At 56.7% G+C, this 68,545-nt stretch overlaps 2 protein-coding genes and 1 long non-coding RNA gene across 4 annotated transcripts; all 3 read right to left on the bottom strand.

The window, feature by feature from the left end:
• Positions 1-32,873: 32,873 nt before the first annotated feature.
• Positions 32,874-36,801, bottom strand: LOC142870576 (uncharacterized). The gene is made up of 2 exons (XR_012918911.1): positions 36,581-36,801; positions 32,874-33,068 (listed from the first exon to the last, which is right to left on the bottom strand). It is a non-coding gene; the product is annotated as an uncharacterized LOC142870576 (long non-coding RNA).
• Positions 36,802-37,911: 1,110 nt separating this feature from the next.
• RPS6KA4 (ribosomal protein S6 kinase A4) lies at positions 37,912-49,909 on the bottom strand. Of its 2 annotated transcripts, none has more exons than XM_012777949.2 (17): positions 49,781-49,909; positions 49,624-49,695; positions 48,696-48,914; positions 48,489-48,604; positions 47,778-47,885; positions 47,477-47,557; positions 47,290-47,393; positions 47,025-47,175; positions 44,030-44,194; positions 41,304-41,432; positions 41,003-41,136; positions 40,799-40,892; positions 40,150-40,323; positions 39,879-40,073; positions 39,377-39,536; positions 39,036-39,199; positions 37,912-38,809 (listed from the first exon to the last, which is right to left on the bottom strand). In XM_012777949.2, the coding sequence occupies exons 1-17, from the start codon at positions 49,833-49,835 to the stop codon at positions 38,636-38,638; spliced, it is 2,295 nt and encodes a 764-aa protein (XP_012633403.1). In that variant the 5' UTR covers positions 49,836-49,909; the 3' UTR covers positions 37,912-38,635. The 2 variants fall into 2 exon arrangements, with proteins under 2 accessions (XP_012633403.1, XP_012633404.1); XM_012777950.3 differs by having other exon boundaries at positions 49,670-49,695.
• Positions 49,910-51,655: 1,746 nt separating this feature from the next.
• On the bottom strand, positions 51,656-64,595 carry CCDC88B (coiled-coil and HOOK domain protein 88B). The gene is made up of 27 exons (XM_012777947.3): positions 64,474-64,595; positions 64,018-64,169; positions 63,776-63,887; positions 63,622-63,691; positions 63,484-63,542; positions 63,311-63,394; positions 63,083-63,226; positions 62,720-62,865; positions 62,485-62,566; positions 62,182-62,340; positions 61,462-61,608; positions 61,187-61,295; positions 60,888-61,024; positions 59,652-60,806; positions 57,576-57,703; positions 57,365-57,482; positions 56,480-56,575; positions 56,259-56,399; positions 55,874-56,130; positions 55,388-55,531; positions 55,027-55,213; positions 54,800-54,945; positions 54,596-54,694; positions 54,247-54,413; positions 53,565-53,771; positions 53,335-53,403; positions 51,656-52,152 (listed from the first exon to the last, which is right to left on the bottom strand). Exons 1-27 carry the CDS (start codon positions 64,531-64,533, stop codon positions 52,097-52,099), a joined length of 4,431 nt encoding a protein of 1,476 aa, XP_012633401.1. The 5' UTR covers positions 64,534-64,595; the 3' UTR covers positions 51,656-52,096.
• Positions 64,596-68,545: the final 3,950 nt, after the last annotated feature.

Raw genomic sequence — 68,545 nt, 5'->3', positions numbered from 1 at the left:
GACTTAAATGAAGAGATTCTGGACTTTGAGCTGTAGTAAGATGAGATTTTTGGAAGCCTTTGGAGGAGGTAAGAATATTCACCTTTGGGAGGGACATAACTTCCCAGGGGCCAGAGGGTAGGCTACGATGGGCTTCCTCCTTGGTGGCCCCCATATGACCCTCCCTCCTCGCGTTCGCACCTTTGTTGGGCCCCTCCCACACGGAATAGGGAAGACCTGTGTAACTAACAGGATGCTGTAGACATGACGATGTGCAACTTCTGAGGCTCAAAAGACACTGTGGCTTCTGGCTTGGTCTCTCTTAGGTCCCTCCCTCTGGAGGAATCCAGCCACCATGTTTGAGGACATTCCAGCGGCTCTGTACATAAGTCCACACAGCGGGAACTGAGGCCTCCTGAGAACACTCAGCCCCACTCGCCATCGGCGCTGGTGGCCATCCTGGAAGCAGAGCCTCCGGCCCAGTCAAGCCTACAGGTGACTGCAGCTGTGGCCAACATCTTGGCTGCAACCTCATGAGAACCCTCAAACCTGAGCTATCCAGCTAAGTCAGCCACTTCTGAATTCCTGACCCACAGACACTATTATGTGAGATAACAAATGTTTATTGTTGCTCTAAGTCACTACATTTTAAAAGAATCTGTTATGCAGAAATAGATAATACCAAATGGCCACCAATTCTTCATCTAAATCTTCCTAGGATCAGAGAATTCATTTATTCGTTCACTCAACAAACAGTGATTGAGTTTCTGCTCTGTGCTAGCCAAATAGTGACCACCTGGCCCTGTGGGAACATTGTGTCTCCCATTGATGACAGGCTTGGTTATGTGACTTTTTTTTTTTTTTGAGACAGGGTCTCATTCTGTCACCCAGGCTAGAGTGCAGCAGCCCAATCATAGCTCACTGCAACCTCAATTCCTGGGCTCCAGCAATCCTGCCTCAAACTCCTGAGTAGCTGGGACTATAAGCACGCACCCCCACGCCTTGCTAATTTTTTTTGAGTCTTTTGTAAAGATGGGATCTCGCTATGTTGCCCAGGCTGGTCTTGAACTCCTGGCCTCAAGCAATCCTCCCTCCTTGGGCTCCCAAAGTGCCACCACATCCAGCCCATGTGACTTTCTTTGACCAATAAAATGTGATCAGAGTGATATAAGCCACTTCTGGGCAGAAGCTTCAGAGCCACGGCTTAGTTCTGCCGTCATTCTTCTCCCTGTGCCTCAAAACCAGCAATTTCCAAGCTGCCCCTTCGGCCTGAATCCTGGAATGAAGAAGACATGGAACAGGGCCGCAGCCACACAGGCAACAGGTGGTGCCTGTTTGTTCCTCAGCACACGCCAGCAGAAGCTGACAGGTACGGGCACACGGCATCCGGCCCTCACAGGTGCTTTTTTCTGAGCTTTCTCCCTCCTGGCTCTCCTCCTCAGAACGCCTCCGGGTCCTCACTGGTCCTGAGAACGTGGCGCCCACACTCAACACGACGTAGTCTGACCAGCCCGGGACACAGTGGCCTCTTCCTCGCAGACCTGAGATCACACAGGCACTCCACAGCGTCCCGAAACTTGGGGACTTTGCTCCCTGGTAACCTCACAGTCAGAAACACAGAGACCTCCCGCTTACTCTAGAGAAGAATGTCTCTGGGCACCAAACAGACGTCATAAGTCCACACTCCATAGCTTGGGAACTTGACCCTGAGGACAGCCTTCCAGCCTCCTCAGAGCCCAATTAAACGCCCTAACCTGCGATCTAACGAGCTTGTTACGGTTGCGAGTGTGCAGCAGACTCAAAGACGCAAACCGGAGAGAAATGGAAGAACCGAGGGGAGAGAAATGGAAGAACCCAGGGGGGAGAAATGGAAGAACCGAGGAAAGAACAAGATGGCCGAGGGCCAAAGTGTCCAACGCTCTATCCCGCAGCTCTGCAGGACAGAGGCCAAGGTGCCCATTTCACAGGAGAGGGAGCTGAGGCTCGGACAGGTCAGCAATTTGCCAAAGCCACACGCTTGTCAATGAGGATTCAGGCAGGCACGTGGCTGATAGGACAGGAACAGTCACTCCCAGTGCTGACTCCGGTGCCGATGTTGTTCACAGGGACGGCAGAAGGAGCCAGTGGGGAGGGAGAGACTGGTGGGATGAGAGGGCGGCAAGAGAGTTTCAGTGGAATGAGGTCCCAGGTGGAGGGGGATGAGCCCCAGGGTACAGAAATGCAGGGTATGGGCGGGGGGCACCTGAGGGCCCCCAGGACCCAGGAAGACCATCCGCTCCTGAGAGGGGCCTTCCTTGGAGCAGGCTGCCCCTTCCCCTGCTCCCCAGAGAACAGAGCCCAGCCTGGCCGACTCACCCTGACCATCCACGGTGCTGCCCGCCCAGGTGCACACAGCGCTGGGTTGTCGCAGGGCTGCCCGGTGAGCTCTAGGAGTCTGAAAGATTGGGACACGTGCATGGACCGGGATGACCGTGATGCTGGGTTTATAGCCGCCAAGCCGGACTGGAGAACACCATGCCCCCTGAACTGAACTTGCCAGTCAAAGGCCAGGCACAAGAGCCAGACAACTGTAGGCCCCAGTGAGGGGCCCGGGGGCTGCCCCATGGAGGAGAAGACAGGAGAGCAGCCTGCAGGCAGGAGGATTCCAGAGAGGTGCAAGGGGCCGGGCGCGGTGGCTCACGCCTGTAATCCTAGCACTCTGGGAGGCTGAGGCGGGAAGATCACTCAAGGTCAGGAGTCTGAAACCAGCCTGAGCGAGAGCAAGACCCCCGTCTCTACTAAAAATAGAAAGAAATTAATTGGCCAACTAAAAATATATAGAAAAATTAGCCAGGCATGGTGGCGCATGCCTGTAGTCCCAGCTACTTGGGAGGCTGAGGCAGGAGAATCGTTTGAGCCCAGGAGTTGAGGTTGCTAGGCTAACGCCAGGCACTCTAGCCCAGACAACAGAGTGAGACTCTGTCTTAAAAGAAAAAAAAAAAGAGAGAGAGACAAGGGACTGTCACGGACCCCTGCTCCGGACCCTTCTTCCAGTCTCAGCCATCACCTCATCCTGCCTCCTCTTGGGGAGGGCAGAGGGGAGCCCCAGAATTTCCCTCACCCCGTTCCCTCCAGGGAGGTCCAGTGGACGCACGATCCCCCTCGGGGTAGACGACAGAAAGAGCAGCCAGCGTCTGGGTCCCAACCCTGCAGGTGGGCATGGACAGACGGAGGGGTTGGGGTCACCAGCAGGCTCCACCTGGAGCCCCTGGCTGAGACCAGAACCACCCAGGATTTTGAAAGCCTTGATCGACATCCTCCCAGGGCTGATTTAAATTATTTTTTTTAATTTTATTATGGTAAAATATATATAACATGACATTTACCATTTTAACCATTTTTAAGTGTACAATTCAGTGGCTCTAAGTATGATCACATTGTTGTGCAACCATCACCCCATCCAGCTCCAGAACGTTTCCACCTTCCCAGACTAAAACTCTGCACCCAGTACGCACTCACTGCCAACCCCTCCCCCAGCCCGGGCACTCGCATTCCACACCCCGACTCTGAATCTGACTGCTGCAGGCACCCCTGTAAGGGGCTCATACAGTGCTGGTCCTTTGGTGACTGGCTTACTTCACCTGGCATGATCTCCTCAGGGTTCATCCATGTGTGCGTGTGTCAGCGCTTCCCTCTTTCTGGACCACACTGTGCTCACCCACTCATCCCCTGACGGGCATTTGCGCTGTTCCACCCTTGGCTATTGTAAATGACGCTGCTAGGAACGTCAGTGCGCACTGCTCTCCAAGACCCTGCTTCCCTTTATCTTGGGTATATGCCCAGAGTGGAATCGCGGGGTCACGTGGTAATTCTGTGTTTAATTATTTGAGGAAGCGCTGTACTATGTTCCATGGCAGCTTCTCCTGCAGGGCGCAAGGGGACCAATTTCCCCACATCCTCACCCACATGTGCTGTTTTCTGTTTTCTTGATTACGGGCATCCGAATGTGCGTGAAGTGGTATCTCATCGTGGGTTTTGTGGGGGTTTTTTTGTTTGTTTGTTTCTTTGTTTTCAGAGACAGGGTCTTGCTCTGTTGCCCAGGCTGGAGTGCAGTGGTGCAATCACAGCTCACTGCAGCCTGGAATTCCTGGGCTCAAGCGATCCTCCTGCCTCAGCCTCCCAAGTGGCTGAGACTACAGGCTCCAATCACCACACCAGGCTAATTGTTTTTTAAATGTTTTGTGGAGACAGGGCTTTGCTATGTTGCCGATGCTGGTCTCGAATTCCTGGCCTCAAGCAAGTGTCCTGTCTTGGCCTCCCAAAATGCTGAGATTATAGGCAGGAGCCACCATGCCACCCCTCACCGTGGTTTTGATTTGCATTTTCCTAATGACTCGTGATGTTGAGCATCTTTTCATATGCTTTCATGTTCTTCTTTGGAGAAATGTCTCTTCCAGTCTTTTGCTCATTTCTTGTTGTTGAGTTATAGGAGTTATTTATATATTTTGCATATTAACCTCTGATCAGATATTTACTTCCATTCTATGGGTGGCCTTTTTATTCTGTTGATAGCATCATTTGATGCACAAAAGTTTTTAATTTTGATATAGTCCAATTGATCTATTTCTTCTTGTGTTTCCTGTGCTTTTGTTGTCATAGCCAAGAAGTCATTGCCAAATCCAATGTCATGAAGCTTTTCTTATATGTTTTCTTCTAAGAGTTTTCTAGTTTTAGTTCTATGTTTAAGTCTCTGATCCATTTTGAGTTATTTTGGTCTAAGGTAGGGGTTCAACTTCATTCTTTTACACGAGGATATCCACTCTCCCAGCACCATCCATTGAGTAAATTATTCTTTCTCGTTTACTTAAATATGGACAAACACAAAAGCTATGCCTGTGGTTCTTACAGAACTGCATAAGCCAAAACAAATATACAAATTAAACACAAACAAACAAGCGACCAAACTCAAACAGGGCTACATTACGCCCGGCAGCAGCACAGCAGGTCTGTTGGTGGACTTGCCACGTTCACCAGTGAGGCGGTGGCCTGAGCGCCTGTCTGGACCGGTCCGCTCCGTGCCATGCCCACCAGCTGGGGCGCTTCATACTGCAATGTGATGACAAACACAGACACGTGACCACGGTAGCACGTGGCAACGTGCACACATACATGGTCATCTATGGGGCCAGAATCAAGCATTTCGGTTATCAGTGACACGAAACCCCTAATTTTAAAAATTCTTGTAAAGAACTTGAGGACCTTGAAAATATGTCTGAGGACCCCAGGGAGCCCAGGGCAGGAACCCCGAGTTAGCAGATGTAGCACAGAGGCCTTCCAGAGCGAATGAGGTTTACAGCGGCTGTTTTACAGAGTGGAAGGTTCGGTTTACAAATGTAAACAGCCGGCATCATGTCGGCAGTGCTGCACAGCCCGAGGATTATGCACGCTTGAGACAAGCGTGTGTGTTCTCTGTCTGGAGTCCTGGGCTAGCCCCAAGTGCCGCCTGGGCAGTGCGCACACTCCCGGCCCAGCACCCTCCCCCCTCCTCCTCAATACCTGCTTCCCCCACCCAGCCCCTCAGCATGACCTTGAATCCTTTTTCACTGAGAACTTCCCCAGCCCCCACCAGCACATCCGTCCCCTCCCTCGGGCTCTAGGACATCAGGACATTGGGACATTGGTCCAGCCACCTCCCCCTCCGCCGGCATCATCATGCTTCTCTCTCTGCTGAAGCATCCCAGAAGCTCTTCACTCCCTCCCCTCCTCTCCAATCACATCTCTCCCTCCTTCCCTTTACAGCAACACCCTCGAAGCCCCTCTGAAGAGTGGGCTCTACCCTCTTTCCACTCTCACCCTTCCCATCTTCTCTCAAGCCCACTCCAGGCAGGCTTGCAGCTGAAACCACCCTTGTCAAGGTCACCTCTGACGTGACCAAGTCACCAAGCCGACAGTCAGCCCTGCACTAGACCACCAGCACTTGCAACTCACCTCCCTTCAGCTCACCTCCCTCCCTGGACAGCCCCACCCTCCCCTCCAGCCCCAGGCCAGCAGCTTCCTCCTCCCCGCTGCTGCCCACGCTTCTCCCAGCCCACCCCCCGCCCCCGCCCCTGGTTCACAGCCAACTGCCAGGTGGACCTCTCCAGAACAGGATGCCAGGCTTAGCATATCAAACTGAGCTCCTCACCCCACCTTACTCATCCGTGTATTGGCCCCTCATCCTCTGATTGCATAGCCCAAACACCTTGGCTCCACCAACAACCAGGAAGCACATGGAAATAGTTCAACATCATAGTCGCTGGGAAACGCAAGTCTAAATGACAATGAGATACCACCCCCCACAAGGATGGCTGTAATTTCAAACACACACACACACACACACACGCACGCACACGCACACGCACGCACATGCACACGCACACACTGGCAAGTGTCGGTGAGGATATGGAGAAAGCGGGGCCCTGTCGTTGCTGGGGGGCACGTAACAGGGTGCTGCCGCACGGAAAGCAGCTTGGCACGTCCTCAAAAGTTAAGCACGAATGACCACGTCACCCTGCGGTTTCGCTCCTGGACACACTCGCCCAAAAGAGCCGAAAGGAGGCGTCCGCACGAAACCTCGTGCCCGAGTGTCACAGCAGCACTCTCAGCAACAGCCCAGAAGTGGAGACGGCCCCGTGTCCACCGATGGTGAGCGGCTAAACCAGGTGCCGTGTGGCCACGCCACGGCACGCTGTGCGGCCGCAAAAGGAAGGAGGCTCCGGCGCGTGCTCCAGCGTGGATGACCCTTGAGAACGTTATGCTAAATGAAAGAAGCCGGGCACAAAGACCACCTATCGCATAAGCCCGTCATAGGAAGTGTCCAGAACGGGAGAATCGCAGAGAGACAGAAGGCAGACGGTGGTCGTCGGGGGCTGGGAGGGGAAGGGGGGCGGCTGCTTAATGCATCCGGGTTTTCCTTTTGGGGTGGTAGAAACGTTTTAAAGATAGAGGTGATGACTGAGCAACGTTGTGAGTGCATTAAATACCACTGAATACACTTTAAATGGCTAAATTTACATTATGTGAATTTTGCCTCAAAAAATAAACCAACCAGCCAAGCCTGGCTGCTCCTGGGCTTCTGTCCTCCTCCCACAAGCCCGTCCGGCCCCCGTCCCATCCCTCGGCTCTGCCCTCAGAACAGACGCAGACTCTGTCAGTTCCACGGCCGCTGCCCCTCGGTACTCGGCCCTGCCACCTCTCCCCGGGGGACGGGGCCTGCCAACCTCTCCCGGCGTCCGGCTCCTCTTGGCCTGAGGTCCTCGCAGCAGTCGGGAATCCTGTTAAAACACAAGTCACATCAGTCCTGCCCCTGCTCCAAAGCCTACGAGCCGAGCCGGCATCGTGCCCCTGTCGGAGCCAAAGCCCTTCGCACGACCTTCCATGCTGATGCCACTTCCTGGCCCTCCCCGCTCTGGGCCTCCTGGCCTCCCTAAAGGCTCAGCCCCACCCAGCACCCAGCCTTCCCCGGTAGCTCTAGCTCTGTCGCTTGCTCCTGTGTAGCACACGGTGTGTTCTACTCCTCAACCCTGTGCGCAGGGCCTGTCTCCTACCCTACAACACACACTCCCTGGGCAGGACTTTTCCCTTTTTTGCTCCCTGCCCTGTTCTCAACGTGGGGGACTGTGCCCAGCATAGAAAACACACCCAATAAATAACTGATGAATGAACAGATTCAAATTTATCCAAGCCCATACAGTTGTATTTGTTTTGCAGAGGAGTGTGTGTGTGTGTGTGTGTGTGTGTGTGCGTGTGTGTGCGTGAGGTCTGCGTGTCAGACGATTGCCCACGGAGGTAGGAAACCAAGAACACACACACAACTCAGAAGATTAGCCGCCCCCCCCACCCCCCACCCCCGAGACAGGCTGTACAGGAGAAACTAGATTGGATCAGAGTGTCCCATTCCAGGCGTTACTCAAAAACACACAGCTCAGACTTGGAGAACATTCTGTGCCAGTCACATCCGTTCACAGCATGTGTGGCACCTCCCGTGAAACAAGTAGCCAGCCATTCCCACTGCCGAGACAGGCAGCGCCTGGGAGGAGGCAGCCAGGAGGGGAGGGGGCCTCTAGGGGCGTCCTGGGGGCAGGGACGCCCACCCAACTCTGCCACAGCCCTGAGAGCCGGCATCTCCTTAGATCTGTCACCCTGGGCACCTGATCGCCTCACCCTAACCCCGGCCCTGCAGCCACAGCTTTCTTCTAGATAATTCCCAGCCGTGCTACACGCATGAACCCAACTAAGGTGTCAATCTCATTTCTGAACCACAGCACAACTCCCATAAAAGACGTCTGTACGGACAGATATTTCACGGCGGCAACTTGCGAGGCTCACGTTGCTGTGGCAGCTGGTCCGCGTCCTCCCGCCCCAAACCGGGAGGACGGGATTGCTGATCCTGAGGTCTCCAGTCCGAGGACATGGGCTGCGGGTGGCTTATATCAAACTCCCGAGAGTCACAGAGCAGCAGCACCTGGCCCCCTCCCACATCGTTCCAGAAGGGATTTATGGTGGCTTAATGAGGATCCATAAAACACAGCAAGGGAACGTAAATTGGAAACGGGTGTGCGAGAAGAAATAAAATAAATGGGAACTACGTGATACATGAGCCGGCAAAGGGGGGAAAGGGTAAGAACGGGGAAGGGGCCCCCCGAGCCAGCCTGGCAGGAGGGCAAGGCTTCCCGGACAAGGCAGGAAGGAGCTGACTCTTGAAAGATGAGCAGAAGTTGAACCTGCCCAGAGCTGGAGGGAGGGCCTGCAGGAGTGCGGGAGGCTCAGTGGGAAGCAGTCATGGAGGGAGTGGCGGGGCGTGGGGCAGAGTGAATTTTTCCTCCAAATGTCTGGGCCAGCGTGGAGAAGACACACACACACAGTCTTGGTGACCCAGGTATCCCGTCCACTGAAGTGACACGGACGGTGTTTAACTCCGTCAACGAAGTGTGTGTGTCCTAGTGAGTTCTGGCTGCTACCAGGTGGCTTAAATAACACATTTATTTCCCACCGTTCTGGAGGTGGAAGCCCAGGATCAGGGTGCCAGCGTGGCCGGGCTCTCGGTGATGGTCTCTTCCCAGTTTGCAGACGGCTGCCTTCTCTCTGTGCCCTCACATGGCAGAGAGCAGAGAGAGGGGACAGCTCTCTCCTGTCTCTTCTTTTTTTTTTTTTTTTTTCTTTTTAGACAGAGTGTCGCTTTGTTGTCCAGGCTAGAGTGAGTGCCATGGCATCAGCCTAGCACACAGCAACCTCAAACTCCTGGGCTCAAGCGATCCTGCTGCCTCAGCCTCCCGAGTAGCTGGGACTACAGGCATGCGCCGCCATGCCCGGCTAATTTTTTCTATATATATTAGTTGGCCAATCAATTTCTTTCTATTTATAGTAGAGACGGGGTCTCGCTCTTGCTCAGGCTGGTTTCGAACTCCTGACCTCGAGCAATCCGCCCGCCTCGGCCTCCCAGAGTGCTAGGATTACAGGCGTGAGCCACCGGCCTCTTTTTTCTTTTTAATTTCAGCATATTACCAGGGTACAAATGTTTAGGTTACATATGTTGCCTTTGCCCCGCCGGCGTCAGAACTCCAAGTATGTCCATCCCCAGGTGGTGCTCACCACACCCATTAGGTGTGAATATACCCCCACCCCCTCCCCCTCCCCTCTGCCTGACACCAGTGAATGTTACTACCATATGTGCACATAAGCGTTCGTCAGTCAATGCCAGTTTGCTGGTGAGTACATGTGGTGCTAGTTTTTCCATTCTTGTGATCCTTCACTTAGTAGAATGGGCTCCATCCAGGATAGTACAAGAGGTGCTAGACTACCATTTGACCCAGCAATCCCATTACTGGGCACTCTCCTGTCTCTTCTATTCCCATTGTGAGGGCTCCATCCTCGTGGCCTAATTACCTCCCGAAGGCCGCATATCTGAACACTATCCCACCGGGGATCAGGGCTGCAACATGGACACAAACTTCCGTCCATAGTAAGGGTGACGACACTGCGAAGTGTTGCCAACCAGAGAGGCTCACCCAAGTCTTAGTGTCCAGAATGTCATTAGGGGTCAGGCATGTAGGCACCTGGCACCCACATGACTCACCTCAACTATTCAGTCTCCAGCCCCGATAGAGGTCACACTGACACGGTGTGGTCCCGGGGCCCCGGTGAACAAAAACAGCATTCGCCATAAATCACATTGTGAACATAAATTATCTTGGGTGGCCCACAGCCCCAGGTAAAGAAAAACACTCTTGGCTCAGAGCTCATCTCACAGCAGCCAGGCAAGGGCCAGTCCCCTCTGTGGAACGTGGAGCCTCTGAGCAGCCCAGGCCTGCTGAGTCGACCCTGTACTGCATCCGGCCCCTGCCACATACTCGAGTGACGCAGAGTTCGATGCTACTGCGTCAGGCAAAAAGCACATGGCATCATCGCCCTGCCAGTCCTTACGGAAGATGCTGCTGGGGAGTCCTCGTCTCTGAAGTCCAGCACGGCTGGGCCTCCTCCAGGGCTGCAGTCGGCTTGCACTGAGCCCATGTTGTGTGGCAGATGCAGCCTGCACGCCCCAGACTGGCACTCGCGGCGAGACGCCAGCCCTGAGGTCGCCCTCGTCGGCCGTACCCCCAGAGGGGCCTCTCCCGCCCACTGCAGGGCTGGTGCGATGGACGGCAATGCCGCCACCAGGATGTCGGCAACATCAAATGATCCTTCCTCCCCTTTCTGCCAAGTACGTTTAGTATAACGTGCGTTTGATATAACGCGCACGTGACTCAACTCCCCTCCAGGGAATGAGTCGTCGTCTTGGAGTGAAGCCGAGAATAATTGTAACAGTGGACACTCAGTGGGCGCTTGCTCTGTGACCCGCACGTTGCTTCACGTGAATTAGCTCATTGAATTCTCTCTCTCTGCTAGAGGGTAACGTATGCACCTCACAGAGGAGGAAACGGAGACACAGGGTTTAAATAACGTGCCCGAAGTCACGCAGCGGGTCGGTGCGCGGATCCGCAGATTTAACCTAGGCCTCTGGCTCTGGGGTCCGCCTCGCAATCATCGCCTTCTACCCGCTCTCGAAACACAAATCGATGGGACGATTACAAACCCAACAGTGAGAAGTTAACGTGCTCCCACGCGACTGTGGCTGTCTACTAGCTGTGCCTGCAGACTCGAGGAGAAATGGAGTTGGCTCAGAAACAGGTCTCACAGCCAGAACAGGAGCCATGAGGAAGCGACAGAAAGGGCATCACGATGGCTGAACTGAGGAAGAGGGGCCTTCCCGGAGGAGAGAGTCCCGGGGCGCAGACGTGACCAAGGAGGAAGGGGATTTCACCATCCCGCCCTCCTATGAGCTCCGACAGATGGACAAGAAGAGGGGCCTCTTCCATTGTCACTGGATAGGGAGGTGACTTAGAGATGAGAACACTAACAAGGGTGCTAGGACACCTCCGGCGCAGACTGGAATGGCCCACCTGGGAGAGTCCAGGGCAGGTGGCCATCCAGGGCTCACCCGACGACCTCATTTAACCTTAATTACCTCCCTCAAGAAACTATCTTCACATATCTTCACTGAGAATTAGAGCTTCAGCACATGAATTTTGAGGGGACAAAATTCAGTCCATAACAGCTCATATCCCTGAAATGAGAAGACGCCAAGTCCCCACAGTCACTGGGCCCATCCTGGGGCACAAGGGCGCCATCCGGCTTCAAGACTCGTCAGTTACTCCTCGGATTCAGCCACCATCCCATCTTAAACTTCTGCTACCTAAAGACTAAACTGTAAAGTCAAAAATTTGTAAAGCTCATATAAAATGATACAATGATAAAATGAGGAGAAGGAAGGAAGGAAGGAGACAGCACTGCATGGCAGGACCCCAAGCCCACCTTGGTGCTGGGATCAGCCGTCCCAGCCCGCAGGGTAACCCCCTTCCTTGCTATTAGTCCAGTGGCTGGGGAGCCCCAAGTCGTCAGTCGGCCATCTCAACTCTGATCAGTAAAACAACTGTGTCCCTCCGGGGGGAACCAGTCCCTCCTTGGGAACTAAGACTTCCAAACCAGTGGGGTTCAAAGTTCCTGGGAAGGGAAGCAAAAAAGTCGGAGTGGCTATTAGGTGTAATGACGGAAGCCACTCTCACTCCACCCTGATTCCTGGACCACGGCGGGTTCTGTCCGTGGAGAAGCAACACCACAAATCGGCCACGAGTTCAAAGCCACAGTTCTGTCCCCTGCAGGTTGGAACGCCATCCTTTCAGCGTCGTCTCCCAGCTGGTGCCGAGAGTCAGTGGCTCTCCCACCATTCCGTGAAGCCAGCTGCTTCTGGGTGACAGGGCACTTGGTAAGGCCAGGGAGTCTCACGAGCATAAAGCCCTCGCCACGCTCCTTTTGCTGTGAAATGAATTCCTTGATCAGAAGCAATGCTGTGCCGTGAATACGGCGCCCGCGCAGTGCGCGGACCATGGTGCTGGCAGGCTCATTCTGACAGGGATGGCAACGCGTCTCCAGCATCTGTGTCTCTCCCGGTGAACACAAGTCTCTGTCCCTCCCATAATAAGAGAGCTCTGAATATTCAACCTGCTGCCAGGTCCCCTGCTCCCCCGGATGTCCCGGACCAGGGGCTTCTCGGCCGTAGCGTCATCACCACACTGGCCTCAGCGAAGGGCAGCACACATTGGTCACTGAGCCCCTGCGTAACCCCCACCTCTGCCGCCACGGTCACTGTGAACACCGACTCACCAGGAAAGTCCCTGGGCTGGCTAGGGAAAGGGGATGACTGGCCCCTGCAGGGCGATCTTCCCTTCACCCCCTCGTCACTGGTCCACCTGGCTAGAAGCAGCCGCCTCTGCCAAGGACACCCTGCGCAGGCACCCACACTGCCAGTGCACATCTTTGCACGCCGTGCCCGCCTGGGTGCTCCCTGTGTCTCCTGCCCACCTGCTTTGTCACCCACCTCCCAACCCTGCTCATCCCAAAGCCCCGGCCATTCAGCTGAATGGAGAACTCTGTCTACCAAGTTTGCAAATATCTCAGGCTTTGTGGGCCTGTGTTCTCTGTCGCAGCTCTGCTCTCATAGCACGAAAGCAGCATCGACAACAAGCAAACGAAGGGGTCTGGCTGTGTGCCCGTAAAAGCTTTTATTTACAAAATCAGACGGTGGCTAGATACAGCCTGGGGGCCACAGTTTGCTGCCAACCCCTGAACTAAACCATCAGCAACTGCCCATGAAGTCCTGCAGATCCGTGGCTCTGATCTTCCATCAGCCCAAAGTGGAAACCCCAATGTTTTGCTTGAGTATCTGCCCTTCAGTGGCCTTCGGGGCAGCCCGAGTGAGGCTGTCGTGTGCGCGCAGGCTCCCACTTCCTGTCAACGCCGGACATTACGCAGAGTCATCTGTAAACAGGCGGGATATGTCTCCTCCCCATCGAGTGGCCTGGCCCTCAGCAGCAGGGCGCTGCCCCACCCAGGGACTTGACGCCGCCCTGGGGAAGCTGTCAGCGAGGCTGCAGTGACGGGGCTCCTTTGCCTCAACTGGGGAGACTGCCGAGGGGCTAACCCAGTTCCGGAGCCCCCAGGGCCCCGGCCGGCCCTCCGTGGCTCCCAGTGCATCTCCTTCACTCCCTTACAGGGGTCGTTTCCAACAGCGTTTCCCAATAAAGCTCCTACCGCAAATCTCCACCCCAGAGCGTGTTTCCTGGAACCCGACCTTCCGAGACAGACGCTCAGGCTGCGTGGTCACTTGATGTCCAGTGTTCGGGCCCTGCCAGGACCCAGACACAAGCCAGGAAATGTTTCTCTGGAGGAGAACAGGCAGTTGCAGAGAGGAGCTGGATTTGCCCCGAATCCTAGAGGCTGCGCAGTGGCTCTGCCCTGCAGCCCCCGCAGGGTCCGCGGCCACACGCACACCTGGGCGTCACCGGGGCAGGCGGCTTGCTGGGCAGTCTGTGCGCGCTGCAGAGTCTTCTCTTGGTCTGGTCCCAACTCAAAACTGGCACCTCCTGGGTTCCTCAGCATACAGGTTGGGGAGACGCATCCAGATGTGGGTGTGCACACCTCCATGCGTTTTGTCGTAGACGATGCCAGGTGCAGCGACCTGTCTTTCACCTTGGAGGGGATATCTTGACATGCTCAGACCACTGGAACTCCAGAACCTCACTGAGATGTCGGGACCCTGAATTTTTGTGGGGCTAGTCTCCTGCATCTCATTTGCATTTGTTTTACTAATGCCCCTAAAAAGTACCCGCTGCCTCCTGCTTCTCGGGCCTGTGCCAGTCCATCACGCGCCGCTGAAACGATGCCACAGGCTGGGGCATTTGTAAGGAAGAGAAACTTACTGGCTCACGGCTCTGGAGGCTGAGAGGTCTACGACTGAGGGGCCGACCTCTGGCAAGGGTCTTCCTACTGCATCGTAACATGGCAGAAGGGCAAAGTGAGAGCGAGAGAGAACAAGACGGGGCCAATCCACTCCCACAATCACAAGCCCGCCCCAACGATAGCATCAGTCCATTCCCGAAGATAGGACCCTCACGGCCTGAATACCTCTCAAAGGTCCCACCTCCCAATGCCAGCACAGTGGCAATTAAATTTCAACATGAGTTTGGGTGCGGTGGCTCACACCTGTAATCCCAACACCATGGGAGGCCGAGGCAGGATAGTTTGAGGTTGCAGTGAGCCACGATGATAACGCCACCGCACTCTGCCACAGGGCAACAGAGCGAGACTCTGTCCAAAAAAAAAAAATTTTTCAACATGAGTTTTGGAGGGGACACATATTCGGGCCATACAGGCCCGATCAGCATAATGTCACCCAGGTAGGAGGCCAGTGTCGTGTGTTCTATGAAACTCGGAATCAAGATCTCTGCCTCTGTGGCAGGAAGCGGTGGGGGGTTGATGTGGCCCTGAGGCAAGACTTTGAAGGTGACAGGGACGAGCACACTGCTTCTGTGGTCCTTGGAGATTGCTAGAGAGAAAAAAAGATTTGGACAGGTCAGACGCTGCATACCAGGTGCCAGGGGCGTGCTGCTCTGCTCCGGGGAAGATGCCACACCTAGCGCAGCAGCTGCGATGAGTCATCGCCTGATTACACTCACAGCAGCACGCAGCCTCCTGCAAGATGCGTCCACCTTCTGCACGGACCGGACAGGAGACACGGGCGTGCCGGAATCACCTCCCTGCAGCCCTCCCGCCTTTGGCGGCTGTGCACGGCTCCGCACGGCTCCGCACGGCATGCTGCCCTGTGCCACCCTGGGGGCGGGAGGGGGGGAGCTCCAGGGGCTCCCACGTAGCGCTTCACAGGTGAGAGCGCCTAAGCGGAGATGCTGCCCGTCAGCAGGAACGTCTGCTCCAACTGTGCACCCAGGAAGTGGGAAAAACCATGGGGCGAGTCCTCGGCGACTCAACTCGGGCCGAAACTCCCTTTATCACTGGACCACCGCAAGCCCTACTTTCACTGATGGTCTACAACAAAGAAAAGAGAAAAAGGAGAGAGAGAAAGGCTCCACAACCCAGCAGGCAGTGTAACACTATGTATAGAAGAAAAGGAAAGGACCAACACAGGTTTTATGTTAAAAATCTAGCCGGGCCCATGAGAAAGCTCGAGTCCTCCATCTGGCTGCTACAGCCATCTGGGGGACTTCGCTAAGATGCCAACTCCGCCCTCCCGCTCCTGGGATCAATTCATCAGGATCCCGGGGAGTGGGGCAGAGCACCAGGAGATTTGTGATTCCAATGAGCTGCAGAGTTGGGAAGCTCGGTGGGGGAGGAAGCTCAGATGGAAATAAACACCGCAAACCCCAACCACTGCAGAGCCAGAGTGGCTGCAGAGCGCTCTGCCGCCGCTGTAAAAATAACACACATTACTTGAGTCCTAGAAAATGCAAAAGCCTTTGGAAAAAGACACGTTGCTGCCCCTGGGCCTCTGGGGACACAGACATCTGAAGGCTCAGCAGCTGCGTTGGATCAGGAATATTCCTCGGTGACTCTCCAGCTGAGACATCTGCAGGACAAGAGGCCTCAGAAGGGGCCTGGGGAGCCCCGGCAGGTGCTGAGACGCCAGCCACCGCCCAGAGCTGGAAGCTCCCTGCAGACCCTGCGAGGATGGAGAAAGTTAGAGGGCAGAGCAGATCGGAACCGCAGGGAACCAAGGACATGCTCAGAGAAGCCTGCAGGGGTGGGGACACTCTCACAAAGAACTAAGAGCTTTTGTATTTGCAGGGTGAAGTTGGGGGAGGAGAGCGAAGTCCTAGATAAGTTCTAGAGATCAGGAGTGACTTCACTGCAAATTTTAAGTTATCCAAGAAGACAACTGTCCCCAGGGTCGCTCTCTGAGAGCAAGGCGTGAGCCTGGGTGGATACAGGGGCCAGGGGACACAATTTCCTTCTTGTTGGGCAATTTCCCCCAGGAGAGTTTAAATGCATGGGTCGTGGACTCTCATGGTGAAGCTGAAACCTATTTCCTCTAGCCTCTCACGTGTTCCGCCTGCCCTCCTTTCTCCAGCTAGGCCGTCTCCTCCAGCCTGGGGCTGGCTACCGCAGTGTGCTGCGGGCCGGGTTCCAAACACGCATCTCTGGGTTCGCCGCAGTGGCGACGCAGGCACTGCTTATGTTTGTCTGTTTTGTGTGTTCTGTGGGCGCAGGCTGGTGCCAGGATCCTCTCCTGTGTCCCAGAGCCTCTGCCTCTTTGGAAACGTAGAATTAGATCAAAAGTTTGCTCTGAAAGTGGAGAAGAGCTGCGTCCACGTCAGCAGGCAAGTAAGTCTAGGCCGCGGCCGCTGCTAAGGGAAGCCAAGCCCCAGGGCAGTGGGGCCCTCCAGCGAGGGCTGACGTGGCCAGACGCTGCAGGGGGAGTCTTGAAAGGTATTGCATTTTTGGACTTTGGTGATGGGAGTTCTTATACTCATTGGGCCATCTTACGTCGCAGGTTTTCACGTGGTTCTCGTTGTTCGAACCCCACCGGGAGCAATACTGGAGGATGTTGTTTGGCCTAATTTAAGATGAATAGGAAATGAATTTTCTTCCTAGGGTATCACATGGTTGTAGCAGTTGGGAATGCTTTTGGCTGCAAGGAACAGAAAATCTATGTATCAGAGGCTGAAGCAATAAATAAGCAGAAAATCTATGTATCAGAGGCTGAAGCAATAAATAAGAGGCAGCTGTTCTGGGTTTGGGGAAGCAGTTGAGAGATGTTGTCCAGAAGCCAGGTCCTCCTTTGTTGGCTCTTTTGTCAGGAAGAAATGAGGTTCCTCTTATCAAGAAAGAAAATAAGCCAAGCACGGTAGCACCTGTCCCACCGAATTGGGAGGCTGAGGCAGGAGGATCGCTTGAGCCCAGGAGTTCAATTTCATCTTGGGCAGCATAATGAGACCTTGTATCTAAAAAAAATTTTTTTAAAGAAAGAAAATGTTTCCCAGAAGCACCCGCTCCTCTCTGCAGCCGTTTCCTCACATCTCTTTGGTTGGAGCCTCGGATGGCCACCCCTAGCTGCAAGGCAAAGTGAGAGCCGGCAATGGAATCACATTGTCATGACTGTGGGGGCTGATGTGTTACCTCCCCACACAGAAAGAAACAAGAATATCTGCCACTGTGGCTATTAATGTTCCATACTGTCATATTTCAAAAACTTAGGAGGAATTCAAGAATAAAAAGATACAGCCTGGCCGGGGCGCAGTGGCTCACGCCTGTAATCCTAGCACTCTGGGAGGCCAAGGCAGGCGGATCACTTGAGGTCAGGAGTTCAAAACCAGCCTGAGCAAGAGCAAGACCCTGTCTCTACTATAAATAGAAACAAATTAATTGGCCAACTAATATATATGGAAAAAATTTGCCGGGCATGGTGGCACATGCATGTAGTCCCAGCTACTCGGGAGGCTGAGGCAGCAGGATTGCTTGAGCCCAGGAGTTTGAGGTTGCTGTGAGCTGACGCCACGGCACTCACTCTAGCCTGGGCAACAAACCGGGACTCTGTCTCAAAAAAAAAAAAAAAAGATACATCCCAAGGCAACCTACAGAATGGGAGAAAATATTTGCAAATCACATAATCTAATAAGGGGTCAATATTTACAACACAACAACAATAAACAACCCAATTAAAAAGTATACAAAGGACTTGAGTAGACATTTCTCCAAAGAAGATATACAAATGGCCAACAAGCATGTGAAACGTCACTAATCACTAGTGAAACACAAATCAAAACCACTTTAGATCCATTTGCATGGCTATTGTCTTAAAAAAAAATGTACCTAATACTACAGAACTGTACACTTAACGATGGTTAAGACAGTAAATTTTTTTGTATGTATCTTACCACAATTTAAAAAACAATACAACCCAATTAGTTTTTGTTTTTTTGAGACAGAGTCTCAAAAAAAGCTAGAGTGCAGTGGCGTGGGGGACCGTGCCTAACATAGAAAATACACCCAATAAATAATTGATGGATGAATGGATTCAAATTCATCTAAAACCATACAAGCATCATATAACATTTTTTTTTTTGAGAGAGAGGATCTTGCTCTGTTGACTGGGCTGAGTGCATTGACATCATCACAGCTCACAGCACCCTCAAACTCCTGGGTTCAAGTGATCCTCCTACCTCAGCCTCCTGAGTAGCTGGGACTACAGGTGTGCACCACCACACCTGGCTAATTTTTTCTTTTCTTCTTTCTTTATTTATTTATTTATTTATTTATTTATTTTTGTAGAGACAGGGTCTCAATCTTGTTTAGGCTGGTCTTGAACTCCTGAGCTCAAGTGATACTCCTGCCTGGGCCTCCCAAGAGTGCTAGGATTATAGGCATGAGCCACCTCGCCTGGCCCAATTTAGGTATTTTTTTTTTATTTTAAAATGGGCAAACAATCTGAACAGACATTTCTCCAAAGAAAATACAGGAATGGCTAATAAGCATATAAAAAGCTGCTCAACATCACTAGTCATCGGAGAAATGCTAATGACATCACAGTGGGACACCATGTCTTCCTTGCAGCCAGAAGCAGCCCTGGCAGAGGCAGTGGCAGTGTCTGCTGGTGCAGGGTCAGGTGGGGCCTGGGTGCCAGGCAGAGCACAGGACCCGACAGGCCACTGAGCAGGACTGCTCCGACGCAGTGTGTAGTCTGTGGGAGGGGCCGGGCAGCAGAGGGGCAAGTTCATGGATTGATCTGAGCCAACGTGATGAACACAGTGAGCACGTAGAGGAGTGGACACATTTAAGAGATACTCAGGCTGTGCACGGTGGCTCACACCTGTAATCCCAGCACTCTGGGAGGCCAAGCCGGGAGGATCGCTTGAGGCCAGGAGTTTGAGACCAGCCTGAGCAAAAGCAAGACCCAATGTCTATAAAAAATAGAAAAATGAGCCATGCATCATGGCGGGTGCCTGTAGTCCCAGCTACTCAGGAGGCTGAGGCAGGAGGATCCCTCCAGCCAACGAGTTTGAGGTTGCTGTGAGCTATGATGACGCCACAGCACTCTAGCACTGGTGACAGAGCAAGACCCTGTCTCAAACAAAAAGGAGAGAGATTCAGTGGGCAGAAAGGGTGAGGCTTGGTGACCTTGTGAAGGTGGGGGACGGGATGACTCGTGTTCCCACCTGGACACGTGGGAGAGGACGGCGTCATTCACGAAGACAGGAGTTGGGGGCTCAGTGGAGGTGCTGATCCCATTTTAAGTCAGATGAGGTAGAAATGCCTGTGGGACCTCCCAGGAGAGGTGCCCAGTAGGAAGGAGGACATCTGTCCATTTGTGGGGACTGAGCTGGAGCTACAGACTGGGGCGGCATCAGTGTCAAGGTGACATTGAAGCCATGAGAGTGGATGAGGCCCGTCCTAAGGCTGCAAAGGACTGGCCCAGGGAGACCTGCCTGATTTCCCACTGCTCACCTGGCAGGTGGCTCCAGAGCCCACACCTGGAGGCAGGTGTGCTGACTCACCCTGGGAGCAGGAGATGGACACTGGTCACTTTGGCCAACCCCTTCCTACGTCCGGGGTGTCCCTGACCATAAAGGCTTGGGCAGAGGCAGGGGCCACGTGCCACCGTGGCAGCCGAGAGGCAGCCTTGCTCCGCAGGCTCCCGTGCAGCACAGGGCGGGCACAGCCCAGGCTCCACGGGCGGACGCACCTGCCCAGACCTGGAATCGGGAGTCAGGGACAGTGGGGAGTGTGTTCTGGCTGCAGTGTCCCACTTCAGGAACAGCAGGGGCCGCAGGGGCTGCAGTGGCACCCGGGGCACAGAGCCGGAGGCTGCAGCAGGGCCAGACAGGGTGCCAGTGGTGGCAGCAGCAGACCAGCCCTACGGCATGAGTTTGTCTTGGCTTCCGGGAGCTGCGGCCGGTTTCCAGGGTGCTCCAGCCTTCCTGGTACTCACATCCAGAAGAATCCCTTCCGGCCCCCAGGGATGAAGTCAAGTGCCCGCTGTTCTGTGCTCCCTGGAGCCACCCCTTCATGGCCTTGTCATCGCTGCCTCCCCAGCAGCCCGCAGCCCCCGAGGACGGGCCATGTTCCGTCCTGTCTCCATCCCCAGACCCCAGCTCCAGCCTTGCACGTGGGAAAAGTTCATTCCTGCTGTGGAATGAACGTCTGATTCTTTGGAAACAGAATCCAGGAGGGGGTTGACCCAAAGGCCCCACGAGATGGCATCTGCAGAGACTCGGCGTCCCTAGCCCCAGCAGTCCCCAGCACCCCAGAAGCAAGGTCGGGAAACAGCCCCGGCAGGGAAATCAGGAACCAGACTGGGGATGGACTTGCCAAGATCTGCCTGAGATGCAGGACCCTCCGTCCCTTCCAGTGACCTGCAAGAGCCACACCAAAGAGACAGTCCTGGGGAAAAGGTCTCCCTCTCGGGAAGAACCCCTGAGAAGCAGAGCTGTGGCGACTATTTAAGAGGAGGGTGAGCAGCAAGGGGACCTGCGCAGGGCCTGAGTGGCCCAGGACGGTGGTGTGCGAAGCCAGGGATGGCTTCCCTGCCAAGGAAGGAACTGACTCTCTGGCTCATAAATCCCCTCCTGTGTCAAGCCCGCCTGTTCCCATGAGAATGCCCAGGCTAAGAGTGGGCCATAGCCAGAGCCGAGTTTCCCAAACTACCTTCCGCGGAACCCTGGTACTCCACAGGTGTTCCCAAGTGTGCCATCGAAACTCTGAGTCAAACAGGCTTCACAATGCAGGACTTCTCAGAGCCTTTAATGCACGAAGGGCCTTTAGGACTTTCCAAGAGGCAGCAAAGTGCACAGCTGATGACAAAACCTTTTTTTTTTTTTTTTTTTGAGACAGAGTCTCGCTTTGTTGCCCAGGCTAGACTGAGTGCTGTGGCATCAGCTGAGCTCACAGCAACCTCAAACTCCTGGGCTCAAGCGATCCTGTTGCCTCAGCCTCCCGAGTAGCTGGGACTACAGGCATGCGCCACCATGCCCGGCTAATTTTTTCTGTATATATTAGTTGGTCAATTAATTTCTTTCTATTTATAGTAGAGACGGGTCTCACTCTTATTCAGGCTGGTTTCAAACTCCTGACCTCGAGCAATCCGCCCGCCTCGGACTCCCAGAGTGCTAGGATTACAGGTGTGAGCCACCACGCCCGGCCGACAAAACCTTTTTGCAGAGCACCTATTACCACCTTACAAACTCCATGAGCTCGAAGGAACATAGGTTGCAAAATGCTCCATAGGGCAGCTCCCTGCTACGTTCCAGCTAAGAACCCCAAGTCCCAAGTGAGGCTCTCACCATCTGCTGGTGGCAGTGGGGAGCCAGCCTGTTCCCCCTACTCTGGGGCTGTCTCCACACACTGCGCACACTTCTCTCCCGGGAAAGGGTGTCATGGAATTTCTGAGCCAATTTCTGGGCTCAGAAAGCTGAGCCAATTCTGGCCTAGAGCCCTGGAGGCTCCTCCCTTCCCCCTACCATCTCTGGGGAGCCCCGACCCCCACCCGGTGGCACACCACCCCAGGCTGCACGGCTGCCCTTGACTTCACCTCCTCTGGGCCAAGTCCACTCTCCTGTCCTCGCCCTGCCCCCTGCAGGCCGCAGGACAGCCATAGGCATCACCCACGGGAGGCTGGCAAATAAGGACCTCAGCCCCTCCAAGTCCCAAGGAAGGTCCCGCCTTCCCCTAACCTGGCCTTGCACCTGAAGAATGGCGGTGCAGTGGAAGGAGCGACAGGCCCCTGCACAGCCCCTCTGCAGGAGCTCTGGGCTCTCTGCCCCACAGCGCCCACACCCTGCCCTGCAGCGGGCCAGGCTTCCTGGGGAACTCCATCACTGAGCCCGCTCCCTCTGCCAGTTACCCACATCTGCCCAGAGGGACGATTCTTTTTCTTTTTGAGACAGAGTCTCGTTTTGATGCCCAGGCTAGAGTGAGTGCCCTGGCGTCAGCCTGGCTCACAGCAACCTCAAACTCCTGGGCTCAAGCAATCCTCCTGCCTCAGCCTCCCGAGTAGCTGGGACTATAGGCATTCGCCACCATGCCCGGCTAATTTTTTCTATATATATTAGTTGGCCAATTAATTTCTTTCTATTTATAGTAGAGACGGGGTCTCGCTCTTCCTCAGGCTGGTTCTGAACTCCTGACCTTGAGCAATCCGCCCACCTCGGCCTCCCAAAGTGCTAGGATTACAGGCGTGAGCCACCACGCCCGGCCAATTCTTTTTATTTGAGACAGAGTCTCACTCTGTTGCCCGGGCTAGAGTGCCGTGGTGTCAGCCTGGCTAACAGCAACCTCAAACTCCTGGGATCAAGCGATCCTTCTGCCTCAGCCTCCCAAGTAGCCATGCCCGGCTAATTTTTCTATATATTTTTAGTTGTTCAGCTAGTTTCTTTCTGTTTTTAGTAGAGACCGGGGGTGAAGAGGTCTCTTGCTCAGGCTGGTTTTGAACTCCTGACCTTGAGCGATCCGCCCACCTCGGCCTCCCAGAGTACTAGGATTACAGGCGTGAGCCACCAGAGGGACAATTCTTATAGCAGAACTTTTGTTAATTGACATATCATTGTCCTGAGTTGATGACTCATGTGACTGTATCCTTGGTCCCAACACCTGATTTGCTCATCACACCTGAAGAATGGAGCAAGGCGCTCAGACACAGCCACAAACTGTGGCCCTCGAGGAGCCGTGTGCTGGCCATGGAGGCGGGGACTGACCGCCAGTATCGACAGCACTCCGGACGGCGCCAGTAAAGAAAATGACGGGGGGAGCTGCTGCCCGGCTCAGGGACAGTCCAGCGTAGGGTGACCACAGGGTTTGTTCCATCCAGCAGCTCGGCTGTGTCAGCAGGACTCGATTCTTTCCTCTCCTCTGTCATCGGCAGCCTCGGCTGGAAGTCCCCTCGTGGTCACAGGCAGCTGCCTGCCACCTTTGGGGCTAGGTGCTTCCTTGGCCATGGCCGGGGAAAGTGAGCAGGCTTCCTGCACGTTCCAGCAACTCTGGCCAAGGTGTGACCGAGGACGTGCGTGGAGGGACAGAGTGGAGACCTACAAGAAAACTTCTTAGGAAAGGGTGAGCGGCAGGGACAGGTGCTGTGTCAGCTGCACGTGTCGAAAGGTCACACATCACAGGCTGAGACTCAAAGCTCAGCTCACACTTTTGTTCTATTTATGCGAATACTTGGGGTCGTGCTGAGCCCATCTTCCCGTCATGCTCATAGTCTGTGGGGCCTCGTCGTCACACGCAAGCCCTCACCTTACATCTGTGTCTGTAAAATGAGGGTTACAGGGTCTCCCCAGCTAACTCCCAGGGGAGAGCACGCCCTACACCTGCAGAGCAGTCGGCCGCCGCACTGCTGGTCCCGCAGCGGGTCTCAGATCTCGCTTACGAGTGAGCATCAGCCCAGTGGCAAAGGGCTGTTTCTAAGAACACGGGCCTTGGGTCAGGCAGAGCTGCTTAAACTGAGGAAGAAGGTATTGCTTTGAAAAAAAAAAAAAAAGGTTGTATATGCCTTTAAATCTGTTAGGCCGAACTGCTGATTCAATAGGCAAACGTGGAGCAGGCAGAAAATGTGGTGTGAGCTACAAGACAGCAAAGAGGGCTGTGAGCCGCAAGGATGTTTATGGAGCAGCTGCGGAAACCGGCTTTCAGAAGGGGCGCGTCTACACCAGGTAATACGCAGGCCACGGCACCGAGGGCTGCAGGATTTACGACCTTAATTAAGTTCCTCGGATTCCAACTCCCTGTGTAACTTCATGTCCCGCTTGGCCACCCGAGGGGTACAAATGAGGTCTCGGGCTAAATTGCCAAGGTTCTTAGCGCGTGGCCGCACACCCACAGGCCCCAGCCCCTCAGCACCCACGCGCAGGCACTGCGGGAAGCCCCCTGCGTGTCTCTCACGTGCTCAGGGCCAAGCTGCACTTGTCTTCCCCCAGCCCCGTTCTCTCTGTCTCTGCTGGCCCAGCCATCAGGGCTACCTTCCATGGTCCCCCAGCTGCCAGCCCTAGAGAGTCAGGTCAGGCTAGGATTGGGCAGAAACACAAAGCTCTGTGCGCCTCACCCCCACCCCTGCCACTGTAGCTGCACTGTCCTTTGTTGCCCAGGCCTGGAAGGGACCCTGCCTGAGCCCAGAGGCTCCCAGCCTCTCCCGGAAGCAGCTCTGCAGGCTCCAGCCTCAGCCCTCGCCCTGCGGCACCTCCTCCACCATCCCCGCCTCCCTTCCTCTCCCTGGGTCCTTCCACCCCAAATGCCCTCATTCTCCTCCTCCAGTCCTAAGAGATAAAACTAGCATGCATGTTCCTTCCTGCAAATAGGACCCAGCCAACGTAAGGCCCCCAGTCCCACAAAGAGTTGTCTCTGTTCCAATACGGACACCTCGGGGACACCCTGCTACATCCACGTCAAACTTCTCTGTATTCATGAGTAGAGGTAGGAAGTGATGTACCGAGTGTGCTCAAAAGCCTTTGGTACCGGCCAGGCTTGGTGGCTCACGTCTGTAATCCTAGCACTCTGGAGGCCGAGGCAGGCAGATTGCTCGAGGTCAGGAGTTCAAAACCAGCCTGAGCAAGAGCAAGACCCCGTCTCTACTAAAAATAGAAAGAAATTAATTGGACAACTAAAAATATATATAGAAAAAATGAGCCGAGCATGGTGGCACATGCCTGTAGTTCCAGCTACTTGGGAGGCTGAGGCAGGAGGATTGCTTGAGCCCAGGAGACTGTCTGAAAAAAAAAAAAAGCCTTTGGTATCAGTTAAGAATTACACCTGACTACAAGTTACAGAGAACCAAAATAAAAGTGGCTAGAGTAAGATGGAGGCCAATAAAAATGTCTAGAGGTAGCCAGATCAGCATTGATATAGCAGCTCCTTAGCCATCAGTAAACCAGGCTCATTCTATCTTGCTCTCTGTCATCATTAACATGAGGCTCCATCCATCAGGTCACCTCATGATCCCAAAATGACTACTGCAGCTCCAGACATCACATCCACATACCAGGCCTCAGGGAGTAGAAAGGGGTAAGGGCAAAAGGACTTGACTCCCAGCTGAGTCAGCCTCCTTTGAAGAGCTTTCCCAGAAACCCCACCTAATAATCTTTGCTTACATTTTATTTGCCTCTTCTGAGAGGCTAGGAAATGTGATATTATAAAAAGCCCATTGACACACCCAACACTCTAGGCTTTCTGTTGCTAAGGAAGGTAGGGGTGTAGATATTGAGTAAGCAAATAGCAGCCTCAGCTGCACTTTCTTGAGAGCTGAATGAAGGGAAGAACATAGAGCTTCAGATGAATTTCTCACCTGGATTCTTGTGGAGGTCACAGGATGGGAATGATACAAGTCCCTGAACAGTGATTATGGCATCAACAAAGAGGAGGCAGAGTGTCAGGTATTCTCAGCCCAGTGTACACCTGAGATGTGGCACTGTTTTGTGGTGCTTACCTTAACAATTCTACTATCATATTCCACTGCTAAGTAGGTTTTTATTACTTTTCTTTTTTTGCTTTTATTTCACTTCTTGCAGAGCTCTTCCTCCTAAGTAGGTGTTTTTTTTGTTTTTGTTTTTGTTTTTTTTTGAGACAGAGTCTCACTTTGTTGCCCAGGCTACAGTGAGTGCCGTGGTGTCAGCCTAGCTCACAGCAACCTCAAACTCTTGGGCTCAAGCAATCCTCCTGTCTCAGCCTCCCGAGTAGCTGGGACTACAGGCATGCGCCACCATGCCCGGCTAATTTTTTTCTATATATATTAGTTGGCCAATTAATTTTTTTCTATATTTAGTAGAGACGGGGCTCACTCTTGCTCAGGCTGGTTTTGAACTCCTGACCTCGAGCAATCTGCCTGCCTCGGCCTCCCAGAGTGCTAGGATTACAGGCGTGAGCCATTGCACCCGGCCCCCTAAGAAGGTTTTTAAAACAGCAGCTGACTAATGCTCAGCTGGTGGTCCACTAAGACCTCAGGGTCTTTTCTCCTGAATTTTTACAAAATATATTCCTGCTCATCCATTTTTTTAAAAGATATAGGGTCCCACTATATTGCCCAGGCTGCTCTCAAACTGCTGGCCTCAAACAATCCTCCCACTTTGGCCTCCCAGAGTGCTGGGATTACAGGCGTGAGCCACTGTGCCCAGCCTCACCCATCTTTCATTTGTGTTGTTTGATTTGCTCCTTGAAACAATTTACAGTCATGTGCCACATCACAATGTTTTGGACAAGGGACCGCACAGACAACCCTGGTCCCATATAAGCTTATAAAGGAGCTGAAAAATTCCTGTCGTCTAGTGAGGTCACAGCCATAACGCCGTCGGAGTGCAACGTGCTACCTTTCCCAAGTTCAGACACACAGATACTTACCGCGTGTTGCAGCTGCCCACGGCATTCAGTGCGGTAACATGCTGTAGCCCGGGAGCAGCGGGCCGCGCCACACAGCCTGGGCGTGCAGGCTACGCCAGGCGGGTGTATGTGACACTGTGATGTTCGCACGAGGACGAAATCGCCTGGTGACGCATCTTTCAGAACGTGGCCCCGTCGGCAGGCAACACCTAGGTGTGTTCCGGAATCCTGTTCCCAGCAGTCCTGGACCAAGCCTCGTGTTGTGGCACCGCGCCGTTGATCAGAAGGGAAAGCTGAGCCGAGACAAGAGCCGCTGCGACGTCCCACGCCGACTGACGACTGACGCAGTCTCTTTCAGAAAGACAGCGGTCGAGCTGCCGTGTCTGCTTCCAAGGCAGAGAATCCAGACCTGGCATCCACAGAGCTCCGGGCCCTGCAGAGTCAGAGCAAGAACCAGACGCTCGGTGCAAAGAGGGCTAAAACGTGGCAGAGGAGAGCAAATGACCGACCACACGTCCTGGAGACAGAGACATCTAGAAGGCAGGAGCTAACGCCGGGGGGAGGCAGAACGCTGTGGTCAAGGGCTTAGCGCTGGAGTAGGGAGGCCTGTGTGCGGCCGGCATCCCTGGATGCCTCGGTGTGGCCTTGGACTGGCTCCCTCTCTGAGCCTCTTTATCTCCACCCACAACATGGCAGCAACAGCACAAGGGCAATGCAGAACCTGTTTGCGAAATGGATCCACCAGTGACAGTGCTCGGCCCAGAGCGCGGCTCCCGGCACAGGGCAAGTGTGCGGTCACTACCACTGTTAGCTGTTGCTGTGACACGTCCAGCAACAACAGTGATGATAGTGGCGTGACCTTGAAGCTGCGTGCACAGAGACTGGCACACACGGAGACTCAATAAACGGACTCCACATTGTCATTATCCTCGTTCTTGAAGGAAATGCCCAGAAAGTGTTTCCTCTTCCCACAAGCAACCAGACACTTTCCCTGCACTTGGCTCCCCCAGACAAGAAGAGCCTTCTGGGCTGAGCTTCCAAGCCTCAGCTGGGGCAGATGCAGATGTGGACGGAACCAGCCAGTGCCCACCTGGTCTCCCCAGCTCAGAGGCGGCCTCTCCCCCCTCCCTCTGTGTCCGGCGTCCTCCCAGCCTCCTGTCTTGTGGCAGGTTTGCAGGGACATCTGTTGGTGAGCAGGCCCTGCCAGGCACCCAGTGACCACCACTGGGCAGGAAACGTAACGTACTGAGGCTCTGGGGATCTGGGCGTGGGGTGGCGGGGGGCATAGCAGACACCCCCTACTCTATACAACACCTGCTTTCCACTAAAGCGGATGATGGCCTGGGCGTCTGGCAGAGAATACTGGTTTCTGAGAGCTCCTAGCATGAAACCAGACCTGTGTCCCTATGGAAAATGCCACATGACAGAAAGCATGGCCCAACAAGGAGGAAAGCCCGTGCTCTGGGCATCAGTCGGCAGCTCTGCGGCTCTGGGTAAGTCCCTTCCCCTCTGTGTGCCCTGGTCTCCCCGTCGGGAAAGTTGCAGAGGTTAAAGAGATCTGTGGTTCTAAATCCTGAAGGTGCATCAGGGAAGCTTTTTAAAAGGCAGATCCCCAGACCCTGCCCCCAGAAATTCTGATTCAGCAGGACACAGGGGGCTCAGGAACCCCTGCCTGCCTCCCAGCCTGTGACTTCAGGTGTCCCAGGACATCCACGGTCTCCGGGCTCCAGGGAGAGTCAGAGGCAGGCAAGGGTTCGGGGGGAGCAGCCAGGAAGAGGGGGACCCAGAGGCCCTGGCCTGGCGGCTGTAGTCTTCAACTACCCAGAGAAACCCGCGCTGCCCGCCTGGGTCCCACCTGAGGACCCGCACGGCACCGTTGGGAAGCCGTCAGAGCAGCCACTGTGAAGGGTACTTATGCAAATTGGCTTTCCTTGCTAAAAGGTCCTTACCTTTGAGGTTTTCAGAAACCTGAAAGGAATGGCTTCCTTCAATGAAAACGTGCTGAAAGGCCACAGCACACTCGCGCCATCCCGCGGAGCCTGCCTGGCTCGGCCTGGACGGCAGGGACCTCTCTGCCTCGCACACCCCGGGGCCCCCCTGCCCTCGGCCACCTCCCCAGCATTCAGGAAACACCTGGGCAGCCTCCCAAGTGCTTGGCATGTATTACCTGACCTTATCCTCACAAGCACCCCACAAGGTAGCCAGTATTATTGCCCCTATTTCACAGATAAAGTGAACTGAGGCACGGAAAGTTTCCATAATTTGTCCAAGGTCCCCACTCACACTCAGGAGGAGAGAGGCAAGCCCCCGAGGCTGAGCCCTGCAGGGCTGGGCCTGAGAGTCAGTGACCTCCCCCATCCCATGTTACTGATAAGACAGCAGAAGCTCCAGAGAGTGTGTGTGACTTGCCCAAGGTCACCCGGCACGCAGGGGGCAGAGCCACTGTGATACAGGCAGCCTTTGGACACACACAGGACCTGTGAGGCAGCTTGGGGAGGGGCCCCGCTCGCCCAGCCAGTCCGCCCTGAGCCCCTGGGTGGGGAGAGCAGTGGGGTTTGTATAAATTCAGCTGGGGTTGCTAGGGAATGGCTGGATCCACAAGTGTGTTCATTTATTCACTCAACAAACATCAGCTCAGTGCCTACCATGTGCCAGGTCTGACATGGCACCAAGGGCACAGTGGTGAATGGTGTGGACAGTCCTGTCCCTCCCACCATGCTCTCGGCTAGAGGGAGAGACTGACAATTGCATAGTAACGGCCACATGAGGTACGGCTGCTTTCCTGGGAGCTACAGTCTGCTCTAGAAGCCCAAGGCTGGAGCTCCCAGGCTGCACAGGGGGTCGGGAGAGGCTACTCTCAGAAAGCAGCTTCCATCTGAGCACTAAGGGATCACACAGCATCTGCTTGGCCAAGAGAAGGGAAAAGTGTGCCCAGTGGAGGGAACAGCATTTGCAAAGAATGAGCATAGTGCTTTTGAGGACTCAAAAGAGGCGTGATGGAGCCAAGAGCCCACGGCAGAAGATAGTGAGGAATGAGGCTGGCAAAGGGGCGTGGCTTTAGCCTGCAGAAGTTGGATGAATGTCGCTCTCATTGTTTGAATTCCCCTGGCTACTGTACAGAGGACCATATGGAGATGCTGAGGACCAGTAGTAGGGAATTGTGGCCCCCAAGGAAAGAGACAATGTCCTCAGAATCCTTTTCCCAGCTTCCTCTATAAGGGGACGGGGGGGGGGGGGGGGAGGGGGGTTTGGGAAGAACAGGAGACAAGTCTGGCCAGTGACATGGCCAGCAGTGACATACACCGCTTCCAGAATATGCCCCCCTCTCTCTCACCTGCCGTCCCCCTGGGTGGTAATGCCAGGGTAAGCCTGGGAGCCTCAGGGCCAAGTCTCTTCAGCCTGGGCCCCAGAGCCTCACTGGACAGCAACAGGAGTGCCCCCCCACACCCCTCCCGGGGACAGAGACTGGCCTGGCCCCTCTGTGATAAGAACCCGTATTGCTAGAGGAGGGAAGCAGGCTGGGGGAAGGGAATCTACAAACACTCCCTCGTTAATATTGTTCATGCGTGGCCGGGCATGGTGGCTCACACGTGTAATCCTAGCACTCTGGGAGGCTGAGGCGGGCGGATCATTTGAATTCAGAAGTTTGAGAACAGCCTGAGCAAGAGCGAAACTCCGTATCTATTAAAAATACAAATAAATTAATTGGCCAACTAATATATATAGAAAAAATTAGCCGGGCATGGTGATGCATGCCTGTAATCCCAGCTACTCGGGAGGCTGAGGCAGGAGGATTGCTTGAGCCCAGGAGTTTGAGGTTGCTGTGAGCTAGGCTGACACCACAGCACTCTAGCTGGGGCAACAAGAGTGAGACTCTGTCTCCAAAAAAAAAAATATTGTTCATGCGTCATCTACACGCCGGATCATTGTTTGAGCGATTAATCTGGGTTTTGTCTCTGTATATTTCCCTCTTTTCCTTAACCCACCTCCCATTCAAGCAGGTAGCACTTGCCTTAGGGGAGGCACGTGTTAGGGTAAAAACACCTACAGGTCCTAATAGGGAGACAGTGAAAGACAGAAAGGCCTGGGCATCCTGAGAGGCTCCGGTCCAGCCTCAGGGTCACCTCCCCACTCCCACCTCCCTGAGACAGGAGTCAGATATCCTGCAGGCAGTTAGGGGTCAGAAGGACCAGGCCAACAGGATAAGAAGATCACAAGGACAGAATAGCTGTGCTAAGATAAATGTAACCAGCAGAGACCCTTAGTTATTTCACTTTATCCACAACACCTCTATTGAAGGTAAAAGGGGGAATCCCTTTAACTGGGGCATGTGCACAATTGAGGAGACAGTGTCCCTAAATGAACTACCCTCATTAACATAGTAAAAATCACACCCACCAGCGCTGTGGCAGTTTACAAATGCCATAGCAACTCCCGGAAGTTACCCTATAAGGTTAAGAAAGGGGAGAGTTCCCGGTTCTAGGAACTCTCCACCCCTTTCCCAGAAAATCCATGAATAGTCCACCCCCGGCTTAGCATATTATTTGGGATTAGCATAAAAGGACAGACCCTAACCTTGGGTGGCACTGTTCCTTCTTGGATCTGTCTGCTCTTTTACCTATCCTTATGAGCAATTGCAAGCCAAGGGTACTCTGCTTTCAATAAACCTCCGTGCTTTCACTCACCTCTGTCTGAACTCCCTTCTCTTGCCCATGTCCCTGCGCTTCTGTGCAGATGACAGGGACCCACTGCCTCCCTCCACGCCCTTCTTTCTGCAGTCCATGCAAAGCAGGAGTCCTGGAGATGAGTTCCTGCCTGGCCCAGCGCTCCCCAGCCAGCTGTCCGCAGTGCCCAGCACTGTCTCTGCAGCCTGCAGGGCGGCCCCACCTTCCCAGGGTATAAGCAGCTCCCAGCCCCAGCCTGGACCTCCTGCAGGAGGGCAGCAACCCGGCAGAATGGAGTATTCACTGCAGGGCTCCCGCCCTGGTGCTCCGCGTCTCCCACACAGAGCACACACACTCTCCTCTCACACTCACACGTGCACACACTTTCACACATGCTCACACTCACGTGACACACACACGCTTTGCACACACACATGTTCACACATGCAAATGCACACCCATCTTCACACTCAAACACATAACACCTTCACACTTGTACACACACTCCACACTCGTGCTTACACACACATTCACTCACACATATGCTCATGTTCTCACACTTGCGTACACCTGCACACTCACACACATATATGCTTACTAACGACCTCACATTTGCTCACATATCTTTGCACGCTCATGTAGACACACACATGCTCACACACAACCTCAAATTCACATAGGCATTTGCTCACATCCGCTCCCCTTCATGTACTCACATGCAGAGCGTGTTCCCACCCCCACCGGCTTTGCTCCCGGGCAGCTGCTGACACGCACCAGGTAGGACATGGATTCACACTCCGTGGGGAGGAGGGTGGCCTGGAGCTCACTTTTCGGTGGAGGATCAGGAACCCCCAGCTCCAGCTGATGCTGGAAGGAGGCTGGCTTCCCGGAACAGAGTAGGAGAGCTCGAGGGAGGGAGGAGTGCAACCCCCTTGCCAGGACATGGGTCCTTTCCTGGGCGTGCCTGAGCCGATCCCAATTTTCCTGGGTTCTTTCAAAACTTTTTTTCCAAACTGCCTTTTGTGAAAGAATCCCAGTGTGCCAGGCACCAGGCCAAGGGCTTGGGCATGCACCCTTTGCCAATCCAACATGGGTGCAGTCCTAGCCTCATTTCACTCCAGAGGCAACAGAGATTCAGGTCCCAGTGGCTTTGGTCACCATCGATGGCACGGCTGGGAGGGGCAGAGCTGGGGTTCATACCCACCCAGAGGCTCAGCTCACAGCTCTGCGAAGCTCTGAGGCCCGTCCCCTCCGGCACCTCCTGCCCTGGCTGCACACCAGCTCCCTGGAGACTCTGTGTGACATCTGTGGGGACACTCTCCACCTCCCCCTCACAGACTGTGCCCCAGCCCATCCCCTCAGAAGGGAGCTCAGATCCAGGACTCCAGCCATCATCCCTGCCCACACCCTCCCACCCACCCATTGGCCCTGCCAGACTTCAGGGCAAGGAAGGAGGAGCCCTCTGGCTACAGCAACATCCACCTCCAGGAGCTCCGCCAAGAAAAAAACCTCCACAAGGACACACTCAGCTGTTGAAATCTACCATTTCATTTTAAAAGAGACAGTGCTCCTTGGTTCTTGCCCCTGCTACTGCCAGTCACATAAAATCACAGGATCTTTCTGAAGGCAGTTAGATCATACATATCAAAAGTCTTCAAAATGTGCATGCATGGGCACATCTCTTAGCCCAGGAACTCCAGGACTTCCACTTCTAGGAAATGTATCCTAAGGAAATATTTGGACAAGTGAGCAGAGATTTAGGTACAAGGATGTTCACTACAGCACTGCTTAAAACAGCAAGGAACTGAAAACTGCCCAAGGAGCCCAAAATAAAAACAATCTAAATAAATCATAGCACACCCATACAATGGAATATTGTGCACCTATAAAAAAATAGTTGTGAAATATAATCATTAACATAGGAAGATAGTCATAATCTATTTCTGAGGATTTTTTGGTTTTGTTTGCCACAGAGTCTTGTTCTGTTGCCCAGGCTAGAGTACCATGGCGTCAGCCTAGCTCACAGCAACCTCAAACTCCTGGGCTCAAGCGATCCTCCTACCTCAGCCTCTCAAGTAGCTGGGACTACAGGCGCTCACTGCAATGCCCGGCTAATTTTTTCTATTTTTAGTAGAGACAGGGTCTCACTTTCTCAGGCTGGTCTCAAACTCCTGACCTCAAGTGATCCTCCCACCTCACCTCCCAGAGTGCTAGGACTACAGGCATAAGCCACCACGCCCAACCCTATTTCTGAGTTTTAGACAAGCTGTTATAACATATTTGCATGTCGATGCCATTTCAATCAAAAATCTTTATCAGTAAAGAAAAATGTGGAAGTGAATACATCAAGATGTTAACTAACACAGATTCACTATGGAGAATAATGCCACGGATGATTTTTTTTTTCTCTTTTGTATTTTCTGATTTTCCTAACAATATTCAATTACTGTGAGTTTTTTTTTTATTATGTATACATATTACTGTATTTGTTTGACTACATACAAAATATGCCTGGAAGACTATGCAAGGACCAGTGACCCTGGCTGCCGCTGGCAACAGGAGGTTGGTGGCTGAGGGCCAGGGCATTTGGAAGAAGATATTTCATTATGTACTTTTTTGTAGCCTTTGAATTTTGAATCATCTCAATTTAGTATCTTTCACAAATATAAACTAAATTTAAGTTTTGAAACAAAAAAAAATATTTAAAGGGCATCTTTGACATTTCACAAACCCCATTTTTATGCAACAGTGAACATGAAGAGATTTTTTTATATCAGAGTAACAAACTCAAATACCTACAGGGGTCAGGGAGATAAATGAGGGACAGAGCCCATGGAAGCAATAGGGAGTGGTGGGGACTGTCACAAGCTGGAAAGCAGAGGCCCTGTCTATGGCCAGTTAGACCCTGCAGGAAGTCTGCCAGCCCTTCCAATTTACCAATAAAAGCCTAACATCCAGACTTTCATATGCATTTCCTCATTTCAAAACAGGCCCCTCCCCACAAAAATGAGTCTACAGGCCAGGCACAGGCCAGTCTGCAATCCCTACATTACTGTGGAATATTCTTGATTAGAGCCTCAAAGAACATTAGGGAAAAGCAACTTGCCCAGAGTCAAACAGTGGTTACCACAGAGCTCAGACTAAAACCCAGCACCCCGACTCCAGTTTCTACCAGTAGCTAGCTAAGGAGGACTTGGAGAGAGCCAGGCGTTTACAGGGCTATCGGCCCCTTTTGGGGGCACCAGCATTTTAAAAGAGCAGGTCTGAACCTGCTCACTCAGACATTTTAAGAGTGTGAATGAAGGCCCAGCACAGCAGGGTAAGCTCTCCCCGCTGCCCTGAAAGAGCCAGCATCCCCGTAAGGCTGGCCCCGTCAGAGACCAAAGTCAAGGCTTAGAAGCAGGAGGCCAGACTAAAGACCCTGCACACTGGCCTCCAGCCTCCCCACCTCTCTGCCTGTGCCCACCCTACCTGCTTCCACCTCGCTGGCTCACACCCTGGCCAGTCTGCAACCCACTCACATCCACCTCCCACCTGCAGGCTCCCTGACCACACAGAGAAGAGGCAGGATTCAAACTCTGGCTCACTTCTCTAGGCTACTGCTCTTTCCACCCCTGCAGACTCTTTCCTCAGAGATACTTCCAGCCTCTGAGCCCCAGTCCCTTTACCCATGGACACCTCTGTCATAGGGTGGCGTGAGTTACAAAGGACGGGAGGTGAAGAAATTGAAGGTAAGACCATTTTTATCCACTACATTGGCAAAGGTTTTAAAATGGTAATACTCGGCACTTGTGAACATGTAATGAAATGGTCCACATTGGCTGGGCGCGGTGGCTCACGCCTGTAATCCTAGCACTCTGGGAGGCCGAGGCCGGCGGATTGCTCAAGGTCAGGAGTTCGAAACCAGCCTGAGCAAGAGCGAGACCCCGTCTCTACTAAAAATAGAAAGAAATTAATTGGCCAACTAACATATATATAGAAAAAATGAGCCAGGCATGGCAGTGCATGCCTGTAGTCCCAGCTACTTGGGAGGCTGAGACAGGAGGATCCCTTGAGCCCAGGAGTTTGAGGTTGTGTCAAAAGAAAGGAAGGAAAGAAGGAAGGAAGGAAGGAAGGAAGGAAGGAAGGAAGGAAGGAAGGAAGGAAGGAAGGAAGGAAGGAAATGGTCCTTTTTCACATCCTTAAATGAGATTCCCACGTTGAGTGCTCAGAAGGGTCCCTGCACATTGGAAGAGCTCAGTAAATCTCAATGACTACTTGGTGATGAAATGACCATACTCTACAAGTCGAATGATAAGGAGCAAATAAATAAATAAAAATTAAAAATAAATGACCACTGTGGCTCACGCCTGTAATCCTAGCTCTTGGGAGGCCGAGGCGGGCGGATTGCTCGAGGTCAGGAGTTCGAAACCAGCCTGAGCAAGAGCGAGACCCCGTCTCTACTATAAATAGAAAGAAATTAATTGGCCAACTGATATATATATAAAAAATTAGCTGGGCATGGTGGCGCATGCCTGTAGTCCCAGCTACCCGGGAGGCTGAGGCAGAAGGATCACTCGAGCCCAGGAGTTTGAGGTTGCTGTGAGCTAGGCTGACGCCACGACACTCACTCTAGCCTGGGCAACAAAGCGAGACTCTGTCTCAAAAAAAAAAAGAAATAAATAAATGACCACACTCTTACATCTGTCACCCTGGGTGGAAGACAGTGGTGTCGTCATAGCTCACAGCAACCTTAAACTCCTAGGCTCAACCAATCCTCCTGGCTCAGCCTCTGGAGCCTCTGCAGTAGCTGGGACTACAGGTGCACCACATGCCTGCCTAATTTTTCTGGGGTCTCACTCTTGCTCAGGCTGATCTCAAACTCCTGAGCTCAGGCAATCCTTCCGCCTCATCTTCCCAGAGTGCTAGGATTACAGGCATGAGCCACCATGCCCAGCCTGTTAATTTTCCATAATAGTTCCTCCTTTTGACAAAAGGGGAAGCCTGGGACTATAAGGTGACTTGCTGAAGTCACACAGCTGGTAACACGGGGATCAGACTTGGCGATCTTTCCCCTTCTCTGCCTTCCTAGAGGACTTGTCTTGGGCCCCTCCCAGACCACCAGAATGGGACACAGTTGGGCAACCCTGTACCACCCAACTGCCCCTGACCCACTCCTCTGAGGCCCCGCCTGCATGGCTTTGCCCCGACTTCAGCATCTCTTGGGGCCCAGCTAAGATCCTCAGGCCTCCATGTACCTTCTCTTCCAAGAAGCAAACTTCAGGACAGGAGAGAAAGGTTCACTGTGAGATGGTCCCACAGCTCTGGGGAGAGAAGCTGCAGGAGGCGGCCAGGAGCCGGGAAGGGGGTGAGGGTGTTCAGGCAGGGCCTGGGGTGCGGGCTGTCAGGGCGCCCTCGCTATGTGGACAAAAGGTCCTGTGACCTAGGGTGCCCGCGAAGGTGCTCAGGCCACAACCGCACTATGGCCACAACCACGGAGCAAGGATCACACAGGGAGGAGTCTCGGGCACTCCCGGAGAGGGGGCCACACTCTGACTCCTGTGAGGGCCATAATGAGCAAGGCTACTCCCTTCACCTCTGTCCTTCATTGACCAAGCCAGGTGCACCTGATCTCCCTCTAGGACACACCCCTTCCCCTGCTCTCCACCCAATGAACTTCCAGAAGGAGAGTCCATCCAGATCTAAGCCAATCAGCACATTGCACTCCTGGCTACAGTGATTGGTTCAGGATGGACACATGACCTAAGTGGATCCAATCAGAGCACATGTCAGAGTTTGCCTGAAACTGCTAAAACAGACTATCACCAGATTGTCATATGCAGCCCCCACAAGCCTTTTAGTCCCTAGTACCAGTCTTGGGGCCATAAGGAGAGTCTCCAGACTGGCCCATTACCAAGAAAACAGAATAACAGGACTCAGGACTCAGTTTCCGAGTCTCCATCATATGTTTGAGTTCTGACACCACTGGACTGTGTGTGTTACTAAAGCCTAAAAAATCCTGTTTTGCTTAAGCAAGTTTAGCGTGGGTTTTCTATTACAGATGCCCGACATAACAAAGGTTCGACTTACTATTTTGCAACCTTACGATGGGTTTATGGGGACACAATCCCATAATAAGTAAAGAAGCTCCTTACAATTTTTGATGGGGTACTGTTTCTACTGAATGCCTACCGCTTTGGCACCATCCTCAAATCGAAAAATCTAAGTCCAGGCATTGTAAGTTGGGAACTTTCTGCTGTGCTGCCAGCATTAAATGCATATTCTACTTACAATGGGCTTATCAGGATGTAGCCCCATCAGAAACACAGGAGCACCTGTACTCACAACCAAAAGAATCCTAAATGATAAGTATACATGGTAGAGCTGTCCAGATGCACACCCAAGATGAGAGTTTGGCCCTCCTACTGCTCATGTCAAAAGCCAAGGACACAGGGTACCTTCTTATCCCAGAAAGGTCTGCCAGTCCCTCCCCTCTGAGGTCTCAGACTCCAGTGGCTGGCAGTCTGCCCAGGACCTCTCTCCAGACATCCACACCACGAACGGGCACACACACACATGCCACACACAGCACTGGGTGGACTTTTATTTTTAAGTCAAAGGCACAGCCTGGATGGGCTGAGGCAGCGACCACGGATGCCCAGCCCAGGCCCCCAAGGTCCCACCCCTAGCCAGGAACAGCTGTGCCAAAGGGGAGGGGGTGGGTGAGAAGGGGGGCCTCCCCTCTTAGGGGGTCGCCTACTTCTTTCCTCAGCCCCAATAGGGGAGAAGCAGGTGACATAATGTGAGGCAGAAATGCTTCAGGGGGTCCCTCAAGCCCTCTCCCTCAATCCCCCCAACACCGGTGTTTGGTGGACATAATTGCACAGACAGTCCATAAAGTGACAGCTTGATGGGTGCCCCCTCCCAGGAGCAGGACCTCAAGGGAGAATAGGGGAGGGGGGGTCCCAGTTTCTCCCTTGGCAACAGTGTTTAGAAATGGGGGGGGTCCTTCCCGTTGGAGCAGCCCCCTGGGAGGAGCCTTCTACCCAGATGAGGCAGTGGCTTAGGAGAGGGCCTCCCACGCCCCGCTCCGCAGCAGGCCCCCTCCTTCCCTGCATCTCTAACTCTATCTGGTAAGACATAAAAAATTCTCAGCTTATAAAAATACTTCTGCTCTGTCTGGGAGTAGGGTGGGAGGGGGAAGGACGATCCCTGGGGATCAGGGCGGAGCCGCTGGCAGAGGGCTGGGGGCAGTAAGCCGGGCTCCCAGGACACAGCCCCTATGGGGGAAGCGGGGATCACAGTGGCAGGGGCTAGGAGGGGGGCAGGGGGCCGTTGGCTCGGCGGGGGGTGCCCTTGGCGGTGGGCGCTGGCGAGCCGCGGCGGGAGGCGGTGGCGCTCCGCAGCTTCTGCTTCCGCCGCTTGGCCAGGGGCGCGTTCTCCACGCTCTTCAGGAAGAAGCCCTCGCGCTTGCCCCGGTTGAACGCCTGGTGGAAAGGAGCGGGTGAGTCCCCGGCCTAGCCCTGGCTTCCAGATCCTAGCTTTGGCTTCCATTCCTGGACCTTCCCCCCCCTCGACCCACCCCTCTAGGTCAAGGCCAACGGGCCCCTGGCCTCAGGCCTCCAGCCTACCGCAAGGTCAGGGCCCAGACCGACCAGAGGCCAGACTGCGTTCACCTCAAATTCAGGCCGGTAATGACGGCCCCACCCTTACCATGAAGGTGGCGTTGAGCCCTGAGCGCACTGCGGGCCCGGAGGACTCCAGCACGTCGGGCGTCCGGAGCGGAGGCGAGGAGCGCGCACTGCCGTCCTGCAGCCACGAGCTGCCCCGCAGCCCCTCGAGCTTCAGCCGCTTGGCGGGGTCAACAGTCAGGAGCCCTGGGGGCAGGGGGCGGAACCGTGGGGAGGAGCCTTGTGTGGAGCCTGCGCCGCAGCTAACAGCCCCACTCCCGTCCCCTACCCACCCCCCAACCGGGACCCAGGGAACGTCCCCATCCCAGCATAACCACATGACCACTGCTCCCCAACAGTGATCTGCGACCTGCAGCTCCGCACCTCGGACCAGCTCCTTGGCTTCCTCCGACACACCCTGCCAGGCCTCCCCGTCAAGAGAGAAGCGCCCCTCGCGGATCTTGCACATGATCTCGGCCGCCTGGCTCTGCCCGCCCTGGCCTGAGGCCCCCTGGAAGGGCACCTGCCCCGACAGCATCATGTACTAAGAAGGGGGGGCGGGGCGGGGAATGAGACCGGCCCAGGCCACAGGCTGAGCCCGACCCCTCAGCACGCCCACAGAACCATCCAGCCTCTCCTCTAGGGTACCTCCTGAGACCCGCGGGTGACGAACCCTGACTTCCAACCCCTACTACACGGTGCCGCGACCCCGGCACGAGCAACCCTGCCTCTGTATTAGGATGGCCCCTGATCCACCCTCAGCCCAAACCCTTCCTCCCCCACCGACATGACTGCTGTCTCCTTCCTCGGGCTTCTCCGCATCTGGAAGACCTCTGACCCCAGGCCCAGGCGACCCTGCACCCTCCTCGAGGAGCGCGTCCCATACCAGAATGACGCCCAGGCTCCAGAGGTCGCAGGACTCGTCGTAGCCCTGCTGCGCCAGCAGCTCGGGGGCCGCGTACTGCAGCGTGAAGCAGGGCGTCTGCATGGGCCTCCCGGGGCTCTGCGGCCGCAGCCGCGCGAACCCGAAGTCGATGATCTTCACCGGGGCCCCGGGCGTGTCGTCGGCGTACAGGATGTTCTGTGAGGGCGGCGGGGCTGTGGTCAGAGGCGGGCCCGGCGCCGCAGCCCCGCCCCGCCCGGGGCCCTGCGCCCACCTCGGGCTTGAGGTCGCGGTGCACGACGCCCGCCTCCTCGTGCATGAAGCTCACGGCCGACACGAGGCTGCGCAGGATCTGGCTCGCCTCCGACTCGCTGAAGTGCCGCTTCTTGCGGATGTGCTCCAGCAGCTCGCCGCCCCGCAGCAGCTCCAGCACTAGGTAGGTGTGCAGCTGTGCGGGGCACCCGGGCGCGGTCAGCACGCGCCGCGCCGGGCCGGCCCCGCCCGCCAGCCAGGCCCCGCCCCGTCCTCGGGCGCCGCCCCTGTTCGAGCCGGACCTCCAGACCACCCCGAAAGCCACGCTTAGGCGCCACCTCAGGGTCTCGGGACCTACCCCACTGCCTTCAGAGCCGCCCTCCCCCGCCCCCGCTCCTTGAGGACCACCTTAAAACTCTGCCACCGCAAACCCTACCCCTGCATGCCCTCCCCAAATGCCGTTTCCTTGGCCATCCTCAGCTCCTCAGCCTTCCAGCCCTCAGGCCCTACTCCCCTGAAATCCCACCTACAGGCTCTCTGGTTCCCTCCGGGCCCACCTGGGACCCCCTCCCCCCCCCTTGGTGCCCTCAGGCCCCGCCTCCGGGCCCTCTTCTCCGCCCACCTCCCCGCCTCTGGCGTCCCTGCGTTCCAGCCTGTTCGGAAGGCGTCACCTGGTCGTGGTGCACCTCGTGCAGAGTCACCACGTTGGGGTGCGACTGGCACAGGCGCAGGGCGGCCACTTCCCGCTGCGTGTTCGCCTCCAGCCTGGGGGCGGGGCAGGCGGGGTTAGGGTGGCCTACCTCTAGCTCCGCCCCCGGACGCAGCCCTGCCGGTCCCCGCCCGCCCCGGCCCTTATTAGGTCTCGGCCTGCCCACCTGCGACTGAGGATCTTGACGGCGAACTCCTGGCCGCTCTGGCGCTGGCGACAGCGGCGACACACGGAGAAGCTGCCCTGGCCCAGCGCGGGCTCCCGCAGGTCCAGCTCGTACTGCTGGAAGAAGGGCGAGTCCTGGAGGCGAAGACAAAGGGCAGTCAGAGGTCCCTCCCGGGAGACACGCAGCTGCGCCACGCCCGCCTCGGTGAGGCTCTGACCTCACCGAGATCACACCGCAGTCGCTGGCTGACACGGGCTCAGAGTCTGCCAAAACCCGTCTCACTCCACCTGGGTCAGCCCACCTGCATCATGGCGCTCCTGGCCACCGCGGCCCGACCTGGGCGGTCTTCAGCGCCAGGCGCTTCCAGAACATCGGTCATCACCGCATTATTGTGGTCAAACAGGATGGACGGTGCCACGAAGGAGTATCCCTGCGAGGGGTGAGAGGCAAGGGTGGATGGGCATGGGGGCTGGGGGTGCAGGTGAGAAGTCCCTGCAAGGCCCAGACCTAGGGGCAGGGGCAGGGCGAGACTCTTGGACAAGGGGGCGGCGGGGATGTTCCCGTTGCATCCTGCTGCACGGGATGTGTGGACCCATTTTTTCCCACCTTGTTTTATAATACTTGGAGCCATATCTGTCCCCCAATCAGTCTGTAACCCCGCCTTTCTCATCACAGTGACCACCTAGTTCCTCCCCCTCCCAGGTGTCAAGGCCCAGAAAATGATGGGCCCAATGCAGGACTGTGGCCTGGCTCCACGCTAAGTTTACGAGAATTAAGCTCTATCCTCTAAGGAAAAAACTCCAAAAAACTCTGCTTCTGCAAGGGCAGCTACAGAGGAAACGCAGAGGAACCAGAGTTGATTATTTGCTTTTCCTAAAGATCCATGTCCTGGCAATCTAAGGGGCTTTCAAGGATAATTTTAACTGTATGTCACTGTCTCCTAAAAATGTAGTCCTGCTGTACCCTAGATTACAAGCTCCACGTTGGTGGGATTTTTGTCTGTTAGGTTCACTGATATGTCCCCAGTGCCAAGATCAGTGCCTGACACGTTGCAGGCACTAAGTACACATTTTTGGTTTTGTTTATTTATTTTTTTTTTTTTGAGACAGAGTCTCGCTTTGTTGTCCAGGCTAGAGTGAGTGCTGTGGCGTCAGCCTAGCTCACAGCAACCTCAAATTCCTGGGCTCCAGCAATCCTCCTGCCTCAGCCTCCCGAATAGCTGGGACTACAAGCATGCACCACCATGCTCAGCTACTTTTTTCTATATCTATTAGTTGGCCAATTAATTTGTTTCTATTTATAGTAGAGACAGGGTCTTGCTCTTCCTCAAGCTGGTTTTGAACTCCTGACCTCGAGCAATCCGCCCGCCTCGGCCTCCCAGAGTGCTAGGATTACAGGCGTGAGCCACCGCGCCCAGCCACGCATGAACAATATTAACGAGGGAGTGCAGTGTTTTTTTGTTTTTTTTCTTTTGAGACAGAGTCTCACTTTTGTTGCCCGGGCTAGAGTGCTGTGGCGTCAGCCTCCCGAGCAGCAATCCTCCTGCCTCAGCCTCAAGAGGAGCTGGGACTACAGGCATGCGCCACCATGCTCGGTTAATTTTTTCTATATATATTAGTTGGGCAATTAATTTCTTTCTATTTATAGTAGAGACGGGGTCTCGCTCTTGTTCAGGCTAGTTTTGAACTCCTGACCTCGAGCAATCCCCCTGCCTCGGCCACCCAGAGTGCTAGGATTACAGGCTTGGGCCACCATACCTGGCCCACATTTTTTTAATCATTAAATGAGTGAATGGAAGTAAACACCTACTCAGACAAAAGAACTTTCCCACTAGGACTGTAAGACAATGGAACGAGGGATGTTCAAGCATGGAGTTGTCAATTTGTCTCACTCTGTTGCCCAGATCTGAAGTATAATAGCCCAATCATAGCTCACCGTAACCTAGAACTCCTGGGCTCAAGCAATCCTCCTGCCTCAGCCTCCTGAGTAGCTGAGACTACAGATACATGCCACCATCCTCAGCTAGTTTTTTAATTTTTTGTAGAGAGATGGGGTCTCCTGTGTTGCCCAAGCTGGTCTTTAACTTCTGGCTTCAAGCAATCCTCCCTCCTCAGCCTCCCAAAGTTCTGGGATTGTAATAATCGTCAATTCTAAGAGCTTCACAGAGGGGACTGATCCATCTATACTTGATATTGATCTATTCTCATTTAATATTTATAGACCATGTTCTACAGGTCAGGCCCTCACACTGGGCCTGGGGACACAGGAATTAAACACAGTCCCACCCCCTGGGGTCTTCCAGACCAGGGGAGACGGCCTCAGGATACAAGAAGACAAACTGCTCAGAAGAGGTGCTGTTCACAGAGGGCTGGTGCGCAAGAGCAAGGTGACCCAGGGGGCCAGGTGAGCGGCCAAGGAGGCCTAAAAGGTGAGTGGGAGCTTGCTGGGGGGCTACTATAGGGAAGGCATGCCAGGAAGGTGGGAACGGCATGTTCAGAGGTGTGTTCTGGAACCTCTGAGCACTTCGGTACTGCCCTCCAGAGAACCAGGTAGGATAACAGCACTGGTACCGAGCAAGGACCGCATCACACAGGGCTGAGCAAAGGAATTTGGACTTGCAAGGCAGACCTAGGCTTCTAAAATTGGGTGGAGGGGGCCTGTGTCCCTAGGAATGTGATGTGCTATGCCAACGACAGGCAAAGCCACAGTATAAACATGGCATCTCTTCCTAGATGTCCACTTAAGCAAGAGTCTCATTTAAAACAATATTTTTGAATAGAAAAGATAATGGAATAAAGGGAAATTAACACAAAGTTTAAAGATAAACCACAAACCATCAAACACATGTCCTGCCCTGATGGTCTCTGTGCGGACAGTACCAGGTGCCCTACAAGGGGAGAGGTCTGGGGGAGAGGCTGAGTCCTGCTCAGGAAACGGGGCCTGTGCCGTGCCACGGGTCAGCCAGGGCTGAGGTAGCAACGGCATCCTGTCTGTCCTGCGTCTGGGGTTCCATGAGTTCTCACTCACCTGAAAGATGCGAGGGTCCCCAGACGGGGGGCTGCCAGGGGGTGAGTAGACAGGCTCCAGCCGAGTAAATTCCTCTGCAAAGTTGCTCACATCCAGCTCCGAGCGGATCTGGGGCTGGAATGGGGCTGGAATCTTCCTGGCAGCCAGAGCAGCCCAATCCAGACCCTGGGGAAAAGGAATCAGAGATTAGGTGTCAAAGGGCAGGAACCAGAAGCCCCATTCCACTCAGGCCACCCTCACTAGGCAGCTCCTCAGCAAGGCAGGGGCTTGGCTGGCATCTGGGGTGTACAACTGTTCTCTCTGCTGCCCCAGCTTCCATTTGCCACCTTCTGTTATCAGAACTCCTGTTCCCCTTGGAGGACCACCATTCCTCCACACTTGTCAGTTCTGGAACTTTTAATAGAATTAGTGTGAAAACAAACAAATCTCTTTCTCCTACTGGACTTAAATCTGAGAGGGTATGAGTCTGGATGTGCCAGGGACCCTCTCAGGGTCTAATAATGTCCCTATGCAGAAAAGCAGAACCAAGAGACAGTTTTAGCACCTAGATGCAGCCTTGCCTGAAGTCAGGCCACTTTTCCTTGGACTTTTCACTTACAGCACTTAAAATATGCCCTTTTATGTTTAAGCTAGTAAATATAAAAGTGGCATGACCTGTTAATTGCCTGCCTAATATCCATTCTCTGTCTTTTCTCCCTGTCTTACTTAGTACAATAGCCCCAGTTTCATTCCAGGAACCAATACACAATTAAAGGACTATATTACAAACTTCCAGCCGGGCATGGTGGCTCATGCCTCTAATCCTAGCACTCTGGGAGGCCGAATAGGGAAGATTGCTCAAGGTCAGAAGTTTGAGACCAGCCTCAGCAAGAGCGAGACCCTGTCTCTACTAAAAATAGAAAAAATAGCCAGGCATGGTGATGCATGCCTGTAGTCCCAGCTACTTGGGAGGCTGAGGCAGGAGGATCGCTTGAGCCCAGGAGTTTGAGGTTGCTGTGAGCTAGGCTGATGCCACGGCACTCTAGCCCGGGTGACAGAGCAAGACTGTCTCAAAAAAAAAAAAAGATTATTAGAAACTTCCTTGCAGTTAGGAATTACCAATAATTTGTCAGTAAGAACTGTCAGGTAGGACTCCAGGAAAAGCTCCTTAAGAGGAAGGTGTGTAGTTGGCAGGTGCCCTTTCTGTCCTGCTCCGTCTTCCTCCTGCCTGCTGCCTGGGGAGCAGCCTAGATGGCAAGAGTCCAGCAGCCACTTTGAACCACAAAGCAACCCTGGGGATGGAGGCTGCATGCTAAGAATGAAGGAATATTTTTTTAAAAAAAGAGAAAGAGAGCTTGAATTCCTGAAGACACCGTGACACCATGATGACACCACAGCAGCCCTCTGGACTTCTTTTGTGTGAGAAAATAAAGAAACCTCTATCTTGCTCAGATCACTGTTCATTCTGACCTCTGTTGCAAGCAGCCAGACTCTATTTCAATGGGACCACCATTTTGAGTTGGGATTTTTTTGTCCCTTGCAGCCAGTTGGACTGACTAGGACTTGGAAGGCCCCAGTTCTGCCACCAGGGACCTCAGCCCTGCTGTCACCAAAGAGGCTGTCCAAGAGAAGGCAGAATGAAGGGAACACCCTTTGCAAGCGCCAGGCCTTGAAGACTTTGGGGCCTCTCCAGTATAACTGGTCAACCTACTCCAGCACCCAGCAGAGCGCCCAGCATGGGCGCAGGGCGGACCTGGGAAGTCGCTGCAAGAAACCGACACTGCTCGGCCACTTCTCCCTCACCCCTGCGCACACAGCACCCCCCACCCCTATAGGGACATCTTCACCTGGGAGACCTAGATTCCTGTCCGAGAGGCATCGGAGGAAGGCCTTTCCAGGCAGGTACTGCAGGAAGATGCAAGGAGATGGCACTCGTAGCACAGGTAACAGGATACCTGGCCCACAAATTGGGTGCTTTTGTTAGGATGTCAGACAAGTGGAAAATCTGACGCCCAAATGTAAACAGCAGAATGTAGCAGTAAAGAGTACCCCCAGTCCAGGGTCTGAAGCTGAGCCCCATCACTTCCTACTTGGGTGACCTTAGGTAAATGACTTAACTACTCAGAACATCAGCTTCCTCATCTATAAAGATGGGGATAATCAGAGCGGTTCTGAGGGCCACGTGAAATGCTATATAAGTCAGGGGTTCCCACCCTGTGGTGAGTTGTGTAATTATTTCGTTATATATTACAATGTAATAATAATAGAAATAAAGTGCATGATAAATATAATGCACTTGAATCATCCCAAAACCATCCCCCACCTCCCGGGTCCATGGAAAAATTGTCTTCCATGAAAATGGTCCCTAGTGCCAAAAAGGTTGGGGACCACTGATATAAGCGAAGGAGGTAGCCACTGTTACAGGTCCTGCTAGGCACTGCTGCTGGCCTCGCACGAGGAAGAACACACTCTGTGTTGCACTCTAACACGTGTGTGCTCTTAACAAGGGAATAAAAACCAACATGGCCTCGTCAACCATCCACCTGAATTAATGGCACACAGACTGTACAGGGACAAAGAACAAAATGCCTGGGTAGATGCAGAGAGCCCTAAGTGGGATTTTTAGTACTGATTTGGGCCAACAGGTGACCTACCTAGAGCCAAGACCCATCCCCAGCTGGAATGCACCATTTACTGTGCCATCCGGGGCAGGTCAGCTGCCTTCTCTGGGTCTAACAAAAAGGACTGATCCATCCGTTCTCAAGTCCCTGCTAGCCCGACAGTCAATGAACCTAGAATTCTTTCCTTCAGGAATGCACCTGCCAAGTCCCAGTGGGGATGGATGTGGAAATAAGCCTCAACTTATATACACACGCCTTCTTCATTTGGGGGGTTTCCCAGATAAAGTGAAACTGGCCAGGCTCAGACCCTCCCTCCGGTGTCTCCCAACCCAGAGCAGCAGTTCGACTTGAATGTGCACAGGGAGGTGTGGGGGTCCCGGCGTCAGCAGCCTCACCTGGAAGAAGGGGTGGTTCTTGACTTCTTGTGCCCCCTGGGGCCCCGCACCCAATCGCTTCTTGGGGTCCTTGCAAAGCAGCCGCTGCAGCAGGTCCTGCGCCACAGGCCCAATCCGGGGGGGGAAGGGAGGGGAGCACTTCAGGATCCGTCTGGGAGGATTGGGGGGGGGCGTCAGGGGCAGCGAGCCCTCCCCACAGCCCTGCCCAGGCAGGCCCTGCAGCCCCTTGGCCACCCTCCACCTCCAGACCTCCAGCCCTACTCACCGGGACACCTCGGCCTGCGTGTTCCTCTCGCCCTCCAGCGTGAAGGGTGAGGCCCCCGTCAGCAGCTCAAAGAGCAGGATGCCCAGGCTCCACCAGTCCACAGCCTGCGGAGGAGGACAGGGGGTGAGGGTGTGGCCTCACCCACCTCCCCACCTCTACTTCCACCCCCACTTCCCCGCAAACCCACCTTGCCATGCCCCGCCTTGCTGCGGATAATTTCAGGGGCCATGTACTCGATGGTGCCACAGAAGGAGAAGGTCCGCTCTTTCTGGAGGGCAAGAGGACCTGTTTGGACATCCAAGCCTCTCTTGTGCCCCGGCGGCCCCCAAGGCCCAGGGTAGACTCGCTAGACTTGTGAGGTTGGGAGTGGAGTGGGGACTTCCTGGATCTACTCACTTCTGCACCCCCAGAACACAGGCGTGGAGCAGAAAGAGGCAGGAAGGAGAAGGCTTGAGTGGGACGTGGAGGCCAAGACTGCTGCCACTCACCTCCTCCGTCAGGAACTCTTTGCTCAGCCCAAAGTCCGTGAGGACGACGTGGCCCTCCGAGTCCAGCAGCACGTTCTCCAGCTTCAGGTCTCGGTAGATGATGCCAAGCTGGCGGGGCGAGAGGGACACTGAGGCTTCCTCCCTAGGACCCTCCCCAGCTCCTGCAGCTCGTGTCCCTGCTCAGGATAAGGAGAAGAGCCCCCTGAAGAAGGTCACCTGCCTGCAGAGGGTCGGTGTCCAGGGCAGAGCTGGGCCATTGGAGAAGAAAGGCCATTTAAGACATAAAGCGAGGAACGAGGGCCCCACGGACCGGCCCCAAGGTCCCAGAGCGAGGAAACTGTGTGAAGAGCCCCATTTCAAGGAGGCCTTGGGAGCCAAGGCGCGAGTTCTCCATTTGAGGAAGTTCTGTGAACTCAGCCGAGTTCCCCGTGAGGAAAAAGCCCGCCAGGCAGCGCTGAGGCTTCCTGCCCAGAGTCCTGGGGAAGCAGCTCCAGCCCCACCGAGAGCAGCACCTGCGCCAGGGAGCCCAGAGACAGACCCAGGCTGCCATGCGTTTAGGCCCCTTATAAAGCCCAGACCCATATAAGGACTAGCACACAGAATAATGAGGCAAAGAAGTAAAATAATTAATTTAAAAAGTAAAATTATATTTTTAAAAATTAAAAAAATTAAAAAAAAAAAAAAAAAGCCCAGACCCAGGTCCTCACCTACCTTGTGCAGGTGTTCCAGAGCCAGCACGATCTCACCCCCGTACACGCGCACCTCGGCCTCCTTGAAGTACTGGCGCTGGTAGAGATGGGTGAACATCTCGCCACCACTCACGTAGTCTGGGGGTGCAGTGGAGGTTAGAGAGCAGCCCCACAGGGTGGCCCCACCCCCTGCCATGCCCCCCACTGTGGGTAAGTGGTGTGCACTCACCCAGGATGAGGTGCAGCTTGGCATCTGTCTGGAAGGCATAGTGCAGTGTGACCAGGAAGGGTGCCTGGCGCACCAGCTCCAGCACTGAGCGCTCGGTGCGCGTGTGCTCCTGCGTCTTGGCACGCTGCACCAGCGCCGCCTTGCGCAGCACCTTCATGGCGTACAGCTTCCCGGAGTCGTGCCCGCCCGCCTTCCGCACCAGGAACACTTTCCCGTAGGCTGTGGGAGCAGCGGGTGGGCGGAGGGTGGGCTGTGAGCAGGAGGGTGGTGCAGACTAGGGGGTGCAGGCGATGCCAACCCAGGAGGGTGTGCAATTTGGGGGAAGAAGCAGGGGCGAGAGGCAGGTGTGCAAAAAGCTGGCACAGCCTTATAAGGAAAAGGTGTGCACACCCCGGGAGGGTGCTCCACAACCAGAGAAGGGGTGTGCAAACCCAGCTAGGGAGCATGCAACTCCAGGAGGCCTGCAGCGAGGGGTGGGGGTGGGGCATGTGCAAACCTGCGAAAGATCAGATGGATGTGAAAGGATGCAAATGCAAGGAAAGAAGGCAGAGGTGTGCCCAGGCCAGCGGAGGGACGTGCACACCAGGCCTGGGGAGTTTGAAAAACGTGGGAGGGGGCTCTCATATTCGGAGAAGGGGAGGAGCTGTGTAAATCACTTGGAAGGGGTGCAAACCCCCAGGTGTGTTGGCACACCCAGGGAGGGGGCATGCACGCCCAGGACCTTGCAGGGAGGAATGATGTCAGCGTGGAGTGCCCTGGAAGTGGGCATGCAAACCCTGGCTAGGCAGGGCGGGGCAGGCAAGGCAGGCTTTGACGGGAAAGGGTGGGGGGCCTTCCCAGTGGCCTGGCCCAGGCTCAGGCGAGTGAGCAGACAGGAGGCCCAGGGCTCAGGGCCTGGGACACATGCCCGGTGGACGGGGGTCCTCACCTCCCGTGCCCAGCACCTTGAGCAGCTCGAAGTTCTCCACGCTCACCTTCTCCTCATGCCCGGTCAGGTTGGCTGCGGGCACACAGGGTGAATGAGCCCAGCCAGCCCATGACCCTTCCCGCCCGCCCGGGGCAGCCGTCAGGGGTTCCACACCCACCTTCTGTGATCCACAGCTCCACCGCACAGCCCTCTTCTTCGTCCTCGTCCCCCATGGCGGGCGGGTCGCTGGGGCCCGCGCAGCTCGGGCTCCGGGCGGCGCCGGTTACATGGCGGCTTCGGCCGGGGCGGGCGCTTCCTGGTGCCGCCTCCGGGGCCGAGTCGGGCGCCGGCGCCGCCTCCCGGCTCCCCGCCCCGCGGCCTGAGTCAGGCGGCTGGAACGTGACAGCGCCGGGCTGCGGGTGGGCGCCGGCAGAGGAGGCCCTGTCCCTGGGCCCGGGGCGGCCGTCAGGGTGCGCTCCGGAACCCACCCACCCCCAGGCTCCGGGGGACTGGAAGTACCCCTCGGGAGCCATGCCTGCGACCGAGGACAACCTGGAGCCCCTGTTGGGCCAACGCCACCAAGCCAGGTGTCTGCCCCAGGACGCTGCTACAGCCAGTGGTGCCGTGGGTGCCCGCTCAGGCGTTTATAGAGCCCTCCCTTCCACCTGTGCCAGCCTGAGGGCAACCAAGCACCTTCTGTTCAATTCTCTTAGCCACCAGCCCAAGTTAGGGGTTTAATAAAAATCACAGCCCACCCACTTCGTTTTTGATCACTCCCTGACGGTACAAATAGGGAAGGAATTGGTATGTCCCCTTGACAGATGAGCAGCCGGAGGCCAGCGGCTGCCAGCACAGGCTCAGCCCGGCCGTGGCCACGTGCTTGGTGCTGGACAGGCTAAGGGGGGTGTGGATTCCATAAGTCACTCAGATCTCCGCAGTGGGGCCAGCCTGGCTGAACCCCTCTCCCCTGCGGACTTGCCTTTGTGGGGGGAGGAGCTTTATCACTGAGAGGAGGCTGGAGCCAAGCTGGACCAGGTGGCAGGGAGGAGTGGCTGATTTTCTGACCTCTAGTTCTCTCTAGAGGGAGCCTGCAAAAAGCACCTGAGACCCCAGCCACTGTTCGCAGCCCACCAGGTTCCATGCACACCTCATGCAGTTGTGCCCCAGCCCAGCCCCACTGGGGCAGTCCCCTCTCCCCATCAGGCCCAGAGCCCTGAGTGGGCCAGTCCTCCAGAGCCTCTGCCCCCTCCTCACCCTGCCTCCGCCTCCCTGCCCACTGACACAGGCACCACAAAGCAAGGCAGGGCAGCCATCAGAGCCCTCCCCCTGAGGCCTATGGGAGGGGGCTTGCAGTTGCTCTGCCAGCTGGAGGCAGGGGCTCCTCCCCCACTGACTGCCCTGCGAAGCTCTGGCATACAGGAGGCAGGAGTTAGACTGCAGCCCACAGTGGGGAGGCTGGACTGGCTGCCCCTCCCAGCTCTGCCCACCCCCAAATTCAGGCTGCAACATCAAAGCCCCAGGCAGCCCCACCCTCCCCTGGGCGGCTCCAGGTGTCCTGACTCACATCCTGCCAACCTGCCTAATTGCCCCTTCTCAGGCATCATGCTAGAAGCCCTGCTCAGAGAGCGGGTGTCCCTCCTACCTCTGTGGCAGCCCCTGGCACTAGGTGGTGCCCCACCAGGCCATGAACTCCCTGGGGAAGGGCTCAACCTCAAAGGGGTGGGAGAGAGGAAGAGGAGGCAGGAAGATATAAATGGAGAGAAGAGGGTGAGAGGGAGAGGGTGGGAGAGGGGCCATAGGGGCTTCACTGCCCCTCACCCCTGAGCCCAGACCTCAGACCCCACCCACCTCTGGCTGCCCAGAGTGCCAGTCCCCTCCCCACCCGCTGAGACATCCAGGCTTTGGCCAGCCCGCCTGGCCGAGGCCCTGAAGAAAGCCCCTTGCTGTGCTGTCCAGGCAGGGGCCCTCCAGCCAGACCCCCCGCCATCCAGGAGGGCTAGGCCACATGTGTTCTTCTGCCTCGAGACGCCCAGATGCAGACACAGAGCCCAACTCAGGTGGTTGTATCTCAGTTTTATTCTCATGTCCCTCACGTCCCAGCTAAGGCTCAGTTATCAGCCCAGGCCAGAGGCCCCGGGAATGAGCCCCAGCTCCCCACCTGGACTGGGCAGGGGGCTGTCTTGCCCCCTCCTGCCAGCCTCCTTCAGCTGGGGGATGCCCCAGAGACTGCCTCCCCTGCGGGGACCACATAGCCGAGCCTGAGCCCTGGCCTGGAGCCACTTGCGGAGGCCGGCCATCCCCTCTGCCCACAAATGTGTTGCAGCTCCCTTTCGGGGCCCCAGAGCTAGCCATGGGGGATGTAGCGGCCCAGGCCTCCTTGTCCAAGGACTCCCCTTGGGAGCACTGGCTCCCCGAGATCTTGGTCTGCCTGGAGCCCCCACTGGCACTCCAGCGGCGAGAGGTCTGCACTCCCAAGCTCCCTGTCCCCATGGTGTCACTGGCTGAGAGAAGGGGTGAGGGGACGTTTCTCCGGTTCCTGTACCTGGAGGCCTGCAAGGAAAGGCTTAGCTCAGGCCCACCTCCCTCAGGAGGACTCCTGGCTTTCAAGGTGGCCCACAGGCCTTTGTCCCTTCTGCCCACCCTCCACCCTCTCTCACTCCTCCTTTCCGGCTGCACCAGCTGCCTTCCCAGTGCTCCACCAAGCCAGGCCTTTCTTCAGCCGTCCCCTCTGCCAGGAATGCCATTCCCTCTGCCTGGAATGCTGTTCCACCTCTAAGGCAGACATGACAAACCTTGACCTCCAACCTGCTTCAACTTCGCTTCTTCTCTGGGGCTGACTCTGAACACCCTAGCCAAAATTGCAACCTGCCCGCCCAGAGCTCCTGACACTGCCCCCTCCACAGAGCATTAGCACCTCCTTGTGCTCTAGGGCCGGGCTGCCCAGTAGGAGGCTGAGCAGGTGGACCTTGGCTGGCCTGAACTTCAACGTGCTTTAAAGACCTATGGAAAAAATCGGCTGGGCGCAGTGGCTCACACCTATAATCCTAACACTCTGGGAGGCCGAGGGGGGCGGATCGCTCTAAGGTCAGGAGTTCGAAACCAGCCTGAGCAAGAGCTAGACCCCGTCTCTACTAAAAATAGCAAGAAAGTAATTGACCAGCTAAAAATATATATATACAAAAAATTAGCCGGGCATGGTGGTGCATGCCTGTAGTCCCAGCTACCTGGGAGGCTAAGGCAGGAGGATCATCTGAGCCTAAGAGTTTGAGGTTGCTGTGAGCTAGGCTGACGCCATGGCACTCTAGTCTAGGCAACAGAGTGAGACTCTGACTCAAAAAAAAAAAAAAAAGACTTATGGAAAAATCACATCCAATAGTTCATTCATGATATTTTACACTGACTACATGTTGAATTAAATAAGATCTGTTATTAAAATTCATTTTACCTGTTTCTTTTTACTTTTCCTAATGAGGCTACTGGAAAAGTTAAAGGCTACATATGTGGCTCACATCATGTTTCTAGAGGTCGAAGCTGTTGTCGATAATAATTATTTCTATGCAAATGGTTTATTGTCTGCCTCCTCATACTAGAATGTTCCCTGCTGCGTCCTCAGCTAGCACACCACCTGGCACTTGGTAACGGATCATTGTCAAATGGGAGAATGGATGAATGAAGTCTGCTAGGGGCCCCGGCACAGCAAATAACCCCACTCCTTCCCCAGACCCCACTCACCCTCTCGGTTGGCATCTGCTTCGTGTTCCTGGAGGGTCTCAACGGAGTCATCCCATCCCACGCCAGGTCCTGGGAGGCACAAGGCAGCCACTAGGCCCCCGAGGCCAATGCAGAGGTGGGCAGGACTTGCAGGAGACAGAGGGGACAGGAAGGAAGCTCCCTCCCCCAAGGGGCTGGTGGGTCCATGGAGAGTTGAGGGGCTAGCAGGGACAGGGACCCTTGTCCCTCACCTTTGCCATGGGAGCTTGGTGCCCCCTGGGGACCTGGACGGCGCTGTCGGAATCGCTGTCGAGGGGTGTCCCCCGGGCTGAAGGACTCCGAGCTTCGCCCCGCAGGGAACCTTGAGCTGAGTTTCCGCCGCTGCCCCCCTGCCAGGGTCTCCTCTCGCAGGCAGAGGGAGCTCTGGGCCCGGCGCATGGGTGCCGGTGAAGGGGGCCCTGCAAGAGGCACATGCAGGCAGGGTGTCAGAGAAGGGCAGGTGGGGGCTGGTCGCAGCGGAGGGGCCAGCAGATGAAGCTGCACAGAGCCGGGGAGGGGAGAAGCAGAGGTGGGGACCAGGCAAATGAGGCTGGGTGGGCCCTGGGATGGCTCTGACACTAGCTCATTGTGTGACCTTGGGCACAGAATATCCCCTCCCTGGGCCTCAGTTTCCTCATCTGCTATCTAGAATAAATGACCTCTCACTAGAGTCCCCTGCTACTCTGAGGTCCTAGGCGCCACTGCGGATGGGGTAGGCTGGGTAGCTGGCAAGGAGGCAGCAGGGAGGTGCCAGCATCTGGGCAGGTTGGGGAAGCGTCAGGGAAGGTGGGGAGGTGGGGGCAGGTGTGCAGGCTAGGCAGTGAGTCAGGAGCTAAGGTGGGGTTGGGGGGTGTCGGGAAGGGACCATCCTGGTCACCTGGCCCCCAGACCCACCTGTCCCATCTGCCTCCCTGCCCTCGGGGAGCTCCGTCTCCGGGGGGCCCCCCAGGCTCTCGGTGCTGCCAGCCCCATCGGCCCCCAGGCGCGGCCCCCCATGGGGGCCCCCCTCCCTCCAGGGCCGCATCAGCCTCTTCACCTTGTCTGCCAGCCAGCTGCCCTTCCTGGGGGCAAGAGGGCACAAGAGGGAGTAAGGACAGGGAGGAAGGAGAGAGAGGAAGGTCATATCGGGGATGGCAAAGGCCAGGCCAACCCTCACTGGGGCCAGGACGTGAGCTGGGCCGGGGTCAGAGGGCAGGGCAGGGCTTGGCAGGATGCCTGGCCCAATGTGGATAGGGCCACTCACTTGGTCCGGGGCAGGGGCCCAGGCTCCAACACGCGGTACTGATCCATGATCTTCTCCACCAGCTTCTGCTTCTCGCGGCGCAGGGCGTTAAGCTGGTCCCTGGCAGGAGGGGGAGGGGAAGGGTGGGCATGAGGCTGGGGGAGGCCTAGCACGGGACCGCCAAAGAGGAGTGCAGGCCCACCGGGCTCCTGGCAGTGGGCTCACAGGTACTCGCGCTGCTCGCGGTGCAGGTGGTCCCGGCTCTCCAGGCTGCGCTCCAGGAGCTCCCTGTTCTCCCGGCTCAGGGCCTGCACTTCGGCCAGCAGCTGCCGGTTCTCCTCTTCCTGGGCGCTCCGCAGCTGGGTCAGTAGCTGGCGGGCAGCAGCTGGGGTCAGGGGTGGAACCAGGCAGCCCCCTTCACCTCAGCCACCCCCAGCCACCACCTGCCACACCTCGCACTGCGTGGTCAGCCGGCAGGCGCTCAGGTCCAGCTGCTGGTTGGACTCACGCAACTGCTGGCTCTGCATCTCCAGCTGTGCCCGCTCCAGCTCCAGCCGCGCCAGCCGGCCCCGCAGCTCCCCGCGCTCACCCTGCAGCTCCCCGCGCTCTCGGGACACTTCCGCCAGCAGCAGCTGAGCCCTTCGGGGGCAAGAATAGCTGCTCTCCAAGGGGCCCCACTCCCCAGAGCCCTCGGGCCAGCCGGAGCAGTTACGCCGGGGAGAGGAGGCGAGGCAGGACCCCACACCCCCAACCCACTTCACAGGAGGGAACACTGAGGGCAGCCTGAGCCAGGGGCTGTGCCAGGGCGGGCACCTGTCATGCTCGCTCTGTAGCCTCCGCAGCTCCTCTTCCAGGCCCCGCTGCCGGTGCCCGTCCTGCATCAGGCGTTCACGCTCTGCCAGCAGGGCCACCTCCTGCGCCTCCACGTTGGCCCGCTGGGCCTGCAGCTGCTCGTGCCTGGGATGGACAAGTGGTTAAGAGGCTGCAGGGGCTTGGGGCCATAGCAAGCAGGTGGCTGGACTGTCTGGACATGGGGGAGTCCATCATTTCCTAAGCACAGGCCCCCAGGCAAATCCGTCAGGCGGAATGCCAGGAGCCCATCACTCTTAAGAGATAAGCTCCTCCTTGAGCCAGCCCAGAAGTATGGGGAGCCCAGCCACGCGCCCCAGGGGCATGGCAGCAGCTGGAGCTTGGCAAGGTGAGGTGGATGTGCTTCCTGGTAGAGTCAGGCTTGCTGAGGGAGTCTGCTCTGGCAGGAAGGGGTGCGGGGAGAGGGGCGAGGTGTGTGGGGAAGCTCACCGGCCCTGCAGCTCCCGGTGGGCCAGCTCCAGTGCCCGCACGTTGGCCTTGAGGTCTCGGTGTCGCACCAGCAGGCCCTCTAGCTCGGCCTCCTGCCGCCGCTGCAGTTGTGCCAGGGCCTCGTGGTCCCGCAGCAGGGCCTGCTGCTGCCCGCGGGTCTCCTCCTGGGACCGCCGCGCCGCCCGCACCTCCTCCTCCAGCACCCCCAGCTTCCTGTGCAGCTCCTGGCCCTGTGTCTCCAACACAGACTTCTCGGCCTAGGGCAGAGAAGGGGGCAGGGACCACTGCGGTGGGACCCCAGGCTGGAAAGGAGCTATGGAGGCAGAGGGCTAGGGCAGGACAGTGGTGACCAGGCAGAGAATGGGGCACCCAGGCCACCACCCACCTGCAGCCTGCTGCTGTGCTCCTGAGCCCGCTGGCTCTGCTGCAGCAGCTCCTGGGCACGGCCCTGCAGGCTCCCCAGCTGCCCCTCCAGGTGCTGCAGCTGCCCCTGCAAAGCCGTCTTCTCGGCCACCAGTGTAGCGTTCTGCCCAGAAAGGGGTGGTCAGCAGGGGCCAGGAAGCCGGGCACCCCTCAGCACTCGTGTCAGCACCCCCCAACACTCACACTGCGCTCCACCTCGATGAGCCGCACATTTGGGGTCTCCACCGTCTGAGGCTTGGCCTGCTCCTGGGGTCCCAGCTCCACAGCGCCCTGGCGTAACTGCAGGGAGAGAGGCCCTGGGAGGTCACGCAGGGCAGCAGTGGCAGCTTGGGGACGCCCCTTCAGCAGCATTTAACACTGCCCACGCCTTCCCCTCGATCCTACAAGCACGCGCTCCCAGCTCCCGGTTCCCGGTTCCCAAAGCCCCATCAGTCTTGACCCTGCCCTTCTCAACTTCTGCTGGTCTGCGGCACAGCCTTGCCCTGGCCCATGCTGTTTCTCCTGCGTGCAACACCCTCGCCACCCCGCTCTTACTGTAAGCCTCAGTCTCAACACTGCTTGTTCCAGAAAACCTCCCCTGACCAACCGCACATGAGCCTGCCAGTCACCTTGCTGGGCTCTGCCATCAGCCCTTGCATGAACTCATCATGGTCCCTGGCACCCTGTGTTATCATTGCTTGTTTTCTTGCCTCTATCCTGACTGGACTATGAGCTCCCTGAGGGCGGTGGGCTGGTATGGGGTCCCACCGTCACCCCGCACTTAGCACTGAGCCCACACACAGTGGGACATCAGAAACAACCACTGACTGACAGTGATGCCAGTAGCTAAGCCGGCTAGGAAGTGGTGGAGCAGGGCGAGGGAGGCAGAGCAGGCGCCTGCAGCATGGGGGAGGCAAGGCCCCGAGAGGCTGCACAGGCACCTGGCTCCCAGCTCAGTGCGCCCTCCTGCAAGCGAGTAACTAGCCGAGAATCCAGGGGCAAGACCAGGAGCACAGGCAACCCCGGAGCCTGCCATGGATGGAGGGCGGGGTGGGACGTGCCCCGGCTCCCAGCGCCGCCTGGCCTCACCTGGAGCAGCTCATCTTCCAGCTGCAGAGCCCTGGTCTTGAGCTCCATCAGCGCCTCCTCCTTGCTGGTTGCCGCCGCCTGCAGCTCAGCCTCCAGCCGCTGCTCCAAGCCCTGGTACCTGCCAGGAGAAGCCTTGGAACCCATCTCTACCCTACCCTGCCCCTCCCCAAGCCCCTGGCTGCCCTCCTCTGCCCCTCGGCACCACCCCCACCTCTGGTTCTGGCTCTCTTGTTCTCGAAGAAATTCCTGGCGCTCCAGAGCCGCCTGTTCCAGCTCGTGCTGCAGATGCTCCAGCCGGTCTCCCAGCTCCTTCCCCCGCACCACGGCCTTCTCCAGCTCCTGAGGGCAGGTGGAGCAGGCTCAGGGCAGGTGGGGCTTGGGGCACTGGGGCACCAGAGAGACATGTCTGAGAGAGAATTGGGAGCCCTGGCTTTCTGTCCTTGCTCTGCTACCCTGGGCAAACGTCTTTAACCCTTTGGGGCTCTACACTCCCATCTATAAAATGGGAGCAAATCCTGGTGGCCTTGCAGACGGGGCATGAAAGAGCTGGGAGTCGTAAGCCTGGCAGGCTGCAAGGGAGGCCCCTGGGCCAGGAGTGACAGACACATGCTGGGCAAGCGCCTTCACCTCTTTGAGCCCATGGCTCCTCACGTGCGCACAGACAGGCGGATGTGCCCAACGGGTTGCCGCCCCGGCCATGTGGCGGTGAGAAGGCCTCAGCAGAAGCGGGTCTGGTGAGCGCCCTCAGCCACAGGGGGATGGTCTGGGGATGCTGGCAGGACAGGAATTTAGGGGTTGGCAGGCCTAACCACAGTGGGGGCCGGTGGTGGAGCAGGTGGGCCAGGTTGCTGGCAGCCAGGCGCCCTGTGGCCTTTGGCAGTTGGGCTGCACCATTTCGAAAGGAGGCGGGAGGCCCACTGTGGTCTGTGGCCCCAGAGGGAGGTAGGCCAAACCATTCTGCCATGCGGGGGCCCTGGCAGGATGAAGCCATAGGGAAGGGCTGTCTCTGACCAGCCACCTGCTAAATTCTGTGTCTGGAAACCAAGCCTACAAGCCTCTGCTGCTAAAAACCATTTTCCTGGCTGAAAAAAATGCACCCAGGCTCTGTCCCTGGGGCACTGTACTTCCTAATACCCTTGGCCACAGCCTCTCGATAAAAAACTACAAGTCCCACGAGGCACTGCCGCCTAGCTGCCGGGCACCACACGAGCCCAAGTGCTGGGGCAGAAAGGATGGTGAGGCAGAGACCGGAACCTCCAGCCCAGACCCTGCCTGCCCACCTCCAGGCCCTGCCATCGCCCTGCCCAGCTGGAATCAGTTGCAGGCTTCCTACTGGGGCCCTCCACCCAGCCCAAGAAGCTTCCATGCCCACACGGACAACCCTGGAGATCCCTGTTTCCCTGACCTCCCTCTGGCCTGGCCAGCCACCTCCTCCTGTGCCACACCCAGGTAGCATCTGAACTGCTCCAACCAGAAATCTCATAAAATTCCCATGTCCCCAGCTTCTCCCACCCTCTCGCCCTCAGAGCCGGCTCTTCCAGCCCTACCCTCACCCTCACTGCCCATCTGCTAGCATTCCCTCTCTACGGAGTGAGCCCTCCCGTGCTAGGTGCCAAGCACTGGCCCAAGCCCCCAAGCTGCCCCACCTGCCGAGGTGACCCTCTTCAAACCCAGCCCCACACAGGTCTGCCTGCACCCTTGGGTGGCTTTCCCCACCTGGGGGTGGAGCACCAACACCTTCAGCTGGCCCCCGGCCTCCCACGCATCCTGGGCCCCTGAGCATTTATAATGCCTTAAGGTCATCACACATGCTGTTCCCTCTAGACAAAATGTCCTTCCTCACCTAGTAAATTTTGGTCGCTCCTCCCTGAAGCCTCCTTGCCCTAACCCAGGCATCAGCTCCGCCTCCCTTGGGCACTTTGCGCTGAGTAACCATTTCTTGAACACTTACAACATGCTTTGGCCCCACCAGAACCCGGCCCTTACACCCACTGAGACGGCTATGTTGGTATCCCCATTTTATAGAAGGAGGCCCTACAGCGGAGGTGCATCAACTGCTGCAGCCAGAGGGCCAAGATGCCCACCCTGCAGCCTCACCTCTTCCTACGGCGCCCTGATCGGTGGCTCTGTGTCCCAGCCAGGCGCACCTTTGGAAGGCAGGGGAGGGCTTGGCCTTCTGTCTCCAGCCCCAGCTAGATGCAGGGCATGCTGAGAGAATCAGCAACCCCAAACCCCAGCAACTGGCCTGGAACCCTGTTTCCTGCCCCCCGCTGTGAACCCCACCTACCTCCCTGAGGGTCTGCTTCTCCCTCTGGGCCTCCTCCAGGTGCCGGCAGCCCTCACTCTCCAGCGCCTGCAGCCGTTGCTCCGCGGCCTCAGCCTGGGCCCGCAGCCTGGGCCCCTCGCGCTCCCACTGCCTCCGCTCGCGGCCTGCTGCTGCCAGGGCCTCCGCCAGCGCCTCCCGCTCCCGCGACGCAGCCTCCAGCTCCCGGGCAGCTGCCTCCACTGCCTCCCGCAGCCGGGCCTGCTCCCGGGCCTGGGCCTCTGCCTCCTGGTGGGCCTCAGCCTCTGCCCTCCGCGCTTGGGCCAGCTCCTCAGCGAGGCGGGCAGCCTCCTTGCCACGGGCCTCCAGCCTTCGGGCCTGTGCCTCCAGCTCCGCTCCAAGGGCCTCAGCCTCTCTCCTCAGCTGTGCCACCTCCTCCCTGAGGGCCTCCTGCTCTGGGACTCCACTGGCCTGGATCTCCCCTGGGATCGGCTGCTCCCAAGCCTGGGCCTCGGAAGCCCCTTTCAACTTCTGCTGTGCGTCCTGCTGGGCTGGGTCCCAGGCCAGCCCCTGCAGCCTCCGCTCATGCTCTCCAGCCTCTGTTCGTCCCGGGGGGAGGTCCCAGCCCTGGCCTGGGCTTTCCCGCTCCTCCAGCTGCGCATGGAGGCTGGGCTCTGAGGGTCCCAGCTTGTGCTCGGGGCCCTCCTGTCTCAGCCCCCAAGACTCAGGCATCGGCTCACCGTGGGGAGCCTCTGTCTCCCCAGTCTCGCCTCCCAGCAACTGCTGGGCCTGAATTTTGATCTCTGAACCCTGATGTGGGGCCACAGAGGTGGGGGTCTGGAGAGGGACTCCATGGCCAGCCTCCTCCAGGGACTCCTGTGTCTCCACAGCAGGCTCTGACTCCTCGGGGGCCAAGTCGTTGGGCTGGGCCACCATGGCAGCCATCTGGAGAGGCCTTCCTGTCACTTGTGGGTCTGGATCAGATGCCTGGGGACACTCAGCTGCCCCCTTGAGGGCTGAATCTGATGCCAGGGGAGGAAGGTCTGAGGCCTGGGGACCTCCATGCCCTGCCTGGTGAAGCAAGCCCTGGGGGCCGCAGTCTGAGGCCAGGGGAGGCTGGGGAGCCTCATCCAGCCCGGGAGGTGTGGAGTCCTCGCTTTGCTCCTCCAGCAGGGGGCGCTGAGGGCACATGAGAGGCACAGTCAGGCCCAGGGACAGACTGGGGACAGACCTGCCAAGACAGTGGGGGAGGGGCCTCACCTGACCACCTGGCTGCCCCTTCAGCACCTGAAGCAGTCCTCTAAGCTCCTGATTCTCCCGCTCCAGGCTCCGCAGGCGCCCAGCCTCTGCCTCTCTCACCTCATCTTGCAACGAGGGGGCCACTTCTGGCAGGGGTGCTGGGGAGTGTGAGATGAGGTCAGGACCCCTGCCATACTCCCTGGCTCCTCACAAACACCCCCAGAGACCTGGGGAAGGGATGAGGTCAGAAGCCTTCCCCACTACCGCTGCTGGAAAATCCTGGCAGCCCCACACCAGCCACTCCACTGGGCCCCACTCACCCTCCCCAGGAGAGCCGGGCGGTGGCTCCAGGCTCCGCTGAAGCTCCAGCTCCAGCTCCACATTCTCCTCCGCCAGCTGGTCCACCTGGTGCCGCAGAGAGTCCAGCTCCTGGGGGCGAGGGCAGGGTCAGACGAGGCCTCCCCGCCATAGCCAGGCCAACTGTGTAAACCCGAGGGTCACTAGAGGTCACAGGGTTCACTAGGAGCCCTGAGGGATCACTGGGGTCACCAGTGGTGACAGGGCAACCCAGCTGGGATCACTCTGGCCACCTCACCGCATGGGCCTCTCCCAGCCTGGTCCGCAGCAACAGATTCTCACGCTGTGTCTCATGCAGCCGGGCACAGCGCTCTCGGGCCGCCTCCAGCTGCTCTTCCAGCAGCGCCTTGGAGGCCTCCAGAGCCCCTGAGAGCACCTGCTCCTCCTGGAGGGAGAGCAGGGAGAGACGGTGTGATGCAGTCCCAGGTGCTCCAGGGCCTGGAGGTTCCAAACCCCTTCCCCTGGGCCTGCCACAGACCCGGCCTCCCCTCCCCCATCTGGCCCTGCACACCTGTCACCTCTCCCCTCCATCTCCCCCTCTCTGCAGGGTCTACCCAGGTACCACTTCCCCAGCACCTGGCCCCGCCCTTCTCCCGTGCAGGCCCCGCCCCTTCTCCCCAGGAACCGCTTTCCAAGGCTCCGTCCCTCTAGGCCCTACTCATCAGTATACCTACTTGCTAGGGTCTCGCCTACCCCATGCACTTTGACCTACCCCGTGCACTTTGACCCTACCCTCCTCCAGGGACCTACCCTTACATAGCCCCCCTCGTCTCCATCTGCCCCATCCTCCGGCGGGCCTTTCCCAGCACCACCTCCCTGAGCTTGTCCTCACCCATTTCTCCCAGCCGAACGTTCTCTCCGCAAAGCCTGACCCTGTCTTCTCTAGGTCCAATCTCGCCCCTCCTCTCAGCCCGCCCCTCCGCGCAGGCCCCGCCCCTGGCCCCGCCCCCCGCCTCACCGCCAGCTGGCCCTTGCAGGCCTCGGCCGCCTGCAGCCGCTCACGACAGCGCCGCAGCTCCTCCTGCAGGCGGGGCAGGCGGCCCGCACGCTCCCGCAGCGCCTCCGCCTCCTCGCGGTACAGCTCGGCCCGTTTGGCCTGTCCCGACAGCGCCTGGGCCTGGGCGAGACAGTGCGGAGCTGGGAACCGCCAGCCGTGGACGCGAGGGATTAGGGACGGAGGAGCCGGGTCAGGAGGGAGGCAACGGGTGCAGGTCAGGGAGGGTAAGGGAATGTGGCCTTGGCTGGGGGCATCTGAGCGCACCTCCTGGCGGAGCCTTCGAATTTCAGCCTCCAAGCCCTGCACTTCCGCCTGAGAGTCTAGCAGCAGCTCAGCCTTCTCCTCCCTGGAGGGAAGGCGCGCTGGAGGGAGTCTGCAGCCCGCGACCCCCGGTCTTTCCTAAGCCTAACCACTCCCCTCCCCACCGCTGCTGGGGCTCCATCCAGGCCTAATCTGCCCCTCTCCCCTCAGGTCCCCTGGCCATCCTGTGCGCACTCACAGCTCCTGGCGCAGGCGCCGCATCTGAGCCTTGGCGTTGGCCAGCTGCAGGACCAGATGGTGCGAGGGTCCCTCCAAGGGAGCCCTAGTAGAAGCCTCAGGCGGCAAGGGGGCGGGCTGTCGCTCCAGCAGCAGTTCGGCCAACCGCTGTAGGAGGTAAGGGTCAAGCTCAAGAGTAACCCTTCCTATGCCACCCAACATCAGCCCCCAATCACCACAAGGTGAATCAGATTGTGACAGCTGCGCACCTCAGACTCCAACCCCACACCTGGGCCCCAAACCTCCATCTCCGCCACACATCTGGCTACCCACTGTTTCCCTCGTTTCCTCAACCTGTGTCCTTGATGCCCCTGTTGCCCCCTACCTGGGCGCCCAGGTCACGCTCCCGTGCCAGCTTCGACAGTATCCCCATCAGGCTCCGGGACAGCACCTCCAGCTCCGGAGGCGCCAGCTCCCCAGGCTCTGGCCCAGCGAGAGCCAGCACCACGCCGGCCCCAGACTGGGTCACCTGGGGCACAGGGAGAGCAGTTCAGGAGAAGAAAAGGGTGGTGAGGGTGTCCCCAGGTGGCTGCGGCAGTCCCAGGCTCAGTACCTCCTGGATGGCAGCAGCCAGCTCGCTCTGGACCTCGAGGCTGAAGCCCTGGATGTGGCGGATGAAGAGTTCCCGGTGCTCACACTGGTAGAGACAGAAGCAGGGAGGCTGGTGCAGGATCTCCCTCCTCTATGGCCAAAACTCAGCTGTCCCCGTCCCAGCCCCCGGCTCACCTGCACTGATGCCCCCAACAATAGCCGCAGGATGCCTTCCAGTTCCTCCACCGCCTCCTCTGCGGGGCACAAGCCACAAGGGGTTAATGGGTAGGGGGTGCGGGGGTAGCGGCAGGAGAACATGGTGGGAGCGAGCACCTGAGAAGGGGTCAAACCCCAACGTCTGCAAGTCTGGGGGTGGCGACAGGATCAGCAGCTGAAGCTCCTCCTGGAGACAGAGGGGGCAGATGACACGAGAGAGGCCTTCCCGCAGGGGGCTCCTAGTCTCCGCCTTCCCCTCCCCGCCCCTCACCTGGTAGAAGTCCCTCAGTCGGCCCCACAGGTGGTTCAGGTTCCGCACACGCCAAGCTGCAGGTCCATCATGGCCCCGCACCATTGGAGGTCTCCCCCGGGCACTGGGGGCACTGGGGGGACAGGGGGCTGGGAGGTGAACTCAAGGACCTGCCTCCCCTCAACCAGGCTCCGCCCACCACCCACCAGGCTCCTCCCACCAGCCTCCCCTCCCCGCCATTCCCCGGCCCTGGAGCCCCTTACATGATGCCCAGGACCCGGAGCAGCAGGGCCCCATCGCTGAGACGCAGGAACCTCTTCTCCGGGCAAAGGGGCCCCTCTTCCTCCTCCTCCTCCTCCTCCTCTTCTCCCTCCGGCTCCTCCGCCTCCCCCACCAGCCCGGCCAGTCCCAGCGCCTGTGGGGAGCCAGTAGGGTCAGCGGGCTCACCGGGCTCACTAGGAGCCCCCACCAGCAGAGTGACTTCCAAGCCCTCTGACCTGCCCCAGTGAGCCCAACCCCCCCACCAATCCCCTGACCCCTCTGGTCCCGGGCCTGGGCCCTCTTCCCCTCACCACAGCCCCCTGGATTTCTCCCTCCTCCACACCTGAGCCCAGCCCTCCCTTCAGGCCCCAGCTCTGCCCCACCCTCCCCCAGCCCCGACTCCGGCCCCCACTGGGGCTCACTTCCCCCTCCCCTTACCCTCCCCCCTTCCCCCTCACCCAGGTGGCCAGACTCCCACTCAGGAAGTCTCTGAGTCTGGGCCCCTTGCCCCCCTCCATGCTAGGGTCAGGGTGCCGGTCCGCTGTGGCAGCTGCACCTGCCCTGAGAGGAAGAGGAAGTCCCCGAGTGGGGGATCCCGGCCCAGCCACAGACACCCTGTGCAGCTTCCTCCTTCCGCCTGAAGGCGGCCATGCACCCCCAGAGTCCTGCCTCAGCCCTCACCTCACCACCCCACATCCTCCCAGCATCTCGGGCGGGGCTGGCCCAGAGGTTAGCCAGGGAGGCCCACAGCTCCCCCCACTCAATGGACACTGGTAGGTGCTTTGCCTCTTTGGGCCTTGTTTCCCAAACACAGGAGGAGAGAACGACCCTGGCCTTGCACCCTCCATGGCCTCCAGAGGGGCTGCAGGCCTTGCATGTGAGTCTGGTGCCCACATATGCATCTTCTGACAAGCCAGGCTTCATTCATTAGCGCCTCCTTCCCTTTCCCCTGATGCTTCTCAAACTTGTACAAACCCCCCCAACCTGTGAAGCCTGGTTCAGATGCCACCTCCCCCAGGAAGCCTCCTCCAAACCCCCGATGCAAGCAAGCACCTCTCCTCTGAGCCCACCCCACCCATACTCTCTCCACACGGGACTGAGGGCAGCGTAGCTGTACCCGGTGCTATGAAGGGAGGGGATTTGACCTTGGCAGGGTGGCCAGGGAAGATATTCCAGAGGAGGCATGAGATCAGGGGTGACAGGGTTAACTAGGCAAAGTGGGGAGGGGGATAAGCTATGCCAGGCAGCAGCAACAGAACATGAAAGGGCTCAGGCAGCTAGGGGGATGGTCAGTGTAAAGATCAGAAATTATTCGTGTTCTCTCCCTTCCAATACACTTTATTTTTCCCGTTTCACAACTCAGAAGTCAGGTTGCATGATACAGTTGCTGGCTGGCTGGCTGCAGTCCTGACATAGTTGTCAATTGGGTATGCTCATGCTTCAAAGCCCCAGCTTCAAATCCTGAAGAAAGGGTGTCAACAGCTTGGAAGAAAACCCCAGAGGCAAGAGTGGAGCACTTTTTAGCCCCAGGACTCAAATGGTGGGAGCCCCCAGGGGAGGGGAACAAGGCTTGTCAGCAAGGCTCCCACAGCAGAGTGCAAATGCAGTCGGCTGTGCTCCTCTGTGGATTGCAAAGCTACCTTAAGAAATCCTGGCTGTTTTATGCAATGTTTGAAGGAGGGCTGCTCGCTCTTGCACTCCTGACAGCTCAGAGAAGGAAATACACAGACATCACGACTCTCAGACCAAAAATGATTCGCGGGAGTCAGACTCTAAATGTGAAGGAGTTTTCCAAACACTGCAACCAATTTATTTTGCCTCCATTATCCTTTTTATATGTGCATGAGAATTATATATGATGAGAATCTACGTCTCAGTCAAACAGAGTTCTTTCGGGAAATATAAAAGAAAAATGATGTGATGAAAGAGCCTTGGGACATAGTTAACTGGCAACATTCTTTTTTTCCTTAGTGACACCTTTTACAATCGCTGACACCTTAGGTTTGATGAAATGCGGGGTAAGGCACACACAGGCTTACCCGAAGAACCAGGTGTGGCTGTAAGTGCTTGGCGCTTTATTTGCTCTGGACGAGTCTGTGAAATAAGGACTATGGATTACCCCCATTTTACAGAGGAGGAAACTGAGGTGTAGAGAGGTTAAGGAATTTGCCTAAAGTCCCACAGCTATTCAGTGGTAGGGCCAACTAAAAGAAGGCAGCGAGGCCAGACGGCAAAGAGCAAGGGGCACGGCGGTCAAGGTGAGCAGGGCCCGGCCCGGCCACAGGAATCCATGCAGGATTGTTGGCAGAGAAGCATAGCTAGCTGTTCAACTCTCTGGAAACTCATCTGGAAATGGGGATAATCCTCTCAGAGAGTTGTGCGGGATTCCACATGCTGATGGCCAGCACAAGCGGTCATTAAATGGCCCCTCTCATCCCCCCCACCCCATCCCCCATGCCCCGGGATTCCGGCACAGGAATGCCCAAGGAGCACCTGCTCTGAGCAGGCCCAGCAGGTCCTGCAGGGTTAGCCAAGCGCGCCCACTGGGGCCCCCTCCTGGCCGGCTGGGGGCCTCTGTCTTGCTCAACATCTCTGAGTCACACCCTTCCTCTGGCCTCAGAGGCAAGGCCCGTGTCGTGTCGCAGCGATTGCGCTCACATCCGTCACCCCAGACAAGCCTGGCTGCACTTCCATCTGGTTCCCTGACTCGCCTCAGCTGAGTCAGGCGGGGGGAGGCAGGGGAGGCTGGGGTGGGATCATTTCCCCACCCAGCACTTGAGGGGAAATAGTGTGAAGCTAGAATTGGTCAAGAGCAGAAATGCCCAGCGGATGCCAGGCGGCCCCGGGAAGCCAGAGGCATCTGCCCAGTGCCCAGCCAGGTGCCGGTGACTCAGGGCGCAGTGAGGCCCAGACCAGACCCCACTGCCCGACGCTTGGCGAGCTTTCCCTTCCTGTTCCCGGGCACCACCATGCTCCTGGGGGCAGCCGCCCTCCCTGAGCGTCTCAGCAGCCCTGGGTGGCAGGCACCCGTCCTCCTCCGGGCGGTCCCCACCCAGCTCCGGGGGAGTCATTCAAAACCACTAACTGGCCTGTAGCCCTTCCCTGCTTGAAACACCCCAGTGGCTCCTCCCTGCGCTTTGAATCGAGTTCCAAGCACGCACCGTGACCTCAAGGCCCTGGAGAGGGCCCCAGCTCACCACCCTGGCCTTATCCTCCCTCTCGCCCTGTCCTCCGCCACCCCGGCCACCTGGGTTCCTCAGTCTTTGTCCCACACGCGGCACCTTGCATCTGCTGCGGACACGCTCTCTACCCCTCCGAACTCACGCACTCCCCCAGACCGCTCTGCCTCACCCTACTGGTGTCCCCCATTCTCAGGGAAGTCCTTTCCCTTCTAAAGCAGACCCAGCCCTTTCCCCCACAGCCCTGCTCCTCTCTGTAACTGCCCTGCACCTTCACCTGTCCGCTTCGCCTGCTCCTACTAGAGCGGAAGCTAGCGTGGGGTCACCCATGACAGCGGTGCCGGCACCGTGACAGTGCCCTGTTTGCTGCCCACTCACCTGCGCCGGGCTCTGTTCAAAGCACTTCGCATGTATTAACCACCCAATCCCCTCCTCAGCCATAAAATACAAGTGCTTCCTTTCACAATGAAGAAACTGACACACAGAGAGGTTAAGTCACTTGCTTAAGGCCACACAGCCAGGAAGTGGTGGAGCCAAAATACATAAGGCAGCCAAATTAATGTTTTTTAACCAATTGATTTCTATTTCAGAGATAAGAAAAGTGAGGAGCATGGCCGGGTGTGGTGGCTCACGCCTGTAATCCCAGCTCTCTGGGAGGCTGAGGCGGGCGGATTGCTTAAGGTCAGGAGTTCGAAACCAGCCTGAGCAAGAACGAGACCCGTCTCTACTATAAATAGAAAGTAATTAATTGGCCAACTAACATATATAGAAAAAATTAGCAGAGCATGGTGGTGCATGCCTGTAGTCCCAGCTACTCGGGAGGCTGAGGCAGCAGGATCGCTTGAGCCCAGGAGTTTGAGGTTGCTGTGAGCTAGGCTGACGCCACGGCACTCACTCTAGCCTGGGCAACAGAGTGAGACTCTGTCTCAAAAAAAAAAAAAAAAAAAAGTGAGGCGCAGAGGGGAACAGGGGTGAGCAGGGCAGCTGAGAGTAAAACTGAAGTCGTCGGCTCCAAGTGTGGCACTGTCCCCCTCTCCCCAGCCCCTCTCCTCACGCTCTCCAGTGCCTTGCTGGTGTCTGGCGGGAGAGCAAGGCTGGAGACCAGCCCCAGCTAGCAAACAAGGCAAGACGCAGGGCCAAGCCCCACAGTTGTCAGCTGCCCTCCTATAATAATTAAAGACACACACATTAAAGACAGTCCAAGGCACCATTAAACATCCATTAAGGCCGGGCATGGTGGCTCACACTTGTAATCCCAGCACTTTGGGAGGCCTAAACCAGAGGATTGCTTGAGGTCAGGTTTCGAAGACCAGCCCAAGCAACACAGCAAGACTCTATTTGTATAAAAATT

This window comes from Microcebus murinus, chromosome 4, assembly GCF_040939455.1.
Source record: "Microcebus murinus isolate Inina chromosome 4, M.murinus_Inina_mat1.0, whole genome shotgun sequence".
NCBI lineage: Eukaryota > Metazoa > Chordata > Mammalia > Primates > Cheirogaleidae > Microcebus > Microcebus murinus.
This window is presented reverse-complemented; position numbering and strand designations above follow the sequence as displayed.

Coding starts and splice junctions, on each gene's coding strand:
- RPS6KA4 (XM_012777949.2), bottom strand. CDS start 49,835: ATGGGGGACGAGGACGAAGAAGAGGGCTGTGCGGTGGAGCTGTGGATC. Junction 48,915..49,623: donor CAAGGTGCTGGGCACGGGAG/GTGAGGACCCCC, acceptor CTGCTCCCACAG/CCTACGGGAAAGTGTTCCTG. Junction 48,605..48,695: donor CAAGCTGCACCTCATCCTGG/GTGAGTGCACAC, acceptor CTGCACCCCCAG/ACTACGTGAGTGGTGGCGAG.
- CCDC88B (XM_012777947.3), bottom strand. CDS start 64,533: ATGGAGGGGGGCAAGGGGCCCAGACTCAGAGACTTCCTGAGTGGGAGT. Junction 61,296..61,461: donor GGCTGGGAGAGGCCCATGCG/GTGAGGTGGCCA, acceptor CCTCGCCCCCAG/GAGCTGGACTCTCTGCGGCA. Junction 61,025..61,186: donor GCCCGGCTCTCCTGGGGAGG/GTGAGTGGGGCC, acceptor CACACTCCCCAG/CACCCCTGCCAGAAGTGGCC.